Raw genomic sequence first — 72,089 nt, 5'->3', positions numbered from 1 at the left:
ATGTGGTGGTTCATAATGGTGCTTTTAATATTCCAGTGGAATGCGAGAAGCTTAATTGCTAATGGACAAGAGTTTAAAAAATTCATCTCTGATCTGGATAAAAGACCAGATATTATATGTATACAGGAGACATGGCTCAAACCTCAGTTAAATTTTGTTTTACAAGGGTATCAAGTAATTAGGAAAGATAGGAAAAAAGGTAATGGAGGTGGGGTAGCAACATTTATAAAACAAGGGGTGGGATACAGGAATGTAGAAGTGAGTGAGGATCAAGAGGTGTTGATGATGGAAGTATGGGAAGGGAATCAAAGTATACAAATAATTAATTTTTATAATCCATGTGAAAAGTTATGTAAGAATGCAATGGAAATAATAAGAGGTCATACTAATCAGAAGGTAGTATGGTGTGGTGATTTTAATGCACATAATACATTATGGGGGAGTGTTAAAACAGATTATAATGGGTTGATAGTGGAAGAAATGCTAGAGTGGGGACGGTTAGTATGTATTAATAATGGAAATATAACAAGAATAGATGTGAGTAATGGGCGTAGTTCAGCATTAGATATTACTCTAGTTTCAGAAAATCTAGCTAGAAAATGTGAATGGAATGTAAGCAAGCAAAGTTCAATGGGAAGTGATCACTATCCAATATGGTGTCAAATTGGTGTGGATGTTGTGCAAACTGTGGTGGAGAGAATGCCAAAATGGAAATTTAAGGAAGCTAATTGGGAGCTTTTTAAAGAACTGTGCAATAACAATATGAACGAAATGGGAGAAATTGAAGAAATAGAAGAGTTAAGTATGAAAGTAATTGAAGTGTTAAGAAATACGGCAGAGGAAGTAATAGGAAAAAATAAAAATATAAGTAGTAGAAAAGCAGTCCCGTGGTGGAATGAAAAATGTAGTAAGGCAGTGAGGGAAAGAAATAAAGCAATGAAGAAAGCCAGAAAATCTGTGTTGTTTACTGATTACATTATTTTTAAGAGAGCTCAGGCTATGGTTAGGAGAGAAATAAGAATAGCAAAAAGAATGTTCTGGAGAGAATATTGCAATAGAATAGGGGAAGACATTGAAATAAATGATGTTTGGAACATGATTAGGAAGATGGGAGGGATCCAGAGAAATATTAATATTCCAGTTTTAGTAGGAAATGGGAAAATAGCGATAAAAGATAGTGATAAAGCAGAGATGTTAGTGGAAGCATTTGTAAAGGTGCATAGTAATGATAATATTACAGATAATATGAAGAAGTATAGGGAACAGAAAGTGAAAGAGAATGAGCATATATATGAAAAGAAGATTCCATCAGGAAGTAGGTTAGACTCAATATTTACTTTATATGAGTTAAAGAGAGCACTTGTAGGGGTTAAACATACTTCCCCAGGAAAGGATGAAATCTGTTATGAGATGATAAAGCAATTGTCAGATGGATCATTGAATATAATTTTAAGACTTTTTAATAAAATTTGGGATTCAGGGAATATTCCTGTGAATTGGAAACATGGAGTAATAGTTCCAATCGCTAAACCTGGAAAAGACCATTCCCAGCCAGTTAGTTATAGACCTATTGCATTGACATCCAATTTATGCAAACTTATGGAACGGATGGTTATGAATAGGTTGACATATGAAATGGAGAGTAAAAGTATGCTGTCAGCATGTCAAAGCGGATTTAGAAAAGGGCGAAATACGATGGATCAATTCTGAGTTTGGAGGCGGAAATTCGAAAAGCTCAAGTTAATAAAGAAATTTTGGTGGGTGTCTTTTTCGATGTTGAAAAGGCTTATGATATGTTGTGGAAAGAAGGGCTGTTAATGAAATTGGAAAGTTTGGGAATTGAGGGAAAAATGTATAACTGGATTTCAAGTTTCTTGTTTGGAAGAACGATTCAAGTTAGAGTAGGGTCTGCATATTCTAGGATTCTCTCAATTGAGAATGGAACTCCCCAGGGAAGTGTGAGCAGCCCTATTCTTTTTAACTTAATGATTAATGACATATTTAGTAATATTGAGACTGGAATAGGAAGATCATTGTATGCAGACGACGGGGCATTGTGGAAAAGGGGGCGTAATATGCTATTTGTAGAAAACAAAATGCAAAAAGCAGTGAAGGAGGTGGAGAAATGGGCAAATAGTTGGGGTTTTCGGTTTTCTGTGGTAAAAACACAAGTCATTTGTTTTTCAAATAAGAAAAATAATCCTATGTTAAATATTAAAATGTATGGTAATCAGCTGGAACAAGTCAAAGTAGTGAGATTTCTGGGTATGTGGATGGATTATAAATTAAACTTTGGAGTTCATATTCAGAAATTGATAGAAAAGTGTAAAAAAGGAATAAATGTTTTAAGATGCTTGTCAGGTGCAGATTGGGGGGCAAGTTGCCAGTCACTGAAAAGAATTTATTATGCAGTGATCAGGTCCAATATAGATTACGGAAGTATGGTATACAGTTCTGCGAATAAAACTTTACTCAAAAAAATACAAGTAATACAAAATCAGGCATTGCGAATTTGTGGTGGAGCATTTAGATCTTCTCCGGTAATATCACTACAGGTTGAATTAGGAGAATTACCGTTGGAACAACGCAGACTTCAATTGAGGATGAGATACTGGTCTGGTGTATGTGGACATCTGGAAAGTCATCCGGTAAAAATACTTCTGAAGGAATGTTGGGAGTATGAATACAAAGAAATAGCAAGCTTTGGTTGGGTAGTAGGGAAGGAGGCAAACAGCTTGGGATTGAAAGAATATTTAATAGCCCCTTCTGTTCCAATACCAGCAATTCCCCCTTGGATGTATCCTATGCCATTAATTGACTTACAAATACATAAAGACATAAATAAACCAATAAGCATACCAACTAAGTTAGTAGTTAAACAGTATGTAGATCGAGAATATTATTCAGTATTACAGGTATTTACAGATGGGTCAAAGGAACCAGAGTCTGGTAGAACTGCAGCAGCAGTATTCATTCCTACATTTAATATAAAAATTGCAAAAAGAATATCGGATAGTGTGTCGGTATTTACTACTGAATTATTAGCTATTATATTAGCACTACAGTGGATTGAAGAAGTTCAACCAGCAAGAACTGTGATATGTACTGATTCAATGGCTGCTCTCACTAGTCTTATGAGTGGAAATTCTGAATCTCGGCAAGATTTAATATTTGAAGTTTTGCAATGTTTATTTAGAGCAAGGCAGTTAGGGGTATTGGTATTCTTCCTCTGGGTGCCAGCACATGTGGGTGTGGATGGTAATGAGGAGGTAGACAAGTTGGCAAAGAAAGCATTAAATCATCCACAAATAGAAATTAATGTATCACTAAGTAAATCAGAAATCAAGAGATTAATAGCAATTGAAATTAGTAAAAGATGGCAAAAGATATGGAATAGTGACTCTAAAGGAAGACATCTTTATCAAATTCAGGAACGGGTTGGAAATGAGAGGAAAAGATATGGAAATAGGAAGAAAGATGTCATTATTACAAGGTTAAGAATTGGTCACACTGCATTAAATTATAGTCTTTATAAAATAGGGAAGCATGATACAGGAAACTGTGATAATTGCGGGGATTTAGAAACAGTGCAGCATATTCTTTTAGAATGTGCTGCATATGAAAGGGAGAGACAACAGTTAAGTCAAGAGTTACGAAGGATGGGAGTTGATACAATTTCAATAAAAGTATTGTTAGGAAATGGGACAAGACAATCAAGAATTCATGAATTACTAATTAAATATCTAAATAAAACAGGAATAATAAATAGAATTTAATTTTTTTTTTTTTTTTTTTTTTTTTTTTTTTCAAAGCCAAGTACACTCCACACTCCAGATCAGTAGGTGGCGGAAATGCACCATTTATGTTGGTCTGCCAATCCGCCATTAAACACCAGAAGAAGAAGAAGAAGTAAAAGGGGTCTAGCAACGCCCCTGGGCCCTATCATACACCCGGTGCAACGGGTGCGACGCATGTCTGTTTTGCTAGTTTCAGCCTGACGCAGTTTTCACTTTCACGTCCTGCGTCACGTTGTTTAAATAACAAATGCTTTTGCACCCATCTGTGGCCCATGGGCTGCTGTTCTGAGAACGAGTGTGTGTGTTCAGGCACATTGTTGGAGCGTTGCAGTTTTGAGGAACTGAAATAGACTGAGCCATTGACCGACTGAAACCTGGTCAATGGTGCAGTGTTTTTTATTTTTATTTTATTTAAAGAGCGCGCTAGTAATGTGGGCTATAGGCAATTAAAAGGAATAGGAGATGAGACTCTGATTGTTTTTTTTGCACGTTACGCCCAAAAGACACCCATTACTCATTAAGAGAATATGGACAACCATTTAAGACCATGTGCCGGGAGCGCCTTGCATTTTTTTCCCCATCGTTAAACTAGCAAAAGTGGATTTGGACACGCTCTAAGTGCACTTTAGATCATGCGCTTAGATCGTTAAAATAGGGCCCTGTATGTCTGAGCTGTGTTTAGGTATAAGGTGTTAAACCAGTGTCTCCCAATCCCGTTCCCCGCACCACCTCGCTCTGCAAATTTTGTATGTTTGGTATCTAGAGATTCGTTCAATTCGACCGTTAGTGCCCTGCGAAGTGGACTTCATTGCATATCACTCCAGCACTTGAAGAAGTTGGGATTAAATAAAGGCGGTAAAAAAGGTTTGTGGCTTCAGGATGTTTTTTAATTAGCCCCATGTGTGGTTTGTGTGTGGGTGCTCATGGATATGAAGTGTGTGAGACCTGACAGTTACTAGTGCAAATTTCATGATTAAGATTAAATAAGATTACATTTAAATGACATTTATTTTATCACAGTTTAGCACTTTTAAAGTAATTGATAACTTTATATGAATATAAATGTACTGGGAGTTAATATAGGCTACACATGCATACTAAACGAAAGTATGGTAATGTTTATTGTATTTGCAGATGTTTATTATTTCATACCTCAAACTTCTCTAATAAGCGATTCTGGAGTCAGTTGGTGCATTCAAGTCATGTCGTAAAGATCGTATGTACGAGTTAAACGCACATGAACGCCTCCACAATGTCGTAAATACGAGTGGGAAGCTCAGGATTTTCTCTAAGCCCCGATCTTTATAAGTTGTGGCGTGTCAGTGAGAAACATGGAGGAATACCACAATACTGAAAGCTATTTAGGAGTGAAATTGTCAGGCTTTTCTATTTACAGCGCAGTAAGCTAATCGCCGGCACAGAATATGACAGCATTATAATATCACAGTATAATATGTAACAATAGTTTACAGTGGCTTCATAAATTAATTAAAAACATAAAACAGCAAAACACACCGTGATGCACATATTTGTTCTTCGTTTTCTAGAGCTAGAGTTTAAGAATGTTGTGGCAATTTAATTCACTAAACAATCATCTTTGGCGTAAGAGACAGTCTGGAATCAAATGATCATTAAAAAGTAATTTATTCTTGCAAGAAGGCTCAGTTGCCACACATAAGTCACAAGTACAGTCTGTTGAACAAGTGCGACCAGGAGAGAGAGGCAGGCCAGTCTTTATACTGTTATCTTCAAGGTTCTCTAAACACTCCATAGATGGATAAGACACTCCACCAGTGATCCTATTATACACTGAACTTTAGTTTAGCTTAACTTACAGTCTGCAAGTCCTAAATTGGACACCCTTTGACCTTAGGGGTCAGGGCCTCGGCGTCTCCCCCTCTTCTCCTGCCTCACAGAAGTTCCACATCAATCATTATATCACATGGTCAGCAGCACACATAGAAGTCAATCCTGTGTATGTTAATGAAAATCAAAGTAAGTAATGAAAATCAAAAATCTCCCATTACAAGAACCTTGCTGTATTTGTGTAATTAATTAAGAGAAGGTACACCGCCATATTACTCCAACGAAAGTGACTTGAACGCTGCCGTCGTAATCACGACTTCCCACCTCGTAAATACGAACTTCTCAAGAGGACACCATTAGGTCACTTGATGGAGTTTTTCGGTTCCTTGCCACTGTTGCCTTTGGCTTGCTCAGTTGGGGATATTTTGGGGATATTTAATTTAATTTTATCAATCAATAAATTCCTATTGAAACAAACTTTGTTGTATTATTTTAATTAATACTGTGAAGCTGCTTTGATGCAATCTGTATTGTGAAAAGCGCTATACAAATAAACTTGACTTGACTTGACTTGACTTGAACGCACCATGAGTGTTCAGAAATGAAGTGAACTCCATGTAGTAGGGAGTAGGCTGCGTAGGGACCCTGTCAATCAGAACGCAGTTCATGGAGTTCTGTTCTAACGAGCTGAGGATCTGAATCAGGTGTGTTAAATAAAAGAGACATACAAAATATGAAGAGACCAGGATTGAGAATCACTGCATTAAACTAAAGTCAGCCAAAAATGAAAATTCTGTCAATTTACTCTTGTTCTAATGTGGTAAACCAGTAAATGTTCTGCAGTTTGTGAAATGCTGTAGAAATATTAGGTTTTCCCTTACATAATATCACATCACCAGTCTTTTGTGTTTCAGAAACATACAAAACATGCTAGCGGCAAAGAACCTTTAAAAGACAGCAAGCAGCATTCACTCTTTAGCATTTAGTGCCTTTTATGGTATAGAGAGTCCAAAGTCTAAAGAATTCAGTCACAATACCTCTCAAAATCAAGGAATGCCTGTGGTGAGACTGGAAGAAGGATTACTCATTGGAAATAATACTGTTGAAATATTTAGACCTTTACTGATCAATAATGAGATGATCTATAAAAATAAGGGATGTCAATAGATTTTTATTTATTTATTACAATTATAGTATTATTATTGTCATTATTCATACAATTATAGCAGTGTATCAAGTAATCAATCACAATCAATTACTTCCATGTCATTAGCAGAGGAAGTAACTAAGTACATTTACTCCGTTACATTTTCTTGAGTAATTTTTGGGAAATTTGTACTTTTAGGAGAAGATTTAAAAGTGGGTACTTTTACTCGAATACATTTCTAGTGAAAAAATATAAAATTACGCTGGACGACGTTCCTCTCATTACTTTAATGCAATACATGTTAAAAAATGCATAGTTTATTCAAAGCGTACTTATCTGACAGTTTACAATTTGTAGCGGTAAATTAAGAGATGTCCTATCGATCGCAAGTTCAGTATGGCGTACCACAAGGCTCAGTACTAGGACCATTGCTGTTCATCCTGTACATGCTACCCTTGGTATTATCATTAGGAAGCATGGCGTTAGTTTTCACTGTTATGCTGATGATACTCAGCTCTATATTTCTTCGTGGCCAGACGAAACTCACAAAATTAACGCTTTTTTTTACAAAAAATGTATTGGGACTAATTTTCCATTTTTCTTGTAAATGTGGTCATACCATCCAGAAGATCAGGACAGGCAGCAAACAGCCATGGGAATAATCCAGGCAAACAAACAGGTTTCTTCCCCGATTGCTGCAACTTCCATTTTTATTACTGATATTTTGGACCAATTTCCCAGGAAGTGACGATTTTGTTCTCTTGAACACATAGGATGGAAATAGTGCATAGTGCTTATGCGATGTTTTGCGCACAAGTTAAATTTGCTTTAGATGGAAATATCTATTGAGGATACGTCTGGATAGCTTAAATCTGAAAGCTTTTTGCTACAACAAGTGGGCAACATAAAAAAAAAAAACATTCAAAAACGCATCCCTCTGGGCAAACACTATTACAAAAATTCTGAAATCCAGAACCGCAAAGGGAAAGTGACTGTGCCCGTAATAAAACACAAATTATTTCAGAAACACATTTGTCAGGTCATGTTCTGTTTCTATGGACTTGAACTGGCTGTTTATATGACATTTCTGTCAGGAACCACTATCATCAAATACGATTGACAATTAGCATACAGATTGAATTGGCGGTATGGTTCTGTTCTGGGCAAGAACTCCCAGCCTAGAATAACCCCCCTTGGGGTAAACGGAACAGAACCAACATGAATGTATGCAAATATATTTAATTCAAGATTTTAAAGTACAACATATTTAGAGAATTTATTCTGATTCAAGGGGAATCAGAAGGCCAAATCCTGACAGAGACAGGTGGAGCTGGGGAGGGAGGAGGGTAATCAGGTCCTGAGAAACGTAATAATACTGAAGAGCTTATATATGTATACAGTGATAGATGTCGTATTCCTATAGGTAGAGGATCAGCTGAGGGTCACTGATGAGAGCTTGACTAACGTGATCTGCCAGAACTGACGCTACGTTTGATTGTTTTCAACAAAAATTTCAACTAAAAAACTTTTTATGGGTTTTAGCCATTCATTTACACGACAACTGCGTTTTGGGGTCCTGAAAACTGAAACATTTGAAAATGGGTTTAAAAGTGCAAGTTTTGGAAAATTATACCGTTATCGTATTATAAACTATAAAAACGTAAATTTGCGAAAACAGTGCATGTCATATGCATGTGTATTACGAGTTCAATCTACTGGCACATAGTGTTTCTTTAAAGTGTCATCACCAACTACTGGCCTCGTTTTTACGGATCTAAACAAAAATTAACATAGAAACTAAAAATATAAAATAAAAGCTAATACGCCATGCAGAATAGCAGAGCTGAATCACAATTACCAAAACAATGATCCTGTGCAACTTGTTTTATGCTTCAAATGATGGAGGTCTAGCTTTAAATTAGAAATAACAAAGTAAAGTGAACTAAGTGTTAACTTTGCGTTGTGGCCTTTTTCAAATGCATTTTGTTCCATATACAGTATATATATTTTTTTTCTCACTGATGGAAGTTCTGTGTGCACAGCATGAAGACTTAAATTAATCAAATGTATTGTCGAACTCTACTAATTTATTTATTACTTTATTAGAGTATATGTTATCCAGTAGATGTGCGATTGAATGGAAAAGACTGACCAGCACATTATTCCACAGAAGAAAGCAAGTCATATGGGTTTTGAATGAAATGAGGGTGTGTGAATGAATAATTTTTGTTTTTTACATTTTTAGGTTAATCAATCCTTTAATAACTCCCAGTCCTCTTCCAGCTACAGTGGTTATGAGAAGCATGACATTTCTGATAAACTAGTTTCTCGTGCAAGATTAAATGTCATTTGTGTTTGTTAGCCTCATGTGACATCTCGCTGTGTGTGCATTGGATAGATGATGTAAGATCTAAAGAGCCATTTGTCCCGCACACAGTCTTCGTTTTCCTCCCCCACTCTTTTAGACATGCTAAGTTGCTCTGCCTCCAGGCAGCCTGTGTCTGGTAGCACTTAATATCCTCTCAGCAAAGAGCCCGATCTCAGCCCATTTTCACTGGGGTTGACACAAGCTCTTGAATGCCATACACTGGCTCTTGTAGCGCATGGAATTTGAAAATTCTCTGGAAGATTATTGGGGGAAAACAAAAAAGGCAGCTGCTTTTGGCAGGCTTGAATTCAATGTCATCCATAGCTCAGTCTCCCGGCCACAGCAGACCAATGAGAGAAGAGCGCTCTCAAGCTGAAAACACAACAATGAGAGGCTTTAGATTGACAGGGCTGATTACAATCAGAGGGTGGGGGGTGGGGGGTGGGGGGGGGGGGAAGAGCTCATCTTTGTTTGCAGTCTACATCTGCAGAGCCCAGATAATTTGTAACCAGTATGGAGTACAATTATGCTGTATTCACTAGGTCAGGATCGTACACACTAACTCATTTTGTGCCTGTAAAGCGTCTTTACCAGAAAAACACAACCAGATACTGGCGATGGATTATTTTGTTTCATATTATCACATGTGTGCTCTTCATCGTTTGAGACGCTGGGAATTAAACCAAACCAGACTTTGACTCAAACATAATGTGTTCGAAGGCACTGTACCTGTCATTCACATGTAAACCAGGCATTTCTAAATTTCTAATTCGCCACAAATTCGGAATTACAGATTTTTTTTATTGATTTTTTTTATGTAACTTTTACAAGAAATTGACAAATAAATGCAATCAGCTAAAAAAATATATAAAAAATTATAATTTGTAAACAAAACGCAATCTAATATCATGTGTTAAGTAGCGGATTTATTTTTCTTGTGCCTCAAGTTTTTCAGAACTTTCATAAGAAATGGAAAGTTAGAAAATAGCCTGAGTAAAGCCCACACGTCTAAAGAGTAAAATATATCCGCACCTTTATTCACAAGTGTAGTCTGTCATCTCTGCTGCTTTCACATCATGTCCTGGGACATTTGACTTTAAGTCCCAAACAAACATAGCATTTCATGATTAACCTGGCAGCTCAAAGCAGCTTGTAGACTTGAAACATTGCAGAGCGCAGTCTGAACTACAGAACATGATTATGTCATATCTAAAATAAAGTGTTTGTGTAGATTGTTGACAGTACAGTAGTGGACTCTCAACACTTTAAACTTAAATCAACCATGCATTTTGGGGCATTTTGTGAAGCACAGATACTAACAGTCAGAAGGGAATTTAATGAACAGTTGCACCACTTTAGCACATTTATTTATCAACCACCCAATACTGCTTTACCAGGATCTATTAGCACTGAGATTGTGCCATGCTGTCAATAACACCGTGTCCTAAACAGACGTATACGATTACAAGTGATTTGTCTGTCCACACCCGAACAAACGACACGACTACAAAACACGACAAATCAATCAAAAAATCACAGCGAATCAGAAGAGTGTGTGGGTGGAGTCTCTCTGCAAGCGCACTGCACTCATAACCAAATGAATCAAAAATCACAGCGAATCAGAAGAGTGTGTGGGTGGAGTCTCTCTGCAAGCGCTCTGCACTCATAACCAAATCAATCAAAAATCACAGCGAATCAGAAGAGTGTGTGGGCGGAGTCTCTCTGCAAGCGCACTGCACTCATAACCAAATCAATCAAAAATCACAGCCAATCAGAAGAGCGTGTGGGCGGAGTCTCTCTGCATGCGCACTGCACTCATAACCAAATCAATCAAAAATCACAGCCAATCAGAAGAGCGTGTGGGCGGAGTCTCTCTGCAAGCGCACTGCACTCATAACCAAATCAATCAAAAATCACAGCGAATCAGAAGAGCGTGTGGGCGGAGTCTCTCTGCATGCGCACTGCACTCATAACCAAATCAATCAAAAATCACAGCCAATCAGAAGAGCGTGTGGGCGGAGTCTCTCTGCAAGCGCACCACACTCACAACCAAATCAATCAAAAATCACAGCCAATCAGAAGAGCGTGTGGGCGGAGTCTCTCTGCAAGCGCACTGCACTCATAACCAAATCAATCAAAAATCACAGCCAATCAGAAGAGCGTGTGGGCGGAGTCTCTCTGCAAGCGCACTGCACTCATAACCAAATCAATCAAAAATCACAGCCAATCAGAAGAAAGTTGGGGGCGGAGTCTCTCTGCAAGCGCACTGCACTCATAACCAAATCAATCAAAAATCACAGCGAATCAGAAGAGCGTGTGGGCGGAGTCTCTCTGCAAGCGCACTGCACTCATAACCAAATCAATCAAAAATCACAGCCAATCAGAAGAGCGTGTGGGCGGAGTCTCTCTGCAAGCGCACCACACTCACAACCAAATCAATCAAAAAATCACAGCCAATCAGAAGAGCGTGTGGGCGGAGTCTCTCTGCAAGCGGACTGCACTCATAACCAAATCAATCAAAAATCACAGCCAATCAGAAGAAAGTTGGGGGCGGAGTCTCTCTGCAAGCGCACTGCACTCATAACCAAATCAATAAAAAATCACAGCCAATCAGAAGAGCGTGTGGGCGGAGTCTCTCTGCAAGCGAACTGCACTCACAACCAGATCAATCAAAAATCACAGCCAATCAGAAGAGCGTGTGGGCGGAGTCTCTCTGCAAGCGCACTGCACTCATAACCAAATCAATCAAAAATCACAGCCAATCAGAAGAAAGTTGGGGGCGGAGTCTCTCTGCAAGCGCACCACACTCACAACCAAATCAATCAAAAATCACAGCCAATCAGAAGAGCGTGTGGGCAGAGTCTCTCTGCAAGCGCACTGCACTCATAACCAAATCAATCAAAAGTCACAGCCAATCAGAAGAGCGTGTGGGCGGAGTCTCTCTGCAAGCGCACTGCACTCATAACCAAATCAATCAAAAATCACAGCGAATCAGAAGAGCGTGTGGGCGGAGTCTCTCTGCAAGCGCACTGCACTCATAACCAAATCAATCAAAAATCACAGCCAATCAGAAGAGCGTGTGGGCGGAGTCTCTCTGCAAGCGCACCACACTCACAACCAAATCAATCAAAAATCACAGCCAATCAGAAGAGCGTGTGGGCGGAGTCTCTCTGCAAGCGAACTGCACTCACAACCAAATCAATCAAAAATCACAGCCAATCAGAAGAGCGTGTGGGCGGAGTCTCTCTGCAAGCGCACTGCACTCATAACCAAATCAATCAAAAATCACAGCCAATCAGAAGAGTGTGTGGGCGGAGTCTCTCTGCAAGCGAACTGCACTCACAACCAAATCAATCAAAAATCACAGCCAATCAGAAGAGCGTGTGGGCGGAGTCTCTCTGCAAGCGCACTGCACTCATAACCAAATCAATCAAAAATCACAGCCAATCAGAAGAAAGTTGGGGGCGGAGTCTCTCTGCAAGCGCACTGCACTCATAACCAAATCAATCAAAAATCACAGCCAATCAGAAGAGCGTGTGGGCGGAGTCTCTCTGCAAGCGAACTGCACTCACAACCAAATCAATCAAAAATCACAGCCAATCAGAAGAGCGTGTGGGCGGAGTCTCTCTGCAAGCGCACTGCACTCATAACCAAATCAATCAAAAATCACAGCCAAACAGAAGAGCGTGTGGGCGGAGTCTCTCTGTAAGCGCACCACACTCACAACCAAATCAATCAAAAATCACAGCCAATCAGAAGAACGTGTGGGCGGAGTCTCTCTGCAAGCGCACTGCACTCACAACCAAATCAATCAAAAATCACAGCCAATCAGAAGAGCGTGTGGGCGGAGTCTCTCTGCAAGCGCACTGCACTCATAACCAAATCAATCAAAAATCACAGCCAATCAGAAGAAAGTTGGGGGCGGAGTCTCTCTGCAAGCGCACTGCACTCATAACCAAATCAATCAAAAATCACAGCCAATCAGAAGAGCGTGTGGGCGGAGTCTCTCTGCAAGCGAACTGCACTCACAACCAAATCAATCAAAAATCACAGCCAATCAGAAGAGCGTGTGGGCGGAGTCTCTCTGTAAGTGCACCACACTCACAACCAAATCAATCAAAAATCACAGCCAATCAGAAGAACGTGTGGGCGGAGTCTCTCTGCAACCACACTGCACTCGCAAAGAAAAAAAATGGATAAGTACATAATCAAATTCGTAAATATTGCACCTTTGTAAAATTATTAAAAATACAAACTGAGTGACTGAAACTATCTTTTTCACAGAATACACTTTTCACAGTTTGAACATTCTTATGTCCTTTAATTTATTTTCAATATCTGAGGTGAATTATCCATTGTCACTTTGAGTATGGCTATAAAGATCACACAAAATGATATTTAAACTCGTATTAGACACTTAAATAAACATTAAATAAAGCAGATAATACCTGAGATTATCATCATTATACTTTGCATTAGGTTCCGGGCGATATGTCTAAAATATGATCTCGAAATTGTTTTTACATGTTGATCAATATTGATATTTATCATGATATATAATTTGATAATGCTGACAGCTTAAATTTACAGTAAAATGTATTTACAGTACAAAAAAATCTTATATTTCATTAACTGAAAGAGTATGAATAACATTCATAACAATTAGTGTCACATTCATATAAATAATAACATATGAACCACAGTTCCTGTATCCTTGTTACACCACTAGCGTAGTGCATTATATCTCAGTGTAAGTCTAGCCAGTCTGCTCGAGTCCAGTAGCATCTGTTAAAAAATTCATAGTTAATCAACTGGAATTTTAACAAACAGTAGTATGCCATTTCAGTATGACCTGCTTCCACATTTCTTTCTTGATCATCCTGCCTGGGTCTTTCCCGTGCCACTTTAAGCCCACTAAAATGATGTGCATTGGCGTCTCTCTCTATATAGTCATACTGTGTATGGCATCTCTCTAATATAGGCATGGCGTCTCTCTCGGCATAGAAAGCTTTAAATTATTTGGAGGTATTTACGAAAGCCAGTGTTCAACAGGTTGTAAGTTTGTTTCAAGTGACTAAATGAGACCACATGTTCTCTCTCATAAGGTTATCAATACCATATATAGGGCCCTATTTTAACGATCTGAAACGCAAGTGTCAAAGCGCAAAGCGCAAGTAACTTTGTGGGCGGGTCTCGGCGCTGTTGCTATTTTCCCGGCGGGATAAATGACTCTTGCGCCAGGCGCAAATCTAAAATGGGTTGGTCTGAAGTAGCTTCATTATTCATAGGTGTGGTTTGGGCGTAACGTGAAATAAACCAATCAGAGCGTCATCTCACATTCCCTTTAAGAGCAGATGCGCTTTTTCCATAGCGGATTGCTATTGTAACGGCGGATTTGCCAGGCGCGCGCCAGCAGCGGTTCACAGCCAAGGAGAGCAACGCTCTCGTCACGGCCGTAAAAGAGAGAAGTTACATTGAAATGGAGAAACCCACCCAAATTAACTTCGGTTAATTTGGGTAAATGTGTAAGCTAGATGTATGCTTTTATAATAAATTGTTTATCTATCTATCTATCTATCTATCTATCTATCTATCTATCTATCTATCTATCTATCTATCTATCTATCGTAATAATGTATGATTTGCAAAAATGAAAACTGCTGCTTCTGTGTAGATGAGAGAATCAAAGTGCGCGTTGTGCACAGGCTACATTGATTATGGCCAAGCATGCGCCCTTAAAATAGCATATGAATAACATGCGCAACGCGCCACTGACTTTAAACTATTTTTTCCTGGTTAGTGGCGCAATTGTTTTCTAAACCTGCAAAATAGCAAGAAGGAACGTTTGCGCCGGAACACGCCTCCTCTTTGCGCTGAACCGCCCCCGGGAGCGCAAGTGTATTTCTTAGTTAACCGACGTGCTTCTGTGGAGGGAAAAGTCCGCTTTGCGCGGGTGCAAAATAGGAATGATACATGCGTCGGTGTACAAAGTCACTTGCGCTGGGTGCAAGATAGGGCCCATAGTGTTTCTTGAGTAAAGAAAATGCTTTACTTATTCAAACAACCAGTTCTTTATTTACTCTTGCATTGCAAACAAGCAGAGACGGTTATAAGGTTTGACTGACAGCTCAAAGAGCCAATGAAATGACGAGGTTCAGTCACAAGCTCCTTTTACAGTTTTTCTGAATCTGAACCCCATTCTCTGAACCACATTCTCAATAGCCTAAACCAATTTGTCGAATAAATCACTCTTTCTGCAAAACATTAAACAAGTTCAGGCAGTTTAAACACTGTTGGCAAATCTCATGAACTCTTTTTGCAAAACTCTAAACACATTCTCACTCACTAAAACACATTATGCACTGTGATGCACTTATGTTTCAAAATTCTAAACACAGGCAGGCAAAAGTTAAACACAACTACAGTTGTCATCGATTACACACAACGACTCAAAATTGTTCACACTTATTTCTAATGATGAGACCAAACCAACTGTACATAATACAAGTTAGTTCAGAGTTCAGTACTGACTCAAAATGTTGCACTGCATGTTAATATCAACAACGGATGGAAATAATATAAGAGGTAGAGGAGGAAGAGTGTGTGTATACAGTTTTTTTCAATTGCTAACAAGCATTGTTCAATTCTGAAACAATTTGCTTTCAGACAAAATGCATTCAGTCACCACATTTTTCACACTTTTGTCATTCATACTCCACAAACTGCAAAAAACTATATATTTGCAGGATATTTTTCACATGCTAACACACTGCTTTCAAAACTGATAAAAGCACATTCAAATCAGAATGATGGCAAATTTCAAGCATTTCTGCAGTAATTATTTTGAAATATAGAAAATCTTAGCAGAAAATGAAATAATAATCATTCCAAGCTAATTGCAATTTCAGCTCAAAGCCAGCCCAGGTGTCCTGCTTTAGTCTCATCACCATGTTCTAGTAAAAGGGGATAGCTTGGAACTGATTTTGTTTGGAAATATGGATCACAGATGACAGGTTAGTGGGGAAAGAGGAGTGTAACGAGGGAGAGAGCGTGGAGGACAAAGGAGATGAAGACCAAGAGTGGTGATATCTGATGAAATAAGGGCCACAGTTATTGACCATGTCTCACTTTGAGAAAGGCCGGACTAAGGGTGCAACAAAATCTGCCCCGCTCAACAGTTGCGTCAATAGTACGAATTGTCCGGCAAAACAACAGATGGGATGATACATATTACAGTACAATACAATATGTCTAAATTTTGAAACCTATTACAATACAGTAATTGTGTTTTAGGATCCAAAGGTTGCCTTAGAGAGGAGGGAGAGGCAGAATCTGACATGGTAATTGCCAACAATGCAATAAAACTGCGGGAAAAGTGCCAGCAGACAATATCACTTTTGGAAATGTGAATATGGTCAGCACAACGACAATTGCCAGAGTCCTAGAGAAACATAAAATAAGGATGAAGCAATTGTACACTGTACCCTTTGAGAGAAACAGTGAACGAGTGAAAGAACTCCGGGATCAGGATGTCCAGGTAAGAAACAGGGTACACACACACATGCAGTTATGCATAATGTAAATTACTGTAAAACTGTCAGTAATTTAGAGGGTAATGGAGATGGAAGCCTTTTATCTCCGTGGATGAAGCCGGATTCAACTTGGCAAAAACACGACACAGGGGAAGAAATGTGATTGGACAGAGAGGAACCGTGGATGTCCCAGGCCAGAGAGAGCTAACATCACGATGTGTGTATCGCTGTCCAATGATGGTTAGCTGTTACACAAACCACTCATCGGCCCCTACAATACAGAGAGGCGTATTTCTTTTCTGAATGACCTGCATAATCAGCTTGTGCCAGCAGAGGAGAGAAGGCGAGAGCATCAAACTGCTCTACCTTCGCTGATGTGTGGGATAATGTGGCGTTCCAGCGCTCTGTGCAGTCACAGACTGGATCGCTGCACATCCCAGGACGTCAGTATTATTCCTGCCTCCATACTCCCCCTTCCTAAACCCCATAGAGGAGTGTTTCTCTGCATGGAGGTGGAAGGTTATGACCACCAGATGACTTTACTGGAGGACATCTCTCCTGAAGACTGCCAGGGTTGGATTAGACATTGCCAGAGAAGACATCAGATGTGATGTTGATGAGAACATGTGGCCTAATGCAAAAGAGAGGGAGGACGAGAACCTTCACAGGACTTTACAATGAGTGATTAGACTACACGTGTTGTTGATGTGTTGACTTTCTTTTTTCTTTTTTCACCTATTTACAGTATTTTCACAAATAAAGCACTATATTCAATTTCTGATCTTTCATTCTTGTTGCATACATATGCTTTAGTACATTCAATAAATAAAAAATCTGTTATTCTATAATGAAATACTGTTTATGTGAAAATTCATTCAAAAACTTTAAAAATAAAAGTTCATAATTGATGTAATGCTCCCTGTTGCTAGTGTTGTTTAGGTCGGTGTGTTATGAGTGACATGCATGTTTTCTGAATGAGAATTTGTTGCCAGTGATTGGTGGAACGATCTCATTTTGAGACATGATGAAGTGTTTTGTTGGTCTGAGTGAGTTTGGAGGTTAGATGAACTGTTTGGCCAAAATTAATGTTGGTAATGCAGACTGTATGAAGAGTTTTGAATATGTGGTTTCAGTATTGAACAATGCTTGTTAGCACTTGAAAACACTGTAAGAGATGTATGAGGAGAAAGAGGAGGATGAGCATGGAGAATGTTGTCAAGGCTGGATCTGGCTTTAGTTTATTTTTTTTACAGTGTTGTGGACAATGTCCTCAGGCCGAACCCAACATGAACACACAGGGCCCTATCTTGCACCCAGCGCAATTGACATTGTACAGCGACGCATGTATCATTCCTATTTTGCACCCGACGCACAGCGGACTTTTCCCTCCACAGACGCACGTCGGTAAACTAGGGAATGAACTTGCGCTCCCGGGGGCGGTTCAGAGAAAAGAGGAGGCGTGTTCCGGCGCAAACGTTCCCTGGTGCTATTTTGCAGTTTCAGAAAACAATTCCGCCACAGACCAGGAGAAACCTCGTCTAAAGTCAGTGGCGCGTTATTCAGAGGCTATTTTAAGAGCGCATGCTTAGCCATAATGTAGCGTGTGCACAACACACACACACTTTGCTTCTCTCATCTACACAGACGCAGCAGTTCACATTTTTAGAAAACCATACATTATTACAAGGAAAAACATTAACACACGAGGGAAATCATTGTGGTGTCCATGAAGATGTGAAAAAAATAGTCATAAATCTAGCTTACACATTTACCCAAATTATTATACGCCTGTTTAACCGAAGCTAATTTGTGTGTGTTTCTCCATCCCCAATGTCACTTCTCTGTGTTTTACGGCCCTGACGAGAACGTCGGTCTCCTCGGTTGTGAACCGCTCCTGGCGTGCGTCTGGCAAATCCGCCGTTATAATAGCAATCCGCCATGGAACAAGCGCGCCTGCTCTTAAAGGGAATGTGAGATGACGCTCTGATTGGTTTATTTCACGTTACGCCCAAACCACACCTATGAGTAATGAAGCTACTTCAGACCAACACATTTTAGATTTGCGTGATCCGAGATCCGCCCACAAAGTTACTTGCGTTTCGCGTTTGATACTGTTACGAACCGCTCCGAGACACGAAGGTTGAGATCCAAATGCAGCTTTATTGTATGGGGCAATCCAGAATCGTAATCAGATGTACAGGCAAGAGTCATACACAGACAGGCAGTCAAAACAAAGAAACAAACAAAGAAACAAACAAAGAAACAAAACAGGCAGGGACCAGAGGCAAGAGAGTAATCCAGGGAACAGGGCAAGATATCCAAAACCAAGAGACAAGAAAACCAGGAGAATGCTCAGAAATGCAGTGTAACACAAACAAGACTTCACAGGGAATGAATGAATGTACAAGGTATAAATAGGCTGAGACTAACAGGGTAATAAGATACAGGTGAATGCAATCAATGATAATGAGTCCGGGCAGTGAGTTCTGGGAAATGTAGTGTGAGTGAAATATGATAGTCTGGTGTGGAGTGCCCTCTGGTGGCACTCAAGGGTACTCCCGATGGTGACCGTTACAGATACTTGCGTTTCAGATCGTTAAAATAGGGCCCATGATCCTGAAGCAGAATCAGTCCCTCTCACTGACTTTTGATTTTTTTGTTTTTTTTTACTGTGACCTTTTTGACTTTTGCAGTTGGGTCGCTGTATTTTCGCAGTACACAAGTGCTGAACAGACATTCAATACTATACAATATTCAGTACAATACTACACTTGCAGTGCATACAGTATACAATTTATCCACCTTACTACTGTAAGTGATCATTACTATACTTTTTTACGTAATTGCAAAATTTGTTTACTTTGTTACCATATACTTGTTTTTCTGTATCTGCATGCTCTGGATTCTGTGCTCTCCATTTTTGGATGCAGTGTCTCATTTATGATCTGTAGTGTTTATAAAATTGTGTGTATGATCTGAAATGTTTGATAAAATGGTTTTGAGGCGATTGTTTGATTTTTCCAGAAGATGTTTTAAATCTGATCCTGTGGAACAGAACTCATCGAGAACTCATCGAGACTTGGTCAAAGAAATAACACAATGCATTTCCATTTCCATTTCCCAGACGCTTTTATCCAAAGTGACTTACAAATGAGGAATACAACAAGCGATTCATCACAAAGAGCCAATAAACACGAGAAGTGCTGGTAATACAAAGTCCCAGACATCGTTTGGAATAGTACAAGCAAGAATAGAGAGAGATTAAGGAATAGTGAAAGCATATAGGGGAAGACTTTTCTGGTTTTTATCTGAGGGAAGAGATGAGTTTTCAGTTGTTTCTTGAGTATAGTCAGGGATGAATGAGAAAGGGTCTAAAAATGTACAAGTGGCATAAGACTATAGTCACTTAAGCCCTCATAATATGTGTTGAATCATTTACAAAGATCACTAAGAACATTGTGAATTGGTGCACAACTACCGACTACTGAAACTACTACTATTTTCTTTTTGAATGAACTCTTCTTTTAATAATGAATTATTCTCATACATTTTTATCTCTATATAGACATGTTGTTACTGAAGTGTAAATAAATGAGCGCTGACATGTTAAATAGGAATGAATGCACTGGAAGATGTTTTACTACAAACAATCCTGCTTTATCTAAAAATAAACAGCATGGGTTCCCAGGATGATTGTAAACTTTTTGTGTGTGTGGAAAAGAGGAATGCCCAATTTTTTGCTCTTTTTTTTTTCCTTTCCTATTTCTTTTTCAAAAAACCTTCAAAGCCGAAGTTGTTCAAAGGGCCGGGGTTTGGGAGGAGGACCAGACAGGGCTGTTTTTAATTCATCCTTCTTAATTAACAGTCTGGGCAGCAGCTCCTGAACACTGAGGCTTGACTCACTGTTTTCTCTTATTTTCCCTAAACAGAGCAAGGGTTCAGCATGAGAACGAGTGCTGGGAAGAGAGGGTGTTTAACACACTTCCTCATGCATCTCTGCCACCTTTATTCAGATCCTCTTTTCAACATTTTGCTATAATACAGTTTTTTTTTTTTTTTTTTTTCTTCAACAAACAAATTCCTTACTTGTCACACAGTTTCTGAAACCTGCCACTCAAACACCAGAAACACACACCAAATCTGCAAAACCATACACTAATGTTCTTGGCCTTCGACTCATTTTTCACTTTCATAAAACACCTTTTGTAAACCACATCACACAATTCTCTATGTAACACACAAAAATATAACAAAATGTCAAAATGCCACAGTAATTCATCAGTTCCTCACACACACTCCTCACATGTGCAAACACTCATTGCTTTACTGAACACCAGCCAATCATGGCTTTAGAATAGGCCTATAACAGGTCAAAGGTCGAGTTATAGATCTTTCAGACTGTGTAATACTGTATTCACAAACACAAATGCTTACAGTAAAAAATACAAATAGTTTGGTTTCAATCTTGCTTTCGTGTTTACCGTGAATTTTTCAACATCTCTCTGACAATTACTTTCAATCTTGTACAGAAATGTACAGAAGCTCATGAAAGAAGAGCTTTAGGTGTTGAATAACTGTGTGTGTATATGATATATCCAAACATATAATATTATGGCAAAGGTGTTTCCAACATAAGACAAATGTTTGCTTTTGAGATGTTTGTGATATTTTGAATGCAGTGCTTCATTTTGCAAGAGATGTGAGGCATTTTGCATTTTGTGTGCAATTCTTGGATTTGTGTGTAAAGTTTTGGAAAAAAAGGCAACATTTTGAAAATATGTGTAAGTAGTAAAAAAAAACTAAAAAAACATAATCCAACCATACTGTAGTTGTTTAGATTTTAAGGGTTGCTAAAAGTTTTTTTTTTTAAGAGAGAATATCAAAAAAAGGTTTTATGGTGTATTCAAACTCAATTCTCTTAATTGGTTCTTTTGGTCTGGACCCAAAAAGAAAGTAATGCATCTCACTTTTATTGGCTATTAAAAGTATTTTTTTGTTTTGTTTTATCTTTAGGTCTGGTGTTAAAAATGAGCTTGTATAATTTTTCTTTTTGAGTCTGGACCAAAAGAACAGAATTCCAACCTTAGTAATGCAGCTTTGAAGTGACTTATGAAAGTGAACCAAGAAACACACTTACTATTACAGTTTTTTTTCAACTGCTTACACACATCTTCAAATCCAAGAATTGCACACAAAATGCAAAATGCATCTCATCTCTTGCAAAATGAAGCACTGCATTCAAAGTATCACAAACATCTCAAAAGCAAACATTTGTCTTATGTTGGAAACACCTTTGCCATAATATTATATTTTTGGATATATCATATACACACACAGTTATTCAACACCTAAAGCTCTTCTTTCATGAGCTTCTGTACATTTCTGTACAAGATTGAAAGTAATTGTCAGAGAGATGTTGAAAAATTCACGGTAAACACGAAAGCAAGATTGAAACCAAACTATTTGTATTTTTTACTGTAAGCATTTGTGTTTGTGAATACAGTATTACACAGTCCGAAAGATCTATACAGTACCTCGACCTTTGACCTTTTATAGGCCTATTCTAAAGCTATGATTGGCTGGTGTTCGGTAAAGCAATGAGTGTTTGCACATGTGAGGAGTGTGTGTGAGTGTGTGTGAGTGTGTGTGTGAGGAACTGATGAATTACTGTGGTGTTTTGACAGGTTGTGTTTGAAAAAGGAAATCAAGAGACTTCCTGTTAGATCTTTGTGTGTTACAAAGAGAATTGTGTGTTGTGATTTGCATAAAGTGTGAAAACTGAGTCGAAGGCCGAGAATTTGTGTATGGTTTTGCAGATTTGGTGTGTGTTTCTGGTGTTTGAGTGTCAGGTTGGGAAATTGTGTGACAAGTAAGGATTTTGTGTGTAAGCAGTTGAAAAAAACTGTAACCATTTTTCCAGCTTCCCCTTTTCCCAGATGTACCATTTTGTGTATTTCCGTTCTTGACACCGTGGCGATAGTGAGTCTCTCAGCTAGTTTAATTCTGCCGTCAGACTGTAATTAGAATAAACGTCTTCTGATGGGAGACGGTTCTGACAGGCATGACTTCACTGGTTCCCATGCTGTGGACACATCAGTCTTCTACATCAGCTGAGCTTTCACCTGTGATCAGTGCTCAACATCTCAACATCTCACTGATTGGCAGCACTAATTACAGCGAGCCGCCAGCTCTCCATGTTCGCACCAAACCCTGTGCTCTGACCTGACATGCCTTTCCCGGTCAGAGTCTGACTGATGTGTTTAAACATCGATCCGGTCACTGTTTTGGAGAGCAGTCTACACTGAACGTGTAACAGGGACTGTGGCCACACACTTGTGGTGATTACTTTCTGGCAAGGATTGCAAATTGTGTCAAATTTTATTGTGTCAAATTAATTGCTTTTTAGGATATTATCTTTCATGTAGTGTGTAGTAGAGCTTTTTGTGAATGTAAAAGGTCTGCAAAGTTTTAAAGATCAAACTGTAAAAGATTCAGATATGATAATGAGCGTTTGCTTTTGGACCAATCAGAGCAGCCTGAGCCATCTGACCAATCAGAGCAGAGCAGCTCTCAGAGAGGCGGGGTTTAAAACAATAATGTTCTAGGTTCTATCAACCGCATTTGTGACACAATATGGATGATTAAAGAAAACTAGTTTGACTCACCTGATCAACAACAAAGTTTATAGCAGCTGCGCCTATGATGGCAACATTTACATCATATCTCAGATGGAGTGGAAGGCAAACATCCAAATATAAAAAATATTCACTTTTTCCATGTTTCTAATCAGTGATTCTAATTGCAATGTCTTGCAACATTCTGCTCTTTCTTTGTGTCTTCACATTATGCAATAAACTTTGAATAGCAGTGTTTAATCACTTGGGGAAGATACAATTAAAGGCAAACAAAATCAGTTTGTCATATAGCTTGCATCATTAGTTTCTTACAGCTCTCTAGAAACTGCAAACCTTTATCTTTTACTCTCCACACTTTCATTTATCTCCTTTCAGTAAGCCAGTGGTGTCCGTCAGTCAGCATTCCCTGCTGGTTTAGTTGATGACAGCAGAAAGCTTCACTATAGCAATTTTTCGTACTTATAAATGTTTAGTTCAGTGTCCATATCAGTAGCAAAATGTGCCGTTAATTTCATCGTCAAATGAATGAATTCTAAGTGACTGTGCAATTGCAGCTGAAATTAATGCAGGAAAAAAATTAATTATTGCAATATGATTTTTGAAGGCAACAGCATAAAACCACAGCCATCATTGTCTATATAACTAATATAAGGCTTTCAGTCGTGTAAGGCCTTACTTGTGCTTGAATGTAAAGAGAGAGAGACCAACAGTCAAATATACATATTATATACAAATAAATAAATTCAGTGGTGTGATCGACTAATCAGAAAGTATTCCAGAGAATCATGTAAATCGACATTAAGGATTTATTTGATAAATTCAGAAAAAAATATATCTTTAACTCATTTGGATTCTTTTCCTGTTTGTATTCAGATGTAGTGCTACCAGTCTCCTTCGGCAAGAGAATATAAGATGAATGTGAAAGTTGAATTTGTTCTCTGACTATGAACTCCTTATATATTAGGTGCCTAATGTAGCGTGTCCGAGGCTCTCAGTGTGTGTGCAGCGCTAGAACGGAATAGTAGGAGGCAAATGGAGATGCCATCACTCAATCTCACAAGTGATTAGACCGCCAGAGACTGTGCTTTGCTCTCAGCTGATTTCTCTCACCCTTAGGGAGAATGTTATAGTGTTTTGTCTTATTATCAGAAGAGGGAGAGGAAATGATCACCCCATTATGAACTCATTAGGGTTGTAAATTCACAAAAAAATCAATCAATCACTCAATCAATCAATCAATCAATCAATCAATCAATCAATCAATCATTTAATCACTGACTCAATCACTCAATTACTCAATCAATCAATCAACCAATCAATCAATCAATCAATCGATCGATCAATCAATCAATCAATCAATCAATCAATCAATCAATCAATCAATCAATCAATCAATCAATCAATCAATCAATCAATCAATCAATCAATCAATCAATCAATTGGGGCCTGTTATCATGTAGACTTTATTACTGTAGATTTGATCCAAGCCAGTGATGTTAGCATGCCTTTGAGATCTGCTTGTATGTCATGTGTGTCTTAACTTCTTAGGTACAAAGAACAGAGAATCTGTAATGGAAATTGTTGAGTTTCAATCAATTCATAGTTTTCACGTGATATCACACCCTACACCTGCTTAGACAGCTGGGTAAAAGTGACAGTGTAGAACGATTTACCCAATGCTTTATTTATTTTTGCTCAACTTTGGCATGGATAAAGACACTCAGGACCTTGTTGCCCTTCTGGCTTTTTGAATTAAATGGCGCTCCGATTACAAACAATTGAACATATATGCTGGCATCAGGAAAACATGCATTGGTAGACACACAGTTGTAATCAAGTATCAGTGGAGGTGGTGAGGACTAAAACTAGCTTCATTTACAACATTGGGTCTTTAAAATAATTAATTTTAGGCTTTTCCATATAATAGCTGTGTTTACATGGTAATAATGACTTTTGGAGGGTGCGTAAAATAAAGATCTAAATTAAGAACCATTTGTGCGAAACATTATATTGTCTCTTCAATATGATCCTCTTATTGGTGTACAACTTATACAGACTGATGTCTGACACTGACATTGACTGGCAGTAGAAGAAGGTTAAACGTGTTACTGTAAGTGTGGGGGAAATGTACAGACAACATTATTCCGTCGCATTTGAGACTGTCATTAATAGGTTAAGTTTATGAACATGCAAATTATTTCTTTAGAATTGCAGTGTCTGCAGAGCTGCAGTATCATGCTCAACCAGACCTTTGTAAATTAGTAAGTTATTCATTAATCATTACAAAGCGGTTTATGTTTCAGTAAGATTAAGGAGATCCTAATTGTAGTTTTTTTAATGTTGTAAATCTAATTTAGAGAGCTGAACTTCTTGCAAGATGTGTTATTTATGATAGGGGTGATTTCATAAACTCCATGGTGGTTTTATGCGACCTTGATATTTAACTTTTCTAATGGCCTAGTTCAGAGCAGTATTAATTACTGTGTATTTTAATCAGTTTTTGTCTTGTCATGTTTTAATTTGAGGGAAAGATTTTGAGTGTAATATGGTAGCACAACGGAGAACTGGTCTAGTGGGATTAGCCTTATGCCTAGCACATATTCTGATACGCTTGTAAACACGGTCTGGACTTTAAAGCAAGGCAAGGTTTTGCAGTTGACATTATTGCTAATAGTACATATATCATTCTGCTTTACCTAGTTAGCTGTGCCATTTCACCAGTGCACAGGTGTAAAGCTGTGATGGTGGCCGGTTAGCTGTGTTTCGGGGGAGGTGGGTTTGAGTGGCTGGAATGAATTAAGCCTATTATTCACACAAATAATGCACAATGCAGAATTTATGCTTGTAATTTGATTCAAACTTAAAAAGTGTATTAAAATATAAACAATGGAAATTGAGAGGGAAGAGCCAATGTGGAGCCAGACTGAGGTGGAGCTGATGGAGGTGCAGATCCAGGCGGAGCCGAAGATCTGGGGTGACACTGAAGGACTGGAGGGTCGAGGCGTAACCACAGGCTCACGGGACGGCGAAGACGGGGGCTCAGTCAAGTCACCTTCATTTATATAGCGCTTTTTACAATACAGATTGTTTCAAAACAGCTTTACAGTGATAATAGGAAAATCTAGCAGATCTAGAAGAACATAGTGTCATAGTCCAGCTTAAGTAAGTTCAGTGAAGTTCATTTTTGTTGTAAAAAAATATTAATTAACTTCATTTATCTATCTATATATATATATATATAGCCGCTCTGGAGAAATAATGGTATAATGATATAATGGTGTCAATGCAGGCAGATCAATAATATTGTTGAATAATAAGTATCCCCAACTAAGCAAGCCAAAGGCTCAGCAGACCAGGCTGGAGCCAGAGGGAAGGAAGAGCCCGGTGCAGTCGAAGGGCTGGAGGGATGAGGCAGAGCCGGAGGACCAGAAGTCAATGGCGCAACCACGGTTGAATGACGGATCACGGTGGAGCCGAGGGAGCATTGAGCCGAGGTGCAGCCGATGGGTCGGAAGGCTGAGGTGGAGCCGTGGGAGCATTGAGCCGAGGTGTAGCCGATGGGTCGGAAGGCTGAGGTGGAGCCGAGGGAGCATTGAGCCGAGGTGAAGACGATGGGTCGGAAGGCTGAGGTGGAGCCGAGGGAGCATTGAGCCGAGGTGCAGCCGATGGGTCAGAAGGCTGAGGTGGAGCCGAGGGATCCACACTCCAAGGCAGAGCTGACGACTGGGAGCCCAAGGCGGATCCGGGCAGCACGGCGGAACCACTGGATGAGCCGAGGGGTTGAAGGGAGACAGAGGAATAGGCTGTCTTTGGCAACGGAGGAGGGAGAGGGAGGCTGGGCGGGACCATCCACAATGAAGGAGACTTTGGGCTGGACAACAAAGACTTGGAGCCAAGTTTGACCAGCAACGACTTGGAGCTGAGCGTGACCAGTAATGACTTGGAGCCGGGCGTGATCAGCAATGACTTGGAGCCGGACGTGACCAGCAACGACTTGGAGCCGGGCGTGACCAGCAATGACTTGGAGCCGGGCGTGACCAGCAACGACTTGGAGCCGGGCGTGATCAGCAACGACTTGGAGCCGGGCGTGATCAGCAACGACTTGGAGCCGGGCGTGACCAGCAACGACTTGGAGCCGGGCGTGATCAGCAACGACTTGGAGCCGGGCGTGATCAGCAACGACTTGGAGCCGGGCGTGATCAGCAACGACTTGGAGCCGGGCGTGACCAGCAACGACTTGGAGCCGGGCGTGATCAGCAACGACTTGGAGCCGGGCGTGATCAGCAACGACTTGGAGCCGGGCGTGACCAGCAACGACTTGGAGCCGGGCGTGATCAGCAACGACTTGGAGCCGGGCGTGACCAGCAACGACTTGGAGCCGGGCGTGATCAGCAACGACTTGGAGCCGGGCGTGATCAGCAACGACTTGGAGCCGGGCGTGACCAGCAACGACTTGGAGCCGGGCGTGATCAGCAATGACTTGGAGCCGGGCTTGATCAGCAAAGACTTGGAGCCGGGCGTGATCAGCAATGACTTGGAGCCGGGCGTGACCAGCAATGACTTGGAGCCGGGCGTGATCAGCAACGACTTGGAGCCGGGCGTGATCAGCAACGACTTGGAGCCGGGCGTGACCAGCAACGACTTGGAGCCGGGCGTGATCAGCAACGACTTGGAGCCGGGCGTGACCAGCAACGACTTGGAGCCGGGCGTGATCAGCAACGACTTGGAGCCGGGCGTGATCAGCAACGACTTGGAGCCGGGCGTGACCAGCAACGACTTGGAGCCGGGCGTGATCAGCAATGACTTGGAGCCGGGCTTGACCAGCAAAGACTTGGAGCCGGGCGTGATCAGCAATGACTTGGAGCTGGGCTTGATCAGCAACGACTTGGAGCCGGGCGTGACCAGCAATGACTTGGAGCCGGGCGTGATCAGCAACGACTTGGAGCCGGGCGTGACCAGCAACGACTTGGAGCCGGGCGTGATCAGCAACGACTTGGAGCCGGGCGTGATCAGCAACGACTTGGAGCCGGGCGTGACCAGCAACGACTTGGAGCCGGGCGTGATCAGCAATGACTTGGAGCCGGGCTTGATCAGCAAAGACTTGGAGCCGGGCGTGACCAGCAACGACTTGGAGCCGGGCTTGATCAGCAATGACTTGGAGCCGGGCGTGACCAGCAATGACTTGGAGCCGGGCTTGATCAGCAATGACTTGGAGCCGGGCGTGACCAGCAATGACTTGGAGCCGGGCGTGACCAGCAACGACTTGGAGCCGGGCGTGACCAGCAATGACTTGGAGCCGGGCGTGACCAGAAACGACTTGGAGCTGGGCTTGATCAGCAACGACTTGGAGCCGGGCGTGACCAGCAATGACTTGGAGCCGGGCGTGACCAGCAATGACTTGGAGCCGGGCGTGACCAGAAATGACTTGGAGCTGGGCTTGATCAGCAATGACTTGGAGCTGGGCTTGATCAGCAATGACTTGGAGCCGGGCGTGACCAGCAATGACTTGGAGCCGGGCGTGATCAGCAATGACTTGGAGCCGGGCGTGACAAGCAACGACTTGGAGCCGGGCGTGATCAGCAATGACTTGGAGCCGGGCGTGATCAGCAATGACTTGGAGCCGGGCGTGATCAGCAATGACTTGGAGCCGGGCTTGATCAGCAACGACTTGGAGCCGGGCGTGACCAGCAACGTCTTGGAGCCGGGTGTGACCAGCAACGACTTGGAGCCGGGCGTGACCAGCAATGTCTTGGAGCCGGGCGTGACCAGCAACGACTTGGAGCCGGGCGTGACCAGCAATGTCTTGGAGCCGGGCGTGACCAGCAATGACTTGGAGCCGGGCGTGATCAGCAACGACTTGGAGCTGGGCTTGATCAGCAATGACTTGGAGCCGGGCGTGATCAGCAATGACTTGGAGCCGGGCGTGATCAGCAATGACTTGGAGCCGGGCGTGACAAGCAACGACTTGGAGCCGGGCGTGATCAGCAATGACTTGGAGCCGGGCGTGATCAGCAATGACTTGGAGCCGGGCGTGATCAGCAATGACTTGGAGCTGGGCTTGATCAGCAACGACTTGGAGCCGGGCGTGACCAGCAATGTCTTGGAGCCGGGCGTGACCAGCAACGACTTGGAGCCGGGCTTGACCAGCAATGTCTTGGAGCCGGGCGTGACCAGCAACGACTTGGAGCCGGGCGTGACCAGCAATGACTTGGAGAATCTGGACGACTTAAACGTATAGTGAATCAAAAGGTATCCAGCCAGGGATAATGCGATGATGTGTTGTGCGTGACTCTTCAGCTCTGCCCACAGCACACCTCCAGGAGCTCGGCTGTTTTTTGGAAAAAGAATCGGTACAGCGTATCTTTCTTTTATAAATCTGATAATACTAAAGACTCTTTGGAGATATGAAGGATGCAAAACATAATTACCACACAAACCAGATACCAGTGTTGTAACCCCTCAGAATCTACTCGTGCACTAGTCCGTTACACGCACCCCCCCAAATCACACTCCTATCTGGGTCACGCGGCACTAATGTACCCGGGCCGACTCGCACCCGCCCCGAGGCCAGGGGAGCGAGCTTTACAGCGCTTTACTAACTGGCCTCCATTACACCGGCTTGGACCAGTTAGATACCAGAACGTGCTCTACAACAAACCTACAAACAAAAGCTGGTTTTAGCTGGATTATCTACCAGGAATGAACCACTGTTATTTCAAATGTACCTTGCTGTGCAAGTAATTTTATTTTGTTTGCATTGGCTAATCTAATAAATATTTCGATTTTAAAGCTTTTTTTTAAACCAACACTTACACATACCCAATTACACTTTCTGTACTATAGTGTTATTTAGGTCTAGTGTTGGTTTTTACCTATGCTGGCCCAGCAGAATCTCACGCAGGGAACCAGCCAAAATTCTTTAAAAAAAATAACATTAAAATTAAAAACGGTAATACTTTACAATAAGGTTCATTAGTTAACATTAGTTAACTACCTTAGTTAACATGAGCAAAGAATGACCAATACTTCTACAGCATTTATTAATCTTAGTTAATTTACTAATACGTTATTAAAATCAATGGTTGTATTTGTTAACATTAGTTAATGCACTGTGAACTAACATGAACAAACAATAAATAGCTATATTTTTATTAACTAACATTAAGGAATATTAATTTTCCGAAGTGCTTTCCTCTTCCTCAGTATGTATGAAATTGAGTCATTTTTTGCACATGAAAAAAAGAGAAAAAAAGAAAGAAAAAAACATTGCAAGGAACTGGGCCACCTTCAGGTTAACACACCATCTATATTCATACTAATATATATATATAATATATTCATATTTAGATTTTAAAGCTTTTTTTTTAAACCAACACTTACACATACCCAATTACACTTTCTGTACTATAGTGCTATTTAGGTCTAGTGTTGGTTTTTACCACTGCACCAGAATCCTATGCTGGCCCAGCAGAATCTCACGCAGTGAACCAGACAAAAAAAATTAAAATAAAAAACGGTAATACTTTACGATAAGGTTCATTAGTTAACATTAGTTATGTACCTTAGTTAACATGACCTAAGAATGAACAATAATTCTGCAGCATTTATTAATCTTATTCATTTTAACATTTACTAATATGTTATTAAAGTCAATGGTTGTATTTGTTAACATTAGTTAATGCACTGTCAACTAACATGAACAAACAATAAATAGTTATATTTTTATAAACTAACATTAAGGAATATGAATTTTCCGAAGTGCTTCCTCTTCCTGAGAATGTATGGAATTGAGTCATTTTTTGCACACACACACAAAAAAAAGAACAAAACCATTGCAAGGAACTGGGCCACCTTCAGGTTAACACACCATCTATATTCATACACCATACACACTCTTTTAAAATGACAATGACTTTATCATAAATGATGAATGGATGCATGAAAACAATGAATACTATTTAACAGAAAAAGGATCATCTGCAATAACTAAGATAACAAATGAAACATTATTGGTCCATTCAACATCAACAAAGGCAGTACAAAATAAAGAGATTGTTTCATCCGAGCTTTTACAGCATTGACTGTGAAAAGCCGTGAAAAAGATTTGTCAAAAAAAAAAGGACCCAAAAAATGACAGAAACAAAGAAACTATAAGAGACTAAATGACAGACCAATTCAAAATACTAATTAATACAACATGCAGAAATGTGACATGCCAAAAAATGTAATAATAAAAAAAAATCAATGTTTGATGTGTCATGACACGCCACAGACGCTCGGCTCTTTACTGATGTTAAATCCTCATCCGTTTCTTCCTCATTTGTCCTCTGTAGTGCCATCATAATTCTACAGGCCAATTCATTAGAAGAACTAAGAGAGGAAAGAGCAGATTAGATACTCTGCACCTGTCGGTTTTACACATTTCAAATAAATATATTTTACTAGGCATGTGTGTAACATCAGGATACAGTTGAAATGATTTGAATAAATGCCTTAGCTAACAATGCATATCCTGGCCTACCATGTGCAAAACACTGATAAGAGCATAAACCCTGTGTGTGTGTGTGTGTGTGTGTGTGTGTGTGTGTGTGTGTGTGTGTGTGTGTGTGTGTGTGTGTGTGTGTGTGTGTGTTGGATACATTTATTTATCTAAACAACATTTAGGACTGATAGGCAATGGCCATGTCGCAGCTTAAAACATGTATTTGATGAAGGCAAAATGTCAGTATAGAACAAATGTCACAGATATGTGGCGTACACCTTCATTAAGGCTTAACATTTTGCTTTAGGGCAGTACAAATAATAATGTTAATAATAATAATCCATACTTTTTTTTTTTTTTTTTGTGCCAGTTGAATTTTGGCTCTTAGTTATTAGGCTTCCAGGCTTGTCTCTGAAGTAATGCTTTATTGAAACAGATTTATTGTAGTTTGCGCTGAGCCTGAAGTGGATTCCCTCCAGCACATCTGTCTCTGGTTCAGACGACCCCTAACGTCTCGCCCTGATCAACCCCCCACCAGACTACATTTAACATGCCAAATTGGATCCACAAGCACAAGCTATTATATCACAGCGGTGGTGAATGTGGGCCACGGGGAATATCACAGTATGGAAATCTGCGATGTAACCTCTAGGCTGAATCATATGGACATCAGTTAAAATATCAAATAATTGAGGAACAGACTTCCAATGAAATAGCATGTGTGATTGCATTCTGAATTGAAATAATTTATGACTGTGAGCGTGCATTTAATTTTATCATCAGATTTTGGTATATAAATAATTTGTTGTTCCATTTGACAATCAGAACTAGTTTAATAACGCAGCTCTATTGGGACTATTAAGGGGTTAATAGGAGATGAATGATCATTTCTGGACAGAATCCACCAGTGCATCTATTAATCCATGAACAGGTCAGAGGAAACCATTATAATCACGCTTCTTGTCTCATATACATAATCAATCTGAGCACCTAAAAACTAGAAATTGCAAATTTATATATGATTTTTAATGATCAAAGCTTTAATGTTTGTGCACCCAAACACTTTCTTCTGCTCCTTTTATTTAGCAATGTCATAACAAGAGAAAATGATAAATAATAATATTAATTAAACTAACTTAACCCTAAAATGAAATTTTGACAAGCACCAAATAATTATTTGACACAAGACATAAAGCACACATTATAATCTATAATACTTTATTTTATTTTTAAATCAGATAACATATGGCAATCATGCTTTTATATAACACCATCTAAAGACATTTATTATATATATATTTTCTTTACATATAATATTTTACATTAGGCCCAAACAGTTAGAAATATACAAAACAATATTTTGTTCGACTAGACATATTATCTATTTGTCTTATAATCTTCCATCATTGTTATTCATTTGTTATTACTATTCTTTTTTACATTTCATAAAGATATGTGCTTTAGTTTCTGAGATCGATGCATTATTGCAGTAAACAGCAAATAATATAAGGTTCTTCAACAAGACAAAAACCTCAAAACGGACATCCACAGGTACTTTTACACGGTACAGTTTTACAACATTGTTTCAGAGAGAAATCTGATGAATGCTAAATTTATACAATTTCACCCCAAAAAAAAAAAAAAAAAAAAAAAAAACTCTTATTGATTGCACATTTTCATCAGACGTCTTGCAGAGAATAAATCGACTAATTAATCCAGATGTCTGTCACATGTAAGCTGCCGTAGAAGCAAACTAACAGTGCTCAGATTCGGAGACCTTTGTGGCTTGTGAACTTAAAGCTTTGTGCTTTTCACCAGTGGCATTTCAAAATAAAACAGTGGAAATAAAACACTCGCTTCTCTCTGTCTCTCACATGCACACACACACACAAACACACACACACACACGCACACACACACGTATATGCCTTTATATTATTTAATGTAAATGATTTATTGCCCAACTAGTCTGTAGATTTAAAAAGAACATAATTTTCCTTCACATTTTCCTCATTCGAACGACGGCTTTGTCTGTTTTTGACACATAGTGCTGGTTTTCAACAAAAATGACCCTAGAAACCATGGCAACAGACTATAGCTTCTGCTCAGGACTGATTATTCGCTGAAGGCTGCTCACAGCTATAATCGTTTTCGATCCAGGAGAGCAAATTTTGGTCACTTTCGCCATTTTTCCTGAGGAGTGGCACGCAAATGTGGTGAGCAGGATTAACAGTGGTTTGGCGGGGTACGTCTGCCCCCCAAAAAAAACGATTTTTCGGACCCTGTGCAGTGATACGGTGCGACGCGAAACAGTTTTTCAGATCTGTCAGTAGCATAAACATGAATTTGGTCCTTCTTACTCTTACATAGAAAACATGTACTAAAATGATTCTAAAAAACACATACAAAGTTATTTTTTTGTCTTAGAAAAGAAATGAAAAAAAATTCGTAACAGTCTTTTTTGACGTCAATTTGCCCCCGCGGCTGGTAATGCACGACGGCCCGGGGCGTTTGTAAACCCAAATCCATACTGGTCTTGTGCTTTTCAGGGTTTGGCCCGAGGGCTAAACGGGAGAAAGGGCTGTTTGAAACTCTAGAGTCTTGAAAAGTGTATTCTGGCTATTTAACCTTGACGTCCAAGATTCAGTCTCGGCCCGTTGCACACTCCCATGTTCTTACTCTCTGCTTTTATATAGCTATATAGATATAGTATATATTTATATATTTTTTTTTCAGATACAATCAGATACAATTCAATTCTAACCTACAACTGCATTTTAATACATTAATTACATGTAATATCAAATTAACACTGCGCTGTTGGAATTACATTGGGACGCCAAATCTTGAATTATCATTTAAATCCTGTGCTTACACTGTGACCCTTTGTTTTTTTTTGTTTTTAGAAAGACTAATATCTTGCATATGAAATACAGATTAACCATAGAACATTGCTGGATAGATTTTTTTAGACCATACGTATATATATATATGTGTGTACCAAAAGAAGTCAAACTGTAATCAGGTTGGTTTTCCCTCGGAGGTAGGTGAATATACTTTAGACGTGGAAGTCCTTGGTTGTGATCGACTCTTTAATTCTCTCTCTGAACGCTGACCTTTGATAATTCGGGTGAAGCGGGAGGACGGTGGTTAGATGTAGGCCTCGTCGTTGGCTGGGATGGGGTTTTCCGGTTGTTGTTCGGGTCCGTTCTCTTGAGTCCGGACCACCGATGTGGGCTGAATCATTATCCGAAGGCGCTGCAAACGGGAAGGAAAGTCGTCAGCTGCCATTTCGGGAAACACAAACTACAATCTAAAATCCTTTGTGGGATTGATGGACATTGATTTTATTTTTTTTATTTTTTTTTAACCATTTATTTTCATTTAAATTTAAATCGATTTTTTATTTTATTTATCCAGTTATAATGAAAAATGTAAATGCTGTTTAAACTTGTGTTTTGATAAATAAAATTACAACTACACTAAAAATGCTGGGTGGTTTGAACCCATGGTTGGGGCAAATATGGACGAACCCAATCATTGGTTTACGTTTAATTTAATCAACTAGCAGACGCTTTTATCCAAAGCGACTTACAAATGAGGAGAGCAATAGAACCAGTTAATTTAACAGTAGGACAACAATATGCAAGTGCTTTGACCCTTCCCAGTTAAATCTAACGCAGTTTTTTATTTTTTAGATTCAAGATGAATGGCGTGCTCAATTCCTTTTGAGTTTGATTTGGGTGCTCTTCGGTCCAAGGTAGAACATCTAAGAGGTAGTCTAGAGAAATGATTCTCTGATAACCAAGGCACTCCTTAATTAAAATGTCTTTATTACAAAATTGACATGTCTAACTGGACAACTTTTTGTCTAACTGGCAGTTTTTTATTTAATAGAAGAGAAGTGAAAGTAAAGAGAAAATAAAGTGTTAGTATTAGTGGATCAAGTGTTGCCGAATTTTAAATAAAACATTTTAAACCAATGGTTGGGTTTGTCCATATTTGACCCAAACTTGGGTTGAATCAATCCAGGATTTTTTAGATTGTACAGTAAAGAACGTACTAATGCAAGAGTGAAAGCAGAAATCATGACCTTGATTGGTACAATTAGGATGTAATTGAAGCCAAATCTAAAATAGAGTGTCAGGATTGTCAGAAGCTACAACCACAGTGACCTGAGATTGGTGCTCTTTATTCCCAATCACCAGTCTTGGAAACCTGAGGTAGTGAGAAACACCAGCAGCAAAATCTCTCATTTCTACAATCAGTCCAAGTCGTTGATTGCACGCTCAAATGGCAAGAAGTGAAGACTAATTGATGCAATTAAAATGAATCCAATAGCCACGAAATAGAAACAGTGCATGCTTCGCCCCATGCTGGAACATCTGCGTTAATAATGCATGCAATCCGAATCAATTCCCCCACTGTCGTCAGTGGAGAGACTTTCATGTTCCCTGACACCTGCACCTGTGGCTGCGAGGACATGCAGACGGCAGCGATACCTCTTTATATGAGCCCTTCAGGGTGAGGAACATGTAGCCCATGTATCCCGGGATCAGAACCATGGATGACAGGGCCATGCACCAGCCCACGCCTTGCCCCCACTTCGGGAACACGTAATTGTTCAGTTTAAGCGGGACCATCTGAACGGCGCTGAAGATGAACACACCCTACGACAGGAGGAACACACATCAGTCTGTATGTGCATCTCGATGATGCTCCCAGTGCACAGAGACTCGGTGGATCAACTTACCCCCACAATCAAAGGAGTGAAAACGACCCAGCACAGCTTCCACCAAATGCAGGGCTGGTAGCCAATCATCTCCTCAATATTGCCGTAGAATTTATTGACACCTGCAACCGGCACAAAACAAGAATTAAGAGGCGAGTTACACGGTTACAATCGGGGTGTGCACGAATATTCGATCTGTAACGATTCCGTCATGTCACGATTCGATACATATCGCGATACTGAACTCACGATACGATATTATTGCGATACTCCAAGACATTTGATTGACTGTTTATTTATTATTCTGTTGATTAAAATGCTAAATTTGGTATTATATTGTGTGTGTAGATGAATGGGTTTGAATTTGGTGTTAATAACCCAACGCACAGGACAATAGAGACACCAGAATAACAATATTCATGATTATTTTACACGAATATGCTTTCACTGTCACTGACTAGATATATTTATAATAATGTAGGACACTTGTACTGGTAACATCAGACATTTGGCATTATCAGGACACACACATATTCCAACATTGCATTATTATACATTATATTCAACATTATATATAGTAGTTTAATGTAGTTCTGACACTAAAACTCTGTAAACTTGAATTTTCTCAAACAGTAATTTTTTTTTTTGGGTGATGTACACAATACATATTGACAATATCCACAATACATATTGTTGCATTTTTGTATTGCAATATATTTTGACACGATATATTGTTACTTACACCCCTAGTCATTATTATTCTAAACATAAAGTTGCTTTGCTGGTCGTAAATCCATGATAAATCCCCAGCACTAAAACTCGCAGTTATACCTGTCTGCACTGGGTGGCGCTGTGGAGCGTGTTTAACAAGTGGATTGTATTTGATCTCATAATGTTTTCGTGAAGTTTGGAATTACTTACATGATGAAAATGAATCTTACAAATGATTAAAACGTTCGCGCAGAGCTCAAATGCTTTTGTTCTTTATATTTTTGTTTACACATATTGTTTCACGTTTTCAACTTAAATAAAACCTTAAGATATAATGCAAGCTTGTTGTGTATATTGGCTAATCGGAAACTTGTTCAGAAATGGTGACAAAAACTTGATGAATAAAGAAATAACATCTTTCTAGTTAAACGTCATTTAAATAAATGAATATTTGAATATTCGATTTTTATGAGCTTCTATATTTGAATGCAATATTTGTGAAAAATGGCCATTCCTAGTGACAATGCATGAGCAGTTTGTGGAGGATTACTGGAGGTCTGCGCCGCGCTTCATAAATGCAAATATAGAATGGTGCTGTAGTTTGCATAATCAAGCCTGCCATGCACAACAATTAAGATTCTACAGGTTCATATTCATTCAAATCAACTGACTGTGGAAATGAGTCTGGCACCGAGATTAGCATGAATTATATTATCTGTGATAATAATTAGCATGCGTTGTGTGTTGTGTCTGGATGTGAAGAATAAAAAGCAAATGAATTAATAATTACAAAAACCTATAAGCAAAGCATTCTTTGATTTCAATGACTCACTGTGGTGTGATAAACAGATTACCATATTTCAGATGTATTCACTTCATTTTCACAAAAATATTTTAAAATGCATGTTAAATGTCAGATCATGCTTGAAATATCAACTTCTCAACAATGTAATATCGGCTTGGAAAAACAGGAAATGCATCGATTTATTATCATTTTCTGCCATATTTACCATAGAACCAGGATATGGAGACGCATTCAAAGAAGACCAGGAACAGCAAACACATTCCACTGGCAGAATAGTAGTCAAAGAGTTTGAACACGTAGAGACCACCCTGTGGAGAGAAGGATCGCCATGGTTAGCAAGCCGTGCGGATCAGATTGGTTTAGAAAGCCGCGCTCATCTAGTTAGCAGTGTTAGCGGGTTTCAACATGTTACATGGTCACAGCGACGACAATCAGCAAAACAAGCGTTCTCTTCTCTGCTTTGTTGAGTCACATGACTGGCCTGACATGTATGAGTTGCTGTATTACCACATGCACTTGTGTTCTTTATTAAGGTCAACATGTTAACAACCCGTTTTACTTCTGTAATGTGAAGCATTTCTAAGTTAAAATGCGAGTTCAGGAAGAGAAAAACCAACAGAAATGGACTGGACCATGGCATTGTAGTGCATTGTCCAATCATAGACAATCATTACTTCATGCTGACTTTAAAAGACAAATCCAAAAAGCCTTATTCCATTATTTTCCTGTACATAATTTTATTTTATTTTATTAAACATACAATAAATGATCAAAATGTATATAAAAAAGTAATAACTTTTTTTTTTTTTTTTTTGCATGTTCAGGAAGAAGAACGACCCAATAGAAATGGACTGGATCATGACAAGTTTAAGTGCATTGTCCAATCATATACAATCATTATTTTATGCTGACTTTAAAAGACAAACCCAGAAAGCCTTATTCCATTATTTTCCTGTACATATCTAATCTCACCCTAAAGTTTAAGTCAGGGACTATAACACAGCTGTATTTATGTACTGAATAATAATAATTCCTCGATTTGTTAGCGTTTATATAACAGTTTGAGGTTATATAGTGGCTGAACACTTCAGATTCATCTCATATCCCAGCAGAAAACACTCAAATGCTTCTGTCCCATTAATGCAACTTCGAGAGCTCTTATCCTGCCCTTCTTATGTATTTTTACCATATATCCTGTTACACGCTTTGGAATAGCATCAGCCTCCAGCTCTTTTCAGAGCGCGATGTGAAACCGGTGTAAAGATGAGATGTGTGCGTTCACCTGTGTGATGTTCGACAGGCCGATCAGATACGACACCAGGCACACGACAGCGATGAAGATCTCTCGTCTTCCTCGTAACAAACGGGGAAACTCGTCCACAAGAGCCGTGATGAATCCCTCCACCGTACAGAACTACACACAACACAACAGCATTTGGTTTAAAAGATATATGGAGATTGAAAACATGTGCTTGATTTGGTCATCTCTAAATAGACTGGTTTTATTCAAGTCAGAAATACTGTCTGAATTCAGAATATCATGCTTCACTTTAAAGGGTTGAATGAATATGAATATTCTGCCATTATTTACTCTCCCTCATGTCGTTCCAAACCTGTAAGACTTTCGTTCATCTTTGAAACACAAATGGAGATTTTCAATGAAATCTGAGAGATTTCTGCTCCTCCATTGACAGGCTACGCAACTACCACTTTAGGTAAAGTGATAAATTAATGCATCATTAAAGCAGCACTAGGTAACTTTTCAACCTTCATAATATATTTCCAAGACTCTTGTGATGGTACATCGACTTACAATAGGTTGAATGACATGTCTGCCATAGCCTGACGGGGTCTGTATCGTTTTTAATCGTACTTTTAAACTTCGGGGTTCGGGTAGTAACCCCCGCACACACAAAAGAACTACAAAATTCGACTGCTTTACGGCATAGGCTACCTCACTTCCCCCAACACGTCCTCACATGCTGTTGGACTTGTAAGTATATTGCTTATATTGTATATCACTCGGACAAGCTTTCACTCGTTGGTGTGAGCTAAAAAGCACCTGGCGTTCTTGTTGATGGATTAGTAACTTAGACATCTTCGGAGGCTAGCTGTGCTTGTTCGATGTCCGACGATTTGTAACGCGTTGTGTTTATTCCCCAATCGAACTCGTGTAACTGTCTGTCACACGTTCTACCGTCCACAGCATTACTTGATAGACAAAAATAGGACAAGAATGAGCATCAAATAGAAACAACCAGCTTACGGGGTGTTCGAGGCACACATACAATACAGACTGCCGACAGTTAAACAGGGCGCGCGCAGCTCTTAAAGGGGCCACACCTTATTTCCACTCGTTACAGCTTCCATCCGACTGAACAGGGACCGGTATACAGGGGGGAGGGGATCAGGCCGTGAGTGAAGAGACTGCTCTGCGTGAGTGGTATTTACGACAGTAACGTTAAATACAAGTAGTCCACAGCGACTCTAGGGGTCGTTGTTTGACCAAAACGGAAATCTTACCTAGTGGGGCTTTAAAATAATCCATGTGACTCCAGTGTTTTAACCTCAATTTTATCATTTGTTTGCACAAAAAACAAAACAACCACCATAATTTACCACTTTACATTTACATTTATGCATTTGGCAGACGTGACTTACATTGCATTTCAAGAACACATTTACATTCTCATCAGTTCTTTGTTTATAAAATATGAATCTCCAACAACGTCTTCTCTCGCGTCAACACAACATGCAGCGCGGTGCTCTCGTGATTGCATGTTTGTGATTAATATTTTGTAAATAAAGTGGTAAATTATGTTTTTTGCACAAACAAATCACTCGTGTTGCTTCATAAAACTGAGGCTAAACCACTGGTCACATAGATTACTTTATGATGCATTGACCACCTGGAAGTGGTAGTTGCGTAGTCTGTCAATAAATGGACAATAATCTCTCAGATATCATCTTAAAGATCTTCATTTGTGTTCTGAAGATGAACAAAGTCATTTTTGTGTGAACGATCCCTTCAGGACATTAAACAGCTGTGATTTTAAGGGTCAGAAAGTTGAACATGCACTGCACATTTCTACTAAAAGTCTGGGATATTTACAGTATCACAGAGAGAGATAATTTGACTTGGATAAATGAAGTACCTCCCTTCTCTAGCGTAGTTTTTCATTTACAAAAGGCTAGAAATGAAAGGCTATAGGCGATATATGCATGCCTGAAAACACATGTACAGGAGTGTGTCTTTACCTGACTGTCAATGCCAAGCATGAGCAACATGGAGAAGAACAGAATGGCCCAGAGAGGCGAGATGGGTAACTGTGTGACGGCCTCGGGATAGGCCAGGAACGCCAGACCCGGCCCTGGACAAAACAACACGCTTAATGCCTTTTCCATGCGTATGATGGCACAGATTTACAGGACTACAGCTGGAACATGTGTGTTTGCCTTTGCTAGTTTCTTCATGGTTTTTGATTGTGTTTCTGGTTACGTGTATTTAAACCCTCTGTTCATTCAGTCTCTTTGTCTGGTATTGTCTATGTTCTGTTTGAATGATTATTGTTCCTGTTATCTCCTGAACGTTCCTCGTTTGATTTATAATGAAATACTTTATTAGTGATATTCCTTTGTCATGGACTTATTAAAGCAACTTAAGACATGACAAAAGTAATATAATATTGAAAAAATAAAACTCTTAATGTTTTATGCACAGCACTTTGCATATTTTTATTGATCAAATGTTTGTTGAAAGGAGATGCTTAACCGCTGGAAAATATCGTAACTGTAAATCTCAAACTAAATATTAAAAATAGCCGATTTATTTACAATCCATTTGATGATGTTTGTAATATTTGCAACCCTGTTACTAAAAACCCTGATATGTCTAGTATTTTCATATTATTATTTCATTAAATATTTTTTGATTATTATTTTTTCTATTTAACAATAAATGAATACAATTTATATACAAGTCGTTTAAAAAAAATATTTGTTTCTGATTTTTTTTTTTTATATACAATAATTTTGGTAGCAGGGTTGATGGTTGATCCTGCAAAATGCATAATTGAGTTAGTTTATTCCTCTTCATGTCATGCTGCGGAAATTAAGGGTCTAAATGATGGAACTTCTGTGTCATAATTTTAAGAGATGTTATTTATTTATTTATTTATATTGTAAAGGGAATAAATAATATAACAGGGTGATGTGCAAAATGTTGGAAAGAGCGGAAAATTACATTTGTTGCTTATTTCAATTAGTTAATAATTAAAAACACATTTTACAGCGATGAACTGAACAGATTATATCAATTTCAGCTTGTTGTATGATTTTGATTTTGGTTATTAGATGCAGTCGTGAAGATTGAGGCCTTATTCATGATTTTTTTGTTACTAGTTACTGTGCTAGGTTCATTTATAATAGTTTGTGACTTTAATGCAAAACAAATAAATAAAAAATCATGCACATACTCATGGAAAGTGCCATTTGTTTGTACAGTCCTGTGCTACCATGAAGTGCAAGACTCCGTATAATTGCTCATTGACTAATAGAGGACACCAGATGCCAAAACACTGTGTAACTTCTAGAAGAAGGTCTATATCCAGTGATCAACTGATGATCAATCCATCATAATTACCTGACGCAGCCACGTCTGCTATGGGCCGATGTGTGATGTGAGCCATGAAACCTACGATAGAGAAAATGACGAACCCAGCGAACATACTGGTGAAGGAATTGATGCAGCAGACGATGATAGAATCTCTGAGAAACAGACGAGAGCATGAAGAGCAACCGTTTAGTTATTTATCCTACACTCTCAAAAATAAAGGTTCTTTACTGGCATTGATGGTTCCATGAAGAACCCATTGCAAAATAAAGAATTAAATATAGAAATGGGAAAAGGGATATTTTAAGAACTGATCACTGAAAGGTTCTTCTATGGCATCACTGCGCAAACCCTTTATTTTTAAGAGAATATTATCTATCTATCACACTGAGGAAGCATTTTGTGTAGGCAAAAACTGTTTCAGAAATGCTTGGCTGATTTGAAATAAAAAACACAAACGACTTGTCAAGCTTGTGTCTGTACAGATCAAATTAGAGTTGCCATTTTGAATGCCCCTTAATAAATCTTACAATTGCTGCATACTTGTAAACATTGTTGTTGAACGAGTTGTAGCTCCCGAGGGCGATGAGAGAGCCCAAACCCAGGCCGTACGAGAAGAAGATCTGAGTGGCAGCGTCCAACCACACCTAAGAAGAGAAATCAGCAGATTATACGCCTGTGAGAACACGTCTATTACGGTAAGATAATTACACAGTGCTCCACCTCGGATTCTTTCAGCTTGCTGAACTCGGGCGTGATGTAGAACAAAATGCCCTCTTTCGCTCCAGGCAGCGTCACTCCACGGATGAACAGGATAAACAGCATGAAATACGGGTATGTCGCTGAGAAATACACCACCTGAAATCCACATGAACAGCCTTGAGGAAAAAGCTTTGATATTGTGCGATAACCATAATCTAAAGAAAAAGCATTTCGAGAGCTGCGTAAAGCATGACATTAGCAGAGATTCTGATCTCAAAGCCTTGATTGCAGGCCTAATTTTACGTTTTTTATTTATTATTCTTAATCAACATGCACCAATGCCACATTTTTCTAAATTTCATAATCATACGTTAACAAACAAGTATTCATCACTTCAATGAGCACATTGTTTCTACATTGTATTATTACATTGTTTAAATTATAAAATTTTTAGCTAACTGTATTTTGTACATGCACATATCTGATATGCATAACTTAGACAGTTATCTCTGATAACAGATCACTGTAAACTGTAATGTGGACTCATGCATTTTCTGTGAAGCTGCTTTGAAAAGATGAGTATTGTGAAAAGTGCTATACAAATAAATGTGAATTGAATTTTTTTAATGTGTGTGTGTGCAAGGGCATTCTTACCTTTCCAGTCCAGCCCACGCCCTTCCAGATGCAAAAATAGACCAGAACCCAGGCGATGGCCAGTGTTATTGCTAGTGGCAGTCTAATCTCTCCCGGCTTCTCCAAACCATCAGTCATCTGATGCATGTTCCGTCTGAGAGAGAATTAACATTATTAGAGAATGCAGATGAATATAACGCATATCTATCAACCCACGTAACCCACAAACAGAGCAAGTCTAATTGCTGATGCACAACATTCAACTAGGGTTGTTTGCCAAAAATAGCACAATAGCCGCATTTTTGAGGAACAACACTGCTTCTTTTACACGGCCGAGGACAAAAGGAAAGTGTTTGCATGTTGCTTGAATACCAAAGCGTTTCACAGAAGCAGAAAAAAGCCCTTACTCCCAGAACTCCACGACGGCGCTCGTCATGTTGATAGTGTTTGGCTGGCTGTAGTTTGAGAAACATTTCTCTGTATTCCAAGGGTTTTCACAAGACTTCCAGGGGAGCTCCTGAAACAGGACATTTCAAACAGGACATTTCATATCTAGTCTAGTCATAATCATGAGCTATTTTAATACCTGACAGCATGTACTTACTGTGGTGAATGAGTTATACAGATAGTAAATTGCCCATGCAATTATGACTATGTAGTAAATGTTAAGCCAGAACGACAGGACTGCTGCTGCCAGGCCAACACCTATGGAAACATGTGCGCTATAATAACCATATTTCAGATCATTTTTGGCAAGGACACAGACTGAAATCCAGCATCATTTACACGCGTCTAAACAGGGTTTATAGTAGTTAATCGTGTTGGTTACCTTTGAACATAGGGGCCAGTTTCCACACTCCGAGACCCCCGATGGACGTGTACTGACCGAGAGACGTTTCCAGAAGAAACAACGGGATCCCAGCAAATACGAGGGTCAAAAAGTAGGGAATCAAGAACGCCCCTATACAGACAGAAGAGTAATATAATGAGACACATTCAAAATATGCATCCGTTTATAAAATCCACTGTTTAGGATCTTTGCGCTTCCAATGATTGCGCATCTCCAGCGCACATGTTATTGTGTGTTATTTTCGAAATCTGATTTTTTTGTTTTTTTTCTTTTTACTCCGTTTGTTTCGAGGGGGGAATACATGGTAAAAACAACCAGGATTTTTTTTTCTTTACCTCCTCCGTTTTTTCCGCATAGATAAGGAAATCTCCAGACATTGCCAAGTCCAATGGCATAGCCAACACATGACAGAAGAAAGTCAAATTTCCCCTGCCACGTTTCTCTGTCAGGAATGTCCTTTTTCTGCTGAACTTTAACCACCAGAGTTTTTGGTTTGTCGTTGGCGGTGGGCGCTTCGTTGACCTCTGTTAGCACGTGTCCATCGGACGCTTTGGTGCCGTTCGTGGCCATGTCTCTGGGTTTGGTCCTGGCGGTCGGACGGAAGAGTTCAGCACCGGTCCACGTAGACAGCAGCTTCGCGGTTCGATTAACCAACGATTAGAGTCAAAAAACGCCAATGAAGCTTGACACTGACCTGGAAACCATTGAGAGAAAGCGTCATTTAGATATACACATTATTGTGTCCGTCACATGCATTTTATTAATACAATAATATTAAGATAAAAAAATTAAAAAAATTGAATAAAATAAGAAGCAAACAGCATAGGCCTACTAAATAACATACAAATTGGTGCATGTGAGTTTAGCGCGCGCGGCATTAAAAGCGCGTCTGTACATATTTCTTTATTTTTACATAACTAAGAATTTATGATGTGCATTTCTGTTATCTAAAAGTTCTCTGCGGTGGTTTGCAAAATAGTTAGGCTACTAGAGGGCAAAGTATTTGCATGTATTTCTGAATTCAAATTATTCAAACGGTGGATTTTAAGTCGTTTTCCCTCGAATCCAAATGACAGATCACACGTTATGTCCAACCGTTCGAATAATGTCGTCAAATTCTAATTTAGAATGTTCTAAGTTCCAAGCGCGCGCAACTCTGGGCTTTTGCAAACGCGTCGCGCGCTCGCGCTGAAACGCGGGCTCAAAAAGTCGAGCTAAACTGTCAACTCGCAGCTTTTTAATCGGACAAATGAGCGTGAGACTAAAATATTGATAAAACAAAAACTAACATACATCCGACTAACATGCACAAGCAAGTCTGAAATGCGCGCACAAACATCGCGTTTTACAAGCATATACAAACTCAGGCAGATGTGTGTTAAAACAGTGCGTTTTAGATGTTCAACTTTCACATGACTCAGATTTTCCCAAAACTATGAAAACAAAAGCATTAAAATGACTAGTTTTATAGCAGTTACATTTGATCTACTTACACCGGAACAGTTGTCCTGCCAGTTTGGTTGCGGCGGCGCGTATCCGTGGGTTCCTCTCAAATTCCAACTCTTGGAATTTTACTTGTCCAAACCAGTGCAAAATGTTTCCATAAAGTCAAGTGGGCAAACAGCTATCCTGAGGGGAAAGGTGAGTGAGAGTCTGGTTGTCTGGTGCTGTCCAGTTGTGTGGTGCTGAAGGACAGGGGAAAGAGCCAGAGACAGGAGCAGCTCCTCTACCGTGAGCGTCCAGAGATGTTACATGAAGCACACACCGTCACTCTCAATGTCAGCTCAAAGTCGACCCTCCCCGAACACAACATCTCCACCACTGAAATCCCAGACACTGCATGGCCACCTTCTCTTCTCAGCGCGTTTTATATGCTTTGTATGTTTTTTTCTTTTTCTTTTTCTTTTTTGACCAACTTGCATTGCTCTGTGTTTGAGAGAGATCGTGTGTTTTATCAATTGACGGACACTGCCCATTCACTGTAATTACGGTTTAATTGTGCAATAATGTTAGTCTTGTCGGAAGTTGCATGCGTTGCACTAATAAACCTGTGAATGCATTTGGCGCAGACAATTTCTTTTATTAAAATACATGAAGAAATGTTACAATTTTAAAGCACAGCCTGTTGTTATTAAACAAATTTGCTAGACAAGAGCAACTTTGACAACATTTTATAGTCGTCACAAATAAATATAGCCAGGCTGATTATTTTTCAGCATGGATGAAAATCCATGACGCATGTAGTTCTGTCAGTTCCAAAATCTTCCAACAAGCCTCGTCAATAGATATTAAACTTCTTACATGTTCTGTTCTGAATTATCGTGTTAATATGGTGTAAAATATATCTAAGCAAAGTTAGCAAAAAAGAAAAAGAAAATAAGAAGCAGATTAGCATTGCATGCACATGCTATTGGGATCAGCCATTAAAAAACCTGCTACAAAAATGACGGTAACTCATATAGTGTCCGTGTTACATGTGATTTTAATTAAGTGCAATGTATTAATGTGAATTACTCAGTACTTGTAATGCAATTACTCTGCAAAATAAACATCAATGTGAAGGGTGATTAAACAGGGGTGAAAAAAAGGGTGATTTAAAAAAAAAAGAAATGACTTCTCTTTGTATATTTTCATAGTTCAAAACTGGAAAGAGCTAAAACAATGCACCACAGCTAAAGGTTTTGGGTTGAAAAAGGCCTGAACTAATTTACTCTCCGAAAAAACAGCAGTTTCCAAAGTGTCAGATTGGGATGACGATGCCAGTCATTCTCTGGATTCTGGTAAACCGTGATAAGGAAGTCAGTCAATAAGGAGAGTCTGGGGGTGGGAGATAAATTGAAAACTGGTCTTATAATCTTCTTAGCTGACTGCCTCCCGAAATAAAATACCCTTGCGGGGAAATCTAAAGGAACACTGTGCTCAGAAGTTAACTCCTATACAACCATAATTTAGTAGTCTGTAATTAGATGTTAAAGCATTCACCGACCAAGAAGTCTTCAGACAAGATGAGAAACATCGATTAAGGATGACAATTGAAAGGTAGAAACAGGTCTTTAGGACTGTCATCTCCAACAGGACCGTTGATCACATCTAACATCTTCATGGTGTTGGTAATCAAATCAGAAAGGGTGAATAAAGAACATTTGGCAGGAGATTTTGACTTTTTAACCTGCAAAAAATAAGCATGAACACAGGACATAATACTGAAGTGTGTCATTTTTTCAGTGTTAATTCAGTTAAATTGGCAGAGACAACTAACACGTGCATTTATGTATACAGGGCTTTCAGGGAATACAGTTTGCTAGAATGTTTGATCCTATAAGAATTGAGCCTATAGGAATGGTTGATTCTGCACAGGTGACTATCAGTAAAGTGCACAGAGATTTTGTGGGACAGGTGCTCAATTAGAAAAAAGGGTATCCTTCTCATAATTATTTATGAAAAATAAAGTTATGTACTCTTGAACATCTTTTGATTACACGAATTAAAGGTGCTGTATGTAGAATACCGAAACTCTTGTAATTAGCGACACCGGTGGCCATTCGGTGAACTGCAGCTCAGATTATAATGCCCTGATATAATCATGTTGAAGATATTTTCATTCTTCCCTCAGAAGTAAAAATAAGTTGGAGATACCTTTGCAGCGATATACTGTTAACGGACGAACTGCTGAGAGCGATGGTTAGATGAATGTGTAAATATGTGCTGTACACTTTCCTCTCAATAACTAAATAAACACAGCGGTGAGAAAACAGCGGTTCAGAAAGCATCTGATCACAGCGATGTGGATGTGTTTACATCAGGTCCACTCATGAGATCATTCAAATTTCACTGTTATGGTTGATTAGTAAGCATATTTGAGACTATAGACTATATAGATCTGGCTATGTGAGACTATAGTTTCAATGACTCCCTTTTCTTTGCATGTCACATTGACATTAGAGTCCAGAATGGCTCTTTCGGCATTAACATGAACATTGTATAAGCATTCGTTCGATTCATGTGTCACTGAACGGAAGAGAGGCTCTCGGGAGCGTAAACGTCACATCCGTTTGATTTCCAGGCAAAAACGTCCCGAATCTTTCACATATAAATCAGTCTACAGGCTTTTAGAGACAGCCTAGGAAGACGGGGAACGTCTCAGTTTTAAATGTTGAGAGAATCATAAGTACAGAGGCGTTGTGTGTGAACATGATGTGTTCTGAACATCTAGACTAAATCTGAGAATTTACTCATCTTACTTGCACAAAAACAGTTTCACTATTCCTCAAAATGAAAAAAATAAAACATAAAAAAACTAATACACTTTATGTATTTAATCTCACTTTATCAACCAATGTCTTTGCTGCTGACCTTCAATCTAAGCAAAAATGACTTTAAATAAACCACATTTGTGTTTTATTTTTTGTTTAACCTGTGTTGAAGTTTCTTCTTCTTCTGCGATCCAGAACGGCAGCACATCAGAACGGTTTGTTTGAGCTGTTTGAGTCTTATTCATTTCACATTTGGTGTGAAAGGGCTTTTTGTTATTGAAAACAAGCAAGCAAGCCCAGCCCAGGGGCCGGCTGCACAAACGGTTAAGACTAGTCTTACAACTCAGTCATCACATTTTTCTTTATGACTGTTCATAACTGTTTTAAGTCAGTTATATAAAAATGTATATTGGTCTAATTTGATACTAGAAAGTAATACTGATTGTCCCTTGACTCAACGCTAGGTGGTCATACTAGTACTTAAGACACAGTCCTAACATAAGGGCTATTTTTATGCAACCGGCCCCAGGTGAAAAAAAGCAACGCAAACGTAACATTACTTTCCATAAACAGTTTCTAAGTGACACAATTAGTAGCTTTTTTTTAGGGAGTACTGCAATATTGTAATGGATTAATTTTTAAAGTAACTTTCCCCAACACTGCAAGCTGTTCAAACATCTGCATCAATAAATAATAAAAATCCATCTTACTAATTATCAAAAACAATTTATACTGAAATTACAATTGCATAAATAATTACACAAGATTAAAGTATTAAATATAACACTTTGAATACAGAAATTTGGAAAATCATTTCTACTAGGATATACATGGGCAACTAATTAACAATATCTTGGTACGTGATAAATGATCAGAATTATGCTAATTCATGAATTAAATTTCCCTTATACCATAGGGGCCAATCCAAAAGAGAGGAAAAACTATTGTACAGCTAATTTATGACTAACATTAAACACGCCACTGTTCACCCATTACTTCTAGCAGCATGACTTCACATCCACGCCACGCCATCTTGTTCCACTTCAGTAAAGCATCAGTGCTGTTGCTCAAACCGTTGCTGTCGTTTGAGAGGCATCAAAGATCAAACTTCTGCGTTTCATTCTCAACAGTGTCGGAGTGGAGGGATGAAAAGCCTGAGCTGATGGCAGATGGTGAGCCAATGAGGGGTGAACTAACCTACTAATGATACAAAATGAAATTTTGCATTTAGAACCCATCTGGTTGATTCTCCCTCTGGGGAAAGAGAGCTCAGACGTAGCCACACATTTGTGGACCTGTAGTGAGAATCAGAGAGTCTGGTGATTGTTGGTGGCACACATGATTACTCAACTGTGCAATGAATCTCATAACAGCAAAGGGTGGCAGTAATTTCCACCTTCTGGACCGGTTATATATCCCTCTGCATGCCAGGGACATGCTTTCTACTGTATACAGTTTGGGTCCCAAATTATACCCCTGTAATTATGGCATCTTTTGTCTAACACTTGATCATTAATGAGCGATTTAGTTGCAAAATTGTTGAGATGTTGAATGCGAAGCTTAGCTCTAAAAAGACAAAAACTCCAAAACCAAACTGGAAATGTATGTAGTGTTTATTGTGTGTTACATTATGAGCTATGCTTATATCCTATATTGATTTGATTTGAATGCTAATCAGCGTGTGCTGTGCTTAATCTGAGATTCTCAGTAAGAAAAGAAAGATTGTTTCTGTGTTCTTATCAAACATATGTACAAGGTGTACAGTATTGGCCAAAAGTGATGTCTGGCTTCACACTTTATTCAGAAGTTATTATAAATATGCATTTAAAATTTGCATATTGCGTAGTTGTCCTTGGTGTCAGTTTGTGATAATGCAATGAAACATGCCAAATTGTGCAGACATCATTTTGGGAAATTTTTAGAACAAGAGAGAACCAATGCAATATTAATAACTAATCATGTTGTATGCTTTTTCCTGACTTCTTTTTGCATTTCTATGCATTTTATTTTAATTGCATAGTAAAATTAAATCTGTAGCTGTAGTTTGCCTTTCTTTTTGCCAAATAACTCTGTCATACCTTAACCAAGTTTAATGTTTTGCTCTTCATAAAAATATAAAATATTTTCCTCATATATTGATGATCTAATCGAACTTGTGAGGTCATATAAGACATCACTTTTGCTAACTATAACATCTTTGTTTCCATCCTTTAACTTTGTGTAACTAAAGTGTTGACCTGCAACTGATACATTAGCTCATAAAAAATGAGTTTTGTTGGCATACATTACTGTATTTAGGCTGATTCAGTTAGTAATAATATTTTTGACTGAAATAAAACCATTCATAAAATCAAAATAATGCTTGATTTTATGAATTTGCCAGCAAGAGAAATCTGTAATTAACCAAATTTAGGATGGTTCAGGCCAACTGATAAAATGCATCAGGAACAATGATGGAGGGAACAATGATTCATTGCATTTGTCCTTTTCTCACCCAGTCATACACAATATATGTTCGGGAAGTTTGCGAGGGGAGACAACATTACTTCTTTCATCCATTCAGGCGTAGAAAGCAAGGCTTGAGATGTCACATCTCCTTATGTGTGACACCGGGCCCCAGAATGTGCGCTGTGTTCATTGGTAGGGCAGTCAGGTAGGCTCGCATGAGTCCTGCAGAAGAGGCTCAGCGCTGGGTTTCCGCTCGGCCTGAAAGACTGGGACAGACTGGCGTGTCTGTTGCTGGGTGATCAACAAGGTGGTCTGGGGCCAGTTCAATAGAGAGAGAGAGAGAGAAAAAAAAAACTGGGAATGGGCACAAAACAAACAGATACCTCTTCCCACAATGCAGGAATAGGAATGGGAATATGAATGCGATGGTGAACTTGTTTTAAAGATGTTTTTCTTTTGACTTCGGGATGTCTCCACTACAAAAGTTACAAAAGTGGCATGCAGTGTGATTTCCTCATTTAATAATATCAGTGTTGAGGAAAGTTACTTTTAAAAGAAGTGCTTTACAATATTGTGCTACTCCCTAAAAAAGTTACTTATTGTGTTATTTAGTTACTTGTTATGGCAAGAAATGCATTATGTTTCTTTTCCTCAACTGGGCTGGGCTTGCTTGTTTGTTTTTAATAACAAAAAAGTTCTATTTTTGGCAAATGTAAAGGCCCTTTCACACCAAAAGTTAAATGAATAAGACTCAAAAAAGCTCAAACTAATCTTTCCGCAGTGCTGCCGTTCTGGATCGTCTAAACTTCAGGAGGTTAAACAAAAGAAAGTAAATTTTGCTTATTATTATAGTTAAATTGGATCATCGAAGGTCAGCAGCAAAGACATTGATTAATAAAGTGAGATTAAATACATTGGGCCCTATCTTGCACCCAGCGCAATTGACTTTGTACAGCGACGCATGTATCATTCCTATTTTGCACCCGACGCACAGCAGACTTTTCCCTCCACAGACGCACGTCGGTAAATTAGGGAATGAACTTGCGCTCCCGGGGGCGGTTCAGCGAAAAGAGGAGGCGTGTTCCGGCGCAAACATTCCCTGGTGCTATTTTGCAGTTTCAGAAAACAATTCCGCCACAGACCAGGAGAAACCTCGTCTAAAGTCAGTGGCGCGTTATTCAGAGGCTATTTTAAGAGCGCATGCTTGGCCATAATGTAGCGTGTGCACAACACACACACACTTTACTTCTCTCATCTACACAGACGCAGTTCATATTTTGCAAATCCTACATTATTACAAGGAAAAATATTCCACACGAGGGAAATCCTTGTGGTGTCCATGAAGATGTGAAAATATAGGCATAAATCTAGCTTACACATTTACCCAAATTATTATCCGCCTGTTTAACCGAAGCTAGTTTGGGTGTGTTTCTCCATCCCCAATGTCACTTCTCTGTGTTTTACGGCCCTGACGAGAACGTCGGTCTCCTCGGCTGTGAACCGCTCCTGGCGTGCGTCTGGCAAATCCGCCGTTATAATAGCAATCCGCCATGGAACAAGCGCGCCTGCTCTTAAAGGGAATGTGAGATAACGCTCTGATTGGTTTATTTCACGTTACGCCCAAACCACACCTATGAGTAATGAAGCTACTTCAGACCAACACATTTTAGATTTGCGTCGGGCGCAAGAGTCATTTATCCCGCCGGTATAATAGCAACAGCATCCGAGACCCGCCCACAAAGTTACTTGTGTTTCACGCTTGATACTTGTGTTTCAGATCATTAAAATAGGGCCCATAAAGTCACAAAATATCACATTTAATTATTGGAAGTTTGCGTAGTATTCTGATTAAATGCATGCTCACGTATGAAATTTATACAATTTATAATATTCACATTTAAAAGAAATGTGTTACTTTATGTTACTTGGAGAAAGTAATCTGATTACTTAATTGCGGTTCTGGTAATGTGTTAACCCCAACACTTATAGTTGCACCGATAGGAGTGGAAAGCTCTGCTCGTGATCTACTGATGAACGCATACGCAGCCGGATCATTTCCATGATGACCAACGCATCTACCAAGATTAACGCAGGTTAGCGTCTGGTTTAAGACATGCTTTTGGTGGGTGGTAAATAAAGGCACAAACACCAGTAAACTGACTAGAGCAAGCCTTAGTAAATCACCTTGCATGATTTTCTTCTCCCATAAATTTTGCGTCTGAAAGGGAAACTCCTACAAATGCTCAGCCGGACAGCAACATAGTGTCGGCTCAGATCCAGTTCATGTGGATCCCACGCGTACTAGATGTGGGCCGGATCTGGGCCGACACTATGTTGTTTTCTGGGTATGCAATAAGGTCAGCCGAAATAATAACTGTGCCCACGCCTTTCCAGTGCTGATCTTTCACCGCAGTTAGTTAGTAAATCCTGACAGTATACGGCATGTCACAAGCTGTTAGTAAATCTGGCTCTTGGTGTTACAAAACCATTAAGAATTAAGGAAAATAGTTAACCTATAAACATTGCAAATTGTGATTGCATCCATTATTACCCCTTTTCCACCAGAATAGTTCATGTTCTGGAGCCAGAGCCGGTTCTGTTCTGGGTTCGGTTCAAGCCAAGATCATCCACCCCAGAACCGATGAAACCCAGCTGTACATCGTGTTCCTGCTGGACTTTCTCATGGGATATGCACAGATCTGGATGAAAAAACACCATCTCCAATCTCAATCTATCAAGGATGGCTTCTCATCTTCCCAGAAATTCCAGCAACATTGCGTTCATAAAGCCATCCAGGACTGGAACAAGAGCCCGCTGGGACCAACATAAGGAGACAATCATGTTCCCTAACTTTCACTGTTTCTCCCTACTGGAATGATCTACCAATGTTGATAGACAAACCTCTTCCATGAACCATTGCTTTAATCCTGTTAATGTACTGAGTCTATCTTAATAATATAATAATAAACTATTCTTTCTCTATTGTCTAACTGACTGTCATCTCCGGGAACTGAGTATTTCCCATGCTTTCTTTGGCTAAATCTTGTAGTATTCCTCATTTGTAAGATTATTAAAGTATGTACTAAATTAATATATCTAAATGTAAATGATATTTGTAGTGAGTGTTGGGATGTGGGACATTATTTGCGTTCCTTTAATCACACAGGTAAACCCTTGTTTATTAAGTGACAATGTTCTGAGGATAAATGTAACAAAATGTCACACACTCAATCAAACTGACTGGTAATTGTCTAATTTCTTATGGATTTCGGGTTCATTTTTTTCTGATTACTTTATTACCCTACAGCACCCATGGATTATTTAATTGCATCCTGCTGTATTTATCATATAAAGTGTCTTATTAATTTAATTCTCAAATCTCATGCCACAAAGGGAGAGAAGGAGGTTAATCCAAGGATATTTGGTATCTTTGTCCTGCTTTTGTGTGTGATTTGTAAATTACCACCTTCTTGGGTGATGCCACAGGCAATGACAATTCTTTTTGTTTTTTCTGAAATAATTTAGTTCATGTTTTTTGTCAATCAGTCCGCCATGCTGCAATAACAAGCTGTTTTCCCCAGAATGCACGTTCACATTTGATTGGTCGACACAGAGCTTCCCTTGAGTGAGTGTTGTCTGGTTGCTCTATTTGGGGTAATGGAGGTGGGCAGAAATAAATTCAGCAGTCAAGGCGAATATCAGGAGTTAATGACTTTTCCAGATCCTCCCCGCATCCCCTGCCCTCACAGCTTGATAGAGGGAAACAGACACAGCAGGCGGGAAAACGCTGCTCTTTCCCAGTAGTTTTTAAAGAATTGATTATATTATATTATATTAATTATATTATATTATATTATATTATATTATATTATATTATATTATATTATATTATATTATATTATTATAATCCAGTAATCCAAAGCATTATATTCTTAATTATAGTCTTACAATGGCCAAACAAAAATTAAAATTAAAATTAAAATTAAAATAAATAAATTAAAAGATGATAAAATAAAATAAAATGAAACTTTTAAATTTTTACTTTTAAATTTATTTTTTTATAAAAATAAAAAAATAATAAAAAAACAAAAAAATAATAAATTAAAATAAATTAAAATAAATAATAATAAAATAAAATAATAAATTAAAATAAAATAAAATAATGTAAAATAAAATAAAATAAAATACTACCAACACACACAGAAGAGTAGACATTAGATTTGAAATATTTGTGGATGGGTTGCTAGGAAACAGACACTCAGCTTCAGTGTTGTGATATCTATGGCCTCCTGTGGATGGACTCCACTGCAGCTGCTCAAATACGTTCATTAAGTTTTATAGAATCCCACTAAATGCCTAGATTAGAGCTCAGAGGTTAATACACATTGAGATAAGCCTTTGAAATACTTGCTCTTTCTTCAGTAGTGCATTGACATATGTACGTTTTTGTCTTTCTTCAATTTGCAATTAATCGTCTTGAAGAAATGGATTAATTTTCTTTTGTAATACCGATGTAATGACCACAAGAGATCTGTAGATCTTTAAATATCATCCTTTTGTGCCAGTTTGGAAGTATTCTGTGTGAGACTGCTTGTTGTCTTGACAAAGCCAATACACTGATATTGTATTTAAGTTTATTCTGGAAACAAAATGACTTCAATTTCTCCTCCAGCTCCACCAGTAATTTATTTACAGTAGTGATAATATTTTATAATTTTCGCAATGTAAAAGTAGGTCTGAGTTGAAACCTTTAGCCAGTTCAGAAGTTGTCCAGATCTACAGCTCAGATGCCTTGGCTAGATGTGTCCACATAATCTTTTGTGCAACCATTTTAGGTCACTGCCTCAGTGAGGAAGCTTCTTTTTTTGTTGCAGTTACACCACCCATTGACCATCAGCATTATCATCAGCTCCAGTGACTGAGCGCTCAGGCAAAGACAAGCAGCCAGAGGCGTCTGACTGGCAGATCTCCAGAGAACAGCACAGTCTTTAGGCTCTCTTTAACCTATACAGAACCTGTGAGGTTTACTTGGGACTTGGTTCCCTTGAATAAACGAGTAAAAGGAGATTGTCACTAGCTGTTTCCATCCAAAGCTGAGAGTTTAAATTACGTACAAAATTGGAATGTTGCATGAAAGATTTGCGAATAAAGCACCGCTTTCCATGTGTTCAAGAGAACACAGTCGTCACTTCCTGAGAAATTCCGTAATAAAAATGGAAGTTGCTGCAATCGGGTTCTTTTTCCCTCCATCATAAACGAGTGTGTCTCGAGCGTCAGACGAAACCCAGTAAATGCTGTCATGTTCTCTGGCGTTCGGATGCTGGTGTTCGGGAACACACTCGTGTGTGTGAGACGCTTCTGGAGGGAATTAAACCAAATCATTCTGATCTCACACTTTGACTTTCAGAAACACCAAACCAACATTAGAGATGCTGCGATGCCATTGGTCCACTGGTTACTCCAGTTATCAAGTCAAGTCACCTTCATTTATATAGCGCTTTTTACTATACAGATTATTTCAAAGCAGCTTTACAGTGATAATAGGAATTAATGCAACAAATATTGTTTTGACTGGACCGCAGCTCTAGAAAAAAGTCATTATCTAGCTCAAAGGTCGGGTAAGGAATTTAAAAAAAACGCTGTTTCAGACTGACACACAAACAAAAATTGAAATTCCTGAAATTCGATCAGGAAAGAGCTTTAGGACCCGCGTTAATATTAGAAAAGCTGTCCAGCGCTGGAGAGAGAAGCGGGAAGGCCTGAAAACAGACGCGGATGTTGCTTTGATTCGCTCCACACGTGAGTAACACTGGGTAACACTGAGTAACACACTGAGTAACACTGGGTAACACACTGAGTAACACTGGGTAACACTGAGTAATACACTGAGTAACACTGGGTAACACTGGGTAACACACTGAGTAACACTGGGTTTGAGAGTCATTGTTTGTCTGGAGCTGCTGTTCTGTTGGCAACTAACAACCAACTCTTGTCTGTAATTACTATTGTGTACTTTTAGTTTTTTTGCTTCCTTGTCATTCGTTCATCATTTGCGCTTTATTTTTGGTAAAGCATTATTTTGTTGCGCTGCTGCTATGATAAACAGACATCCACTCTTGGATTGCGTGCGTAATGGAGGCCAGCTAGTGAGAGTCGCGCTGAAGATTGCTGGACAATGCGGTGTTTAGCGTCAGTGTTAGTGCACTCACCTCACATGCCGGCGATTGGAGTTCAAGACCGACTGAATTGGAGGGTTAGATTTTGAGGCAGAGCAATGAAGAGAGGGGTTTGTTTGGGTTGATTTTGAAATATCGCTTACCCACCTATAAGTAAGTTTTTGATTGATTCATTTCCGTTGTAAAAATCATTAGTTATTAACTTAGGGGCCACTTACACGACACTGATTTCAATTGAAAACAAAAACAAAAACTTTAATGCGTTCTGGCCGTTCATTTACATGACAATGGCGTTTTGGTGGCCCAAGAACGCAAACTTTGAAGTAAATGGCGAGCAAACAGCATTTTGGATCGTGTGTTCCTCCCTGCCCTCGCTTCATTACGAGTGGGGATACACGCAATTTATGTGTTGTTTGTTTGGGAGTAGAGCATGCACGGTCAGCTCTAGTAAAAGGGGGCTGACAGGGTTCATTCATAAATTCCCGACGTGTTACATATGCACTATCGAGAGTTTGAGCTCTACTCCTGTTGGCTTTCTTCTCGAGGGAAGAAAGTCAATAAAGATTCTTTGGCTCGGATCTCGCGTTTGCCGAGGCAACGTGTAGATAATGGGTCCGCAATATAGATGGGAATTTCCCTTTCTCTCTTTCTCTTATGATTGTGTGCAAACTAATTATGTGTTTGCAGAATATTATTATGGTTATTTTTGTGTTTGAGATTATTAAATGAAATTAATTTTGAGAAATTAAATGTAATATTTGTCTGGCTTTGAAAGTAGATGTATGAAAATAATATATTCAACCTTTCATCCAGACCAAGTTATCTATCTGACTGATTTCTGGCTGCATTTAATTGTGATGAAATTAAATGTTAAATACTAAAGTATTACTAAATAGTTGATGTCTGTATTAATACACTATATTCAGCCTTCCACCTAGACCGTTTCTACTTGTCCGGGTAATATTTGGCTGCATTTAATTTTTGAGAAAATTAAATATGTACTTTTCTGATCTCTGAGGAGTTAGATGTTTGTATTAATATAGTATTCTGCCTTTCATCCAGAGTGTCATCCAGAGTAAACATCCAGTGTTTACTTGTCAGTTTGATATTTGGCTGCATTTTATTTTTGAGAAAATTTAAATGATCTTTGAGGGGTTAGATGTCAGTATTAACATACTATTCAGCCTGCAAGCTACTGCCAAATGTTTCTTGTTGGGTCCTGCATAGCATAGAAAAGGGTTATCAAATAAAGTTCGGGTCTCGCCCGCCCAGGTTTATGGGGTCCTATCCACTATGGTGGGCTCCGAGCAGGTTCTGGTAATGGAACAAGAAGTGAAAACCCTGCTGGAGAAAGGGCTCATAGAACATGTACACCCCCTCCAACAGGAAAACCGGGTTCTACAGTCGGTATTTCATAGTTCAAAAGAAGGATGGGGGGTTGCGTCCCATTTTGTGCTGAACGAGTCAGTCATGCAGATAAAATTCTAAATGTTAACCCTGAGACAAATCATGCCACAGATCAGATCCAAGGACTGATTTGTCATGATAGATCTCAAGGACGCATACTTCCATATATCCATCCTTCCATTTCACAGGAAGTTCCTGAGGTTTGCTTTCAGGGGCAAAGCTTACCAATATTGAGTTCTTCAGTTCGGCCTAGCACTATCACCCCGCGCTTTCATCAAATGTGTAGATGCAGCTCTGGCGCCACTGCGCCTGCAGGGTTTTTGCATCATGAACTACATCGACGATTGGTTGATTCTGGCTCAGTCGCATCAGTTGGCGGTTCGGCATCGAGATGTCATTCTCGCCCACATGAAAGAGTTGGGGTTACGGCTAAACGCCAAAAAGAGTGCGCTTTCTCCACTACAGAGGACCACTTTTTTAGGCGTGGTTTGGGACTCAATGTTGATGCAGGCACACCGGCATGCATAGAGTCCATCCTTTACGGCTGTGAAAAGAAGTAAAGCTAGTAAAAACTAGGCCAGTCACTCAATGTCAAACAGTTTCAGAGGCTGTTGGGTTTGATGGCCGCAGCGTCCAACGTGATCCCTTTTAGACTGTTTGTACATGAGACCCCTGCAGTGGTGGCTCAGGACCAAAGGGTTTTCCCCGAGGGGCAACCCCTTTCGCATGATCAGGGTTACGCGGCGATGCTTACACCCCCTGGTTATGTGGAAGAAACCATGATTCCTGTCCCAGGGTCCCGTGTTGGGTCCCGTGTCCCGCAAGTGTTGGTGCTAACGACAAATGCCTCTCTCATGGGCTGGGGAGCGATCATGGATGGTCGCTCGGTGCCCGTGGAAGGGTCACCATCTCACCTGGCACTTAATCACCTGGTGATGATGGCTCAGGCTCTACATCCCTGGGCACCAGATTGTCGGGGCAGCGGCTGAGGTCCAGGGAAGGGAGACTCCACCCTGAGGTGGTGGAGCTCATATGGAGTTGCAGACATGGCTGTACTACATCTGTACATGGTTTCCCTGATTGTTCTACTTCCGGTAGTTCTGGAGAACAGTGTTATGGAAGTGTGGGTTTGGCCTCTGAGGGGGCCCAACTCATAGATCACACATAGATCATAGGCCACGATTTCTCTAGAGCTCCCTGCACAGGAAACAAACCGGTTTCCTCCGTGGTGCGTTGGAGCAGGAGGAGTATGGTGACTTTGTAGCCTTGTATTAAGGGTATCCCTACAAGAGGTGTGTGATGCGGCAGGCTGTTCTTTTCCGCACACACTCGTCGGGTTTACAGCCTAATTTTGGGCTTCACTTCTGGGTCCCAGGTGATTCTGTCTTTGTTGTGCTTGCCTGATTTCACACAAGACAGGCACTGCTCACTATGGTGGTGTTGGTATAGACGTTCCCACAGCGTCATCTCGATGCAATGCGAGTTCCCTTGAAAGTTCTCAGTTACGACTGTAACCTCGGTTACCTGAAGAGGGAACGAGACGTTGCGTCACCCTGCCATACTGTGGCTGTGATCGACTTGCTTCAACCTATCAGAAGTTGACAATGTTTGGTCTGGGTGCGCTTGACGTCACCCGCCTATACGCCATTGGACTGATTTTACAATTGCTTAATGACGCAATCACGAAGAGCGTTCCCACAGCGTCATATTGACGCAACGTCTCATTCCCTCTTCAGGGAACCGAGGCTACAGTCGTAACCGAGGCGTTTTCAGTTGTTTCCACTTGGTCTGATTAATTGGCCATGTAATGATCCAACCCGACCCTGCTTCACAGATCAACGCCACAGAGAGTGATCCAAATTAACCAAAGACATGCTGTAATACAGTTAGTTTGTAGAGTGTTAGCATGCATAATGCATGTTTCAAATATGTATACTTAAATATGCTGCATTTGACAAGTTTTTTCATGGGAATACTGTGGGTTCCAGAGGTCTGAGATATTACCTGGAATTAAATCTGTAGAGGTCACTAAATGAATGTAGCTAAATTGAACGACATTGATCAATGTTTTATTACAAATCATGCTGTGTTGTAAAGAACCTATTGTATTTTAAGATTAAAATTGATCAGTGTCATGTCACAAGGACATAATTAACAGAATGTAGACATATGCAGTACTGCAATTAAGCTCCTTTTCAAGCACAGGTGTCTGCAATCTGTTCTTCACTTTCCTCCACTCATCCTGCTTTCAGCCCATTCATCGCTATGGAAACAGACTGGATGGATTGCTCGACTGCTCAGTGATTGGTATGACGCCACAAATGACAGTGCAAGATCATGCCTTGCTACATTCAGCATTTAAGAGACTAGCAAGTTAACAAAGGGAGAGAAAAAAAATACATCTACAGTTTGTGTTTTATTGTTCTAACCAAATCATTTGTTAACAATAATCAACAGCAGATTTTGGAAGACTTTTAGTGCAACAAAGTTTTACTTTAAACCCAAAGTTTTACATAACCCTTCAAAATTAGAGAACACTTAAAATTACAACAATTGAGTGCTGTGATTTCTGCCAGGTCAATTACAGGTCTTTGTCGTTGATTGATAAGCTGTGGCAGAGGCAATTGAAGATCCCAGTGCAACAATCTAGCCTTGCAGGAACTAGCGCGGCCAGCTGCACTAATTAGTATGGTTGTAGAACACAGAAAAACGCTATCATCACCATCCTTCAGCTGTCACAATGCACAGTATATGTACATGTTCCTGCCACTGGTGACACTAACTCAAGATCGATAGATTTTAATTGCTTTTTGCCACTTTTTCTAGTAGCCATGGGAAAGAAACTCTCGAAGGAGTGATATAAAAGATACCCATGAAATGCAGCCCAGAGGATCCAGTTAAGGTCATTCGGGGTGTAAAGGATTAAAGAATGTACAAATGCATTAATGCAAAGATACTTGAATTAATGCATTCATGCATAAAGTTTGAAAATAAAATTAAAAAAGGGTATGTCAAACTAAAATATAACTTTAATTTGAATGTATATGCTAACCTATGTATAAACAAATAGTTTCATTTTTGATGGTTGCTGGATAATGGTTCTCAAACAGTTAACAAGTACTAAGACCATGACAGTTCTCCTAAGCTGTATAATGTTGAACAGTCAGCAAAAACGATGTGAAAAATGCCTCATAGCAACAACTCAAATGAGTACTTTTTCTCAAAGGTGATGGCAACAATCTGCAGATTCCACATTACATATATTGCAGCACCATACATATAACATGATGTATTACAGCAAACATGGTGTGGGTCCTTCCTCTTCTGTGGTATCTTTTAAACTTTGCAACATGCTTGTATTGTCATTTAAGGATATATGTAAGCATATGTCAGATTTTCAGAAATATGTTTTGGTCAAGCTCTGATATTTTATTAATTATAATTTGATAATTTACACAATGGCAAGAAGATTATCAGGATGGAAATAAAAGAGCTATTGGCATTGCTCAATGATGGACTGAGAGTTCATTCTTTTATTTTTATTAAACCATTTTTTGTAATTCTAACATGGAATACTATACAAGCAGACAAAACAACTACCAAAAAAAAACAAACAAAAAAACACACATCCATTGCTAATACTTACAGATTATTATTATTATTACGCATCATGTGCCAAAGGACATTTTTCCACCATTGTGAATGTTCTGAAAAACCTAGGTCGTTTGTTCGATTCGCACACATTTTGGCATACATCATACCAAGACCCTTATGACAATTTTTTTCCAAAAGAAAATTGGGTAACATTTTGTTTACAGTGTCCTTGTTACATATGTTACATATACTTACCATAGTAATAACAGTAAATTATACATAATTACATGCAATTAACCCTCAACCAAATCCTAATCCTACCCTAACCCTAAAGTAAGTGCATGTAGTTGCTTAATATTACTCAGTACTTAAATATATAATTACACTGTTACAATGACACCTTAAAATAAAGTGTGACCGAAAATTGATTTATAAAAGCATTAAAAAGATATAAGCCACTCAATCAGTCTGGCATCACCCATTTTGACTATTTGACTTACAGCATTCTGTATCTGCTCAATGAACTGTCCAAACTTAACGAAACTTGACACACATAGACTACATGTCATTCTGTTGATGCACACCAAGTTGCACCAAAATCTGCCAATAGGTGGCGCTACAACTAAAAAACCTTTCAAAACTCTGCAACAGTTCCATCAAGGAAAATGTTACTTGATGTTTAGTCTATCTTCTTCAGGGCAAGTGTTCACTGGCTGCCAGCAGCCAATCCGTTTTCAGCAGCTAATAACTTGCATTGTGAATGAAAAATTGTTATGAAATTCAACAAGTATGCTACTATAATAAGCTAATTTACATTTTTGCTAATAACTCTCAAATTGTGATGGCTAGAATACAAATTCATCTGTCCTCTGAATCACTCAGTACCCCTAAAGTTCTGCTAGTTTGATTTCATTCTCTATTTTTTTTTATTAGAAATATTTTTATAAAAATTTTATTTTATTTTTATTTTTATAACTCATCCTTGGCTGTCTGATTCACACACAATTTGGTGAATAAATACTAAATAATTAAATTCAGAATAATAATTTAGATACATTTTATTGTTAAATATGGACCATTATATTTTGACTAATTTGCCTATTTTGTGTAAACACAATGTCCAAACTTCCCGAAATAAAAGTTTAGTTTGCAAAGAAATCTGTGATCTCCAACATGATTATTGATCATTTAATAGTACCTTCAATTTATATATATCCTAATGATACTGAAAACATATTTATCTATTTGTCAATTGCCACACATGACTGAATATATTGCTGTCCAATTAAAATGAGGAGACAATGTGATATTTTTTCTTTTAATACAATATTTCTTTAAAGAGGCATATTCTGAAAACATACATGGCACTGTTTCACAGCATTCACTCAAACCAAAAAATAGTGAAATTATTTATTATGTTCACTTAATTGTGGCATTGTGAAACTTAATATGATTTCCATCTTTTTTTTAATTTTTAAATGATTATTTTATACAATTTATTAAAGATGACCTATTATGTTTTTTGCCTGTTCATCTTTCTTTTGTGTGTAATGTTGTTGTTTACGCATGAAAAAGCCCCTCCAGTGGGAGTTATTCTCTATATCGGTCATGGTTATGCTGCATAGCAAGGGACGAAGACTAAGATGAAGAGTTAACACGATATTTTACAATATCCACAAGGTAAATCTATAGAGCAAAAAAAGTAGAGCAAGCAGAACACAACCATACATGAATGAGACCAGACAAAGGCGAACTGAAAAAAACAGGACTTAAACACACAGACAAAGAGGTGATTATGACAACACACATGAACATTATGATACAAACATACAATATACTTTATTGTCTCCTTAGGGAGATTTGTCTTGGGCTCAGTGTATGATGCATTTCCAGAATAAAGAATAAATAAATAAATAGATAAGAGTTTATAAATAAATTCTAAATCAATCACAGAATAAATCAATCACATGTGTAAACAAGCAGGGAAATAGTGCAAACAGAAAACAAAGTCCAAACCGGGTGATATTGTGACAATATCAGTGTCAGTGTTTCTAAACTCCCTGGAAAACCTTCATTATAGTCTTGAGTTTTTTTCCTGGAACGAACACGCCACAATATTCTTCATTTAAATAATTCCTACGCAGAATAAAGGGGCGGGGCCTGGTTGAGTTAGTTAGTAGTGTGTTAAACTGGTGGTTATGGTAAGGGGCGGGACATTTCCCAAACACACTCGAAGCGCTCGACCAATCACAACACACTGATCCAGCCGACCAATCAGAGCACAGTGTGCTTTTCAGAAGGAGGGGCTTCATAGAGACAGGAAATAAACAAGGGTGCATTTCCCATACAATGATGTAACTCGCTGATTAACTACAGCACCATTGAATAATGCATTGTTGGAGAAACTAACCAACTAGTCACAACTGTTTTCCAAAACCGTAGTAGCATGGTCGCCCCTCTGTCGTTTTAACTACATTGGTTTAACAATATACTGTAGGCCTACGACTGTTGTTAATGTCATCAGGTGGAGTAATAACTTCTTCAAAATAATCTATTTGCAATCTCTGAAATCTCTGAACATGGCACTTGATGACTACTTTACCCTTTTTTGTTCCCTGTCATTTAGCTTTATTTGATGATTGATTTATCACAGGTTTCCTCATTCGTCATACTTTGGGGTTCCCTTGCGCATTTATGCAAATGCGCACTCCTCAAAAACAGCGTTGATTGTTGACACGCTAAAATATACAGACTGAAACGGATGCATATTCAGATTTAATTAAAGTAGTAGAAAGCACTACATATTAGCTTGCATATTTTGCCCAAGAGCATGATCTATTTAAGTCCACATGTCATTTAACAATATGCTTCTAACTATAGGTCGAGAGTGTAAATGTGCAATGCTGTTTGTTGGAACTATGGTTGACTGAATTGTTGAACTATGTTGCCAGTGACAGAATGTGATGTGATCATAGTTGACTAACGATGTTTTGGGAACATTCATGCATGAAAACCTACTCTATGTCAGGGATCAGCCAGGCTCCACCACCACACAATCACAGAGATCGCTGTCACCTGAGTACTAATCACTGGCACCTGCACGTCATCTGATCATCAGCACAAAAGCACTCACCTCACACAGTCACATTGTCTGGTCTCGTTTGAGTAAGGACTCACATCCCTATGATTGATGTTTAGTGTGATCGTCTACCGTCCTGTTTCTCCTAAGTCTCCATCGTCTTCCTGGTTCCTGTCATCACTCAGCTACTTACCTCTCTCCGTTCCACTGTTTACATTACACTTTCCTGTTACTCTTACCTTCCTACGATTGATGTTCCCTGGATCCTTTCCAGGAGGTTGTGGATGCCCTCAAGCGTGCACTTTCCTCTACCACTTCCGCTTCACCCGTCACCACTTCTCCTTCACCACCAGTGGCCTCCAGTCCCATGGCCAATGCAGGGCCCTACTCTGGCTTGGCGGAGGATTGCGACGGATTTCTGCTACAGTGTTTGCTGGCCCTGGAGATGCAGTCGCCTCGTTTCCCCACTGAACTAGCGAAGGTAGCGTTCATCATTTCCCTGCTGACGGGGCGAGTGCTCCACTGGGCCCAAACCATCTGGAATCAGAATACGACCGTTACGCAAACACTGAACAACTTCATCTCTCACTTCTGTGATGTCTTCGGGATTCCTGATGGTGATTCCTCTGTGGGTGAGCAGTTATATCATCTCAATCAAGATAAAGATTCCGTTTCTGATTATACCCTCAAGTTCCGGACTCTCGTGGCAGCCAGTGGGTGGAACAAGCGCTCGCTCCTTACCACCAATCAGCAGGGATTAAATCCTCGACTGCGACTGCATCTTGCTCCATACGACGATGCCATGGGTCTTGAACGGTTCATTCATCTCACCATCCGAATCGTTCGTTGTATGCAGCCCTGCTTGGAAGACCTACAGGGCCAGCCTTCAACTTCTCCGCCTTGCCAGCCAGAGTTTACCAGCTCTCCAGAACCAGTCCCTATGCAACTGGAAAACACTAGTCTTTCTTATACTGAGTGGCAGAGGAGGCTGACCCAGGGTCTATGTCTGTACTGTGGCGATGGTGGACACATCATTTCTGCCTGTCCCATCCGTCCACCACAACCAATGGTGAGTGTCATCCATTCCTCATCAGTAAACATGAAACCGCTTACTACTGAAGTCATCTTTACTGCCTCACATGTCTCTCTTCCAGTACACGCCCTCCTCGATTCTGGGTCAGCAGGGAACTTCATCTCCGATTCCCTCTGGCACCAGCTCAACCTCCAGAAGAGGTCCAACAAGGTCCATTATCAAGTCCACTCGATAATCGGCAAACCTCTCAACAAGAACAATGTGCGTTTCACCGTAGGACCTATCCAGTTGCAAGTGGGACAGTTACACACAGAATCCATCTCCTTCCTGGTTCTGGAGAATTCCACCAATGGTATAATTCTAGGGCGCCCGTGACTAGTGCAACACGATCCGGATCTCTCCTGGACCACCAGAGAAGTCCTGAAGTGGGGTGATAGCTATTTCCCGGGCTGTTTTCCACATCTGCCTCAACCTGTGATTCCTCTACCAGTCCAGCACGTATTACCTCGTCCGGATACGTGAGGGGGACGAATGGAAGATGGCCTTTGTGACCCCCACTGGACACTACTAGTACCTGGTCATGCCATATGGTCTGGTAAATGCCCCCTCTGTATTCTAAGACTTTCTGCACAAGGTGCTCCGGGAATTCCTTCATCGTACCGTGATCGTCTACATCGATGATATCCTGATCTATTCCCGGAGCCTGGCCGAACATCGCCATCACGTTGTGGAGGTCCTCCAATGCCTCAGAGAACATCACCTCTTCCTCAAGGCCGAGAAAGAATCCTTCCATCAACCAACCATCCAGTTTCTCAGCTATAACATCAGTGAACAAGACATCCAGATGGACGAGTGGAAGGTGAATGCAGTCCGGAACTGGCCCACACCTACCACTATCAAAGAGCTCCAACGTTTCCTCAGATTTTCTCATTTCTATCGCTGGTTTATCCATAACTACAGTTCCATCACCTCCCCGTTGACCAATCTCCTGTCCTGGACACCAGCTGCCAACCAGGCTTTCCAGAGCCTTAAAGACTCATTCACAAGTGCACCACTCCTAATCCACCCAGACCCCAACAAGCCGTTCGTCGTCTATCGCAGCAACGTCTCCATCCATGCGCCTTCTCTAAGAAACTATCCCCGGCGGAGATTAATTACGATATTGGTAACTGAGAACTACTGGCCATCAAGCTCGCCTTAGAGGAGTGGAGACACTGGCTGTAGGGTGCTAAGGAGAGATTCACAGTTCTCACCGATCACAAAAATCTTCAATATCTCCGAGATGCTAAATGCCTCAACCCCAGACAGGCAATATGGGCTTTGTTTTTCACCCGCTTCCATTTCACCATCTCCTATCGTCCCGGTACAAAGAATCTCAAGGCTGATGCTCTATCCCGTCTCAATAACTCTGAAGAGGAAACCGAAGACCCGGAGCCCATCTTGCCTCAAAAGATCATCCTGTGCCCCATCTAGTGGTCCATCCATCGGCAGCTTTCCTCCTCCAGTGTCTCCGAGCCATCTCCATCGGGGTGTCCACCCGGTCGTACCTACGTTCCCCGGTCACAACGCAATAATCTCACGCACTCTGCACATTCTCCTGTGGGCACTGGCCATCCAGGGGTCAACCGCACCCTCTCACTGCTACAAGATCGCTTCTGGTGGCCCAACGTGGCCAGGGATGTGAGAAGGTTTGTCCAGGGATTCCCAGACTGCGCCATCTCCAAGAGCCCACACCATCTTCCATCCGGCAAGTTCCTTCCATTGCCCATTCCCCAACGCCCCTGGTCACACCTAGGAGTAGACTTTGCCACCGACCTACTTCTCTCCGAAGGTAATACATGTATCCTAGTCATTGTTGACCAATTCTCCAAATCCTGCCGTCTGATTCCTTTGAAAGGTCTACCTACTGCCATGAGCTACACTTCAACCACGTTTTCCGTCAGGGATCAGCCAGGCTCCACCACCACACAATCACAGAGATTGCTGTAACCTGAGTACTAATCACCCGTACCTGCACGTCATCTGATGATCAGCACAGTCAGCACAAAAGCACTCACCTCACACAGTCACATTGTCTGGTCTCGTTTGAGTAAGGACTCACATCCCTAAGATTGATGTTTAGTGTGATCGTCTACCGTCCTGTTTCTCCTAAGTCTCCATCGTCTTCCTGGTTCCTGTCATCACTCAGCTACTTACCTCTCTCCGTTCCACTGTGAGTACTCCAGCGATCTCTCGCCACAGCATCCACGACCTCATTCATTATCTGCAAAAGAATCACAGACTGTCAGTATATCTCACCATCATTATTCAAAGACATTCTCCATTATCGTCACCCACTGGTCGCCACCGCTACTTGTTTCAATAAACCTGTTTCTTACCAGTATCATTTTGTCTTGAGTCTCTGTTCCATAACACTCTAGTAGAGCCTAAAAACTAAATCAAAATCAATAAAATGCCCTCTATAAAATGACGTATTTAACAACAGAGAAATAAAATAAATTTTGATAGAAATGTGTCCACTGACATAAACCATGTTCAATCAAACCGATGCGACTGTTAAACAGAAAGAACATGAGTCAGATGCCCTAAAAACAAGCATGCTACAGCACACATCCTCTGGTTCTGATACCCAGGGTGATGATGACAGCTCCAGTAATGAAATGACCCCGGCACCCCCACTTCAGGGCAGTGAAAGAGGACAGCCTCGAAGGGCTTTTCAGGGGAATCAGTGAAGTCAACTCTTCATGTGACCCACAAAGAACCAGCATCATCCAGAGAACTCTAGCGTGTCCAGTACAAGACAGCATTGGATGAGGAACACATAAAGATGCGTACATGGGTAAATTAGTGCACTGAGCTGAACAGTGCAAGTGTGTGTGTGGGGGGGGGGGGGGGAGAGAGAGAGAGAGAGAGAGAGAGAGAGAGAGAGAGAGAGAGAGAGAGAGAGAGAGAATGTCTTCTCTATAATGTTGCGTGTTTGTCGAGGTGGGGGGGCACTACATTGATTATTGAGACAGATTTGATTTGACATCGCTGTTAGGTTTCTGATCTCAGTGCAATTCAGGATGTCATCTGCAGATAAATGAGAGAGCTAGCTGAGATATAACAGAGGCAGAGCAGCTGCCATCGACGCCATAGATCCATCCCATGATGCCCGAGGACGTCCAGGCACTGAGGGCCTAGACAATAATGTCTTTCTGAAGGACATTTATTTTGTCTCAGTGTATGTGATCGGAGAACTCCACTGACAGCAGCAAACTCAACAGTAAGGGGCTGATTTTGTACCAGGATCCCCAAAAGTATGCATGCAACTTTTTATAAATTAAACTTAAGGTAACACTTTATTTTACAGTGTCCTTTATACATTTGTTACATGTACTTACCATAGTAATAACATAAAATTATGCATAATTACATGCTACTAACGCTCAACCAAATCCTTATCCTACCCTAACCCTATAGTAAGTACATGTAGTTAATTAATATTACTCAGTACTTAAATGTAAAATAACACTGTAACAACGGCACCTTAAAATAAAGTGTAACCAAACTTAAATATGAGTAATTAATTATATATGCCAATGAACACTTGCACTGAGGCAATAGTTCTTTGATAGGGTCATTGGAACAAGTTGTGAATCATTCCAAATTTAATTTAGAATTACTTTTAAATTTAGTTTGAATTGAGTTGGTAAACAGGATTAAGAATTGTAATTAAAATTTGAATGAATTAGAATTAAAATCGAATGAAATTCAAACAAATTCAAAGCTGAAGCCGTACATGTTTTAAAGTGGAATTTTACACAATATTATAAAGTACACACTACATATGGAAGATTTTCAGATGATGTTAATAATAATAAGTGGGTCATGCTGGAAGAACACTTAATTTCCAGGAGTGCTCTAAATTCTTTCTCAATTTCTGATTTTATAAAGCAGTTGACATTTATTAAATCTGGGTAACACTTTATTTTAAGGTGACGTAGTTACACGTTACATGTACTTACTACAGTAAATTATACAAGTTATTAACCCTAAGGCAAACCCTAACCTTAACCTATAACAAGTAATGCAGTTAATTAATTTCACCCAGTACTTATTTGTGTAATTACACTGTAAAGATACCTTAAAATAAAGTGTAACCAGAATCTGTTTTGTTGTCTGTGTGAATTGTTAAATGTAATTAATTGACCAAAATGTAACAAATGGTACAGCTGTTCTAAGGTACAATAATTACAATAGTAATTAAATCTGTAATAGATGTATTTTTGAATCATTCTGACCCATGGATCATTCAATAGTTTTTCTGCATCATTAAAACACATTATGTCACTGAATATTAACCTGTTATGCAAAATTACACTTAGTGTTTTTAAGCCCCAAAAATAAAAAAATAAAGAAATAGAACACTCAATTGATCTGTTGCATATGTTGTCCCCTGATATCAAAATATGCCTTTAGGGATTTGATTCGATTTGGAGGCGATGTCATGATTAATTGTGTCTGGTTTACAACTGACTGAGGTTCAGACAACTTCATTTATTATGCAAACTGCAAGTTCTGTAAAAAAAAAAAAATCTCTCCAAACTCTCTAAACAGAGGCATTTTTCCACTCTAGTTATCAGACGGGTGATTGATGACGATAATTAATCCTTTCAGTGAAAAAGGCTAATTTGCGGCAGTGTACCGCACAACAGCATGATGCATTTACTGAGCCGACTTCATAATTCCTCCATAATTCACTCCTTCCTCGATGCTCACATCGCCATTTCTCTTTGTTAACATCTAAATATCAGGACAGTCGCTTGATAAAGCTATTTAAGCAATGCCACATTGCCAAAAGAGGAAGAAGGAGGAGGCAGAGGAATGAAGAAGGGGAGGACATAGAGAGCTGGAAGTGCTGGCGGCCGCAGTCATCACATGTCTCCATCAGGGAAAGGTTAACATGATGGGTTGTGACAATCTCTCCTGGCAGGCTTGCAAATAGCTCCCTTATAACCAGGAAATTAAATAGGACAAAAAGATAGATTCAGAGTGCTGGGATTTTAACAGAGGAATCCACCTGGGTCTTTTTTATGGCGATGATAATGAACTTTATGTTCATATTAGGTAAATGTTTCAGTATACTCAATGCACAATAAATACTGATGTGCACAGAGTGAAGGATTGTTGTTAATGTCATTAGTGGCGCTTGCTCATGGAAGCATCTGTTCAGGCTTATATTCTATAATACAAAGCCTTATAGCAGACATTTCTACAATGTGCATATACACAGAAACAAACCAAA

The 72,089-nt window shown here is 39.6% G+C and overlaps 1 protein-coding gene across 1 annotated transcript; it reads right to left on the bottom strand.

The window, feature by feature from the left end:
- Positions 1-32,968: 32,968 nt before the first annotated feature.
- Positions 32,969-46,804, bottom strand: slc6a1b (solute carrier family 6 member 1b). Its single transcript, XM_082155609.1, has 15 exons — positions 46,306-46,804; positions 45,148-45,506; positions 44,792-44,923; positions 44,567-44,667; positions 44,370-44,479; positions 43,984-44,116; positions 43,351-43,485; positions 43,171-43,274; positions 42,658-42,782; positions 41,274-41,386; positions 39,298-39,429; positions 38,221-38,323; positions 36,521-36,621; positions 36,270-36,437; positions 32,969-35,025 (listed from the first exon to the last, which is right to left on the bottom strand). Exons 2-15 carry the CDS (start codon positions 45,380-45,382, stop codon positions 34,918-34,920), a joined length of 1,800 nt encoding a protein of 599 aa, XP_082011735.1. The 5' UTR covers positions 45,383-45,506; positions 46,306-46,804; the 3' UTR covers positions 32,969-34,917.
- Between the last annotated feature and the right edge of the window lie 25,285 nt (positions 46,805-72,089).

This window comes from Leuciscus leuciscus, assembly GCF_965113295.1.
Source record: "Leuciscus leuciscus genome assembly, chromosome: 23".
Classification (NCBI taxonomy): domain Eukaryota; kingdom Metazoa; phylum Chordata; class Actinopteri; order Cypriniformes; family Leuciscidae; genus Leuciscus; species Leuciscus leuciscus.
This window is presented reverse-complemented; position numbering and strand designations above follow the sequence as displayed.

Excerpts from the sequence above, each read along its gene's own strand:
- slc6a1b (XM_082155609.1), bottom strand. The coding sequence starts at position 45,382 with ATGGCCACGAACGGCACCAAAGCGTCCGATGGACACGTGCTAACAGAG. Across the intron at positions 44,480-44,566 it reads TGTATAACTCATTCACCACA|GAGCTCCCCTGGAAGTCTTG; the intron begins GTAAGTACATGC and ends GTCCTGTTTCAG. Across the intron at positions 43,486-43,983 it reads GCGTGGGCTGGACTGGAAAG|GTGGTGTATTTCTCAGCGAC; the intron begins GTAAGAATGCCC and ends TGTGGATTTCAG.